Source organism: Gossypium hirsutum, chromosome D01 (genome assembly GCF_007990345.1).
Source record: "Gossypium hirsutum isolate 1008001.06 chromosome D01, Gossypium_hirsutum_v2.1, whole genome shotgun sequence".
Classification (NCBI taxonomy): Eukaryota; Viridiplantae; Streptophyta; class Magnoliopsida; order Malvales; family Malvaceae; genus Gossypium; species Gossypium hirsutum.
This window is the reverse complement of record NC_053437.1, coordinates 45,340,667-45,410,962: the sequence shown is the minus strand read 5'-3', so window position 1 is coordinate 45,410,962 and position 70,296 is coordinate 45,340,667. Positions and strand designations below refer to the sequence as shown.

At 34.3% G+C, this 70,296-nt stretch overlaps 4 protein-coding genes and 1 pseudogene across 6 annotated transcripts; 4 read left to right on the top strand and 1 right to left on the bottom strand.

The window, feature by feature from the left end:
- The first annotated feature begins 11,934 nt into the window (after positions 1-11,934).
- On the top strand, positions 11,935-14,559 carry LOC107922203 (F-box protein SKIP28). Its single transcript, XM_016852097.2, has 4 exons — positions 11,935-12,032; positions 12,110-12,429; positions 12,600-13,715; positions 13,941-14,559. Exons 3-4 carry the CDS (start codon positions 13,365-13,367, stop codon positions 14,538-14,540), a joined length of 951 nt encoding a protein of 316 aa, XP_016707586.1. The 5' UTR covers positions 11,935-12,032; positions 12,110-12,429; positions 12,600-13,364; the 3' UTR covers positions 14,541-14,559.
- Positions 14,560-14,618: 59 nt separating this feature from the next.
- On the bottom strand, positions 14,619-18,455 carry LOC107922202 (glucan endo-1,3-beta-glucosidase 3-like; annotated as a pseudogene).
- A 10,203-nt stretch (positions 18,456-28,658) lies between these two features.
- LOC107922596 (oleosin G) lies at positions 28,659-29,298 on the top strand. The gene has a single exon (XM_016852700.2). It carries the CDS (start codon positions 28,659-28,661, stop codon positions 29,133-29,135), a length of 477 nt encoding a protein of 158 aa, XP_016708189.2. The 3' UTR covers positions 29,136-29,298.
- Positions 29,299-29,662: 364 nt separating this feature from the next.
- LOC107922597 (uncharacterized) lies at positions 29,663-30,903 on the top strand. 3 transcript variants are annotated; one of them, XM_016852701.2, is made up of 3 exons: positions 29,663-29,905; positions 30,244-30,449; positions 30,565-30,903. In XM_016852701.2, exons 1-3 carry the CDS (start codon positions 29,823-29,825, stop codon positions 30,609-30,611), a joined length of 336 nt encoding a protein of 111 aa, XP_016708190.1. In that variant the 5' UTR covers positions 29,663-29,822; the 3' UTR covers positions 30,612-30,903. The 3 variants fall into 3 exon arrangements, with proteins under 3 accessions (XP_016708190.1, XP_040942472.1, XP_040942471.1); XM_041086538.1 differs by having other exon boundaries at positions 29,763-29,905; positions 30,244-30,358; XM_041086537.1 differs by having other exon boundaries at positions 29,763-29,905; positions 30,244-30,358; positions 30,510-30,903.
- Positions 30,904-68,271: 37,368 nt separating this feature from the next.
- Positions 68,272-69,076, top strand: LOC107921591 (uncharacterized). The gene is made up of 2 exons (XM_016851422.1): positions 68,272-68,467; positions 68,634-69,076. Exons 1-2 carry the CDS (start codon positions 68,272-68,274, stop codon positions 69,074-69,076), a joined length of 639 nt encoding a protein of 212 aa, XP_016706911.1.
- Positions 69,077-70,296: the final 1,220 nt, after the last annotated feature.

Below are 70,296 nucleotides of genomic sequence, written 5' to 3'. Positions count from 1 at the left end.
CAGTAGCTTAATCTTGACATGCAGGACAAACACTTTCCCACATATATTAATGGCCACTTGAACACTTGCTAGCATATTCTAAATTGTCTCACATAAGTCCTACTAATAAATTCCACATACACTGACCAAATAAAGTATGGAACTATCACACAAGCATTTACGCACATCATAAACACAGAATATAATCTTAATTATTTATAAGACTCGGTTTTGTGGTCCCGAACCACTTCCCGACTAGGGTCAATTTTGGGCTGTTACACTCTCCCCACTCAAGAATTTTCGTCCCCGAAAATCTTACCGGTAAATAGGTTTGGGTATCGTTCTTTCATCGAGCTCTCGGTTTCCCAAGTAGCTTCCTCGATCCCGTGTTTGAGCCATAACACCTTTACTAACGGAACCCTTTTGTTTCGCAACCCCTTCACTTCACGAGCTAGGATACGCATCGGCTCTTCTTCATAACTCATATCAGCCTGAATTTCAACCTCCGAGGACAATTATGTGCGAGGATCAGATCTATAGCGCCGAAGCATCGAACATGAAAGACGTCGTGAATCTTTTCAAGTTCAGGGGGTAAAATTAATAGTACGCAACTGGACGACTCGTTCGGATATTCGTATGGCCAATGAATCTCGGACTCAACTTGCCCTTTCGGCCAAATCTGGTACTTTTCCAAGGCGAAACTTTAAGAAACACTTTATCTCCACCTGATATTCAATGTCTTTTCGTTTCAAATCCGCATACGATTTCTGACGATCCGTGGCTACCTTTAGACTTCACGGATTACCCTTACTTTATGTTCGGTATCTTTAATCAAATCGACTCCGAAAATTTTACTTTCACCGAGCTCGGTCCAAAACAATGGTGTACGGCATTTACGACCGTACAAGCCTCATAAGGTGCCTTCTTAATACTTGATTGAAAACTATTATTGTAAGCGAATTCAATCAAAGGTAGATACCGTTCCCATGAACTACTGAACTCGGATGACATCTAACATCCAAGTATTGATTATCCTCGGATGACCATCGTTTGGGGTGAAAAGCGTGCTAAATCAGCTGGTACCAAAGCTCTTGCAATTCTTCAAATCGCGAGTGAATCCGATCTCTATCCGAACGATAGAAATAGTACTCCATGTAATCTCACAATTGAGAAAACAATTCGGCTAGTTTATCCAATGAAAAATCCGTACGCAGGAGATAAAGTGAGCCGACTTAGTCAGCCTATCAACAACAACCCAAATCGCATCCTCTTACTTGCGGACAATGCAGTCCGGACACAAAGTCCATTGTGACTCGGTCCCATTTCCACTCGGGTATCATGATCGGCTGAAGTAACCCTGAAGGCACTTGATGTTCCGCTTTCACTTGTTAACATATTAAACATCTCGAAACAAAGTCGGAGATGTCTCGTTTCATACCATGCCACCAAAACCGACGTTTCAAGTCGTTGTACATTTCGTGCTCCCGGGTGAATTGACATTCGGCTACAATGGGCTTCGTTCAGAATCATCGGAATGAGTTCCGAATTCCTTGGAACACACAAACGACTTCTAAACCTCAAACAACCATCATCATCAATCTGAAACTCCGATTCCTTGTTCGGAACACACTCAGCTCGTTTTGCAACCAATTCATCATCGACTTCTTGAGCTTCAAGAATTTGATGAGTCAATAATGGTTTGGCTTTTAATTCAGCTACTAACACATTGTCAGGTAGAACAGACAAGTGTACATCATCGCTCGCAAAGCAAACAGTGATTCCGGCTTAAGGCGTCCGCAACCACATTAGCCTTTCCCGGGTGGTAATCAATGACAAGCTCGTAATCTTTCAACAACTCAAGCCAACGTCTTTGTCGCAGATTCAAGTCTCGTTGAGTCATCAAATATTTGAGACTTTTGTGATCCGAAAACATATGGCACTTCTCACCAACAAATAATGTCGCCATATTTTCAATGCAAACACAATGGCGGCTAGTTCGAGATCATGGGTCGGATAATTCTCTCGTGTGGCTTCAATTGTCTTGACGCATAGGCCACAACTCGACCTTCTTGCATCAATACGCAACCCAACCCAAGTAGGGATGCGTCACTATAAATGACAAACTCTTTACCCGATTCGGGTTGCACCAAAATTGGAGCTTCAGTCAAATGAGTTTTCAGTTGATCGAAGCTTTTCTGACATTTCTCCGTCCATTCGAACTTAACATCCTTTTGAAGTAGCTTCGTCATTGGTGTGGCTATCATCGAGAAACCTTTGACAAATCGTCGGTAATAACCGGCGAGCCCTAGAAAGCTCCGGACTTCGGTAACATTTCTCGGAGGCTTCCAGTTAAGTATGGCTGAAATTTTGCTCGGGTCAACTCGAATACCCGATGCGGATACCACATGACCCAAGAAGCTAACCTCTCTTAACCAGAACTCACACTTTCTGAACTTAGCATATAACTGCATATCCCGCAAAATTTGCAACACTTGCCTCAGATGCTCAGCATGTTCGGTCTCATCTCTTGAATAGACCAAGATGTCATCAATAAACACAACTACGAACCGATCCAAATACGGCCTGAAGATCCGATTCATCAAATCCATAAACACCGCAGGGCATTAGTGAGCCCGAACGGCATCACTAAGAACTCGTAGTGACCGTACCTCGTTCTGAAAGCAGTTTTGGGTACGTCCGAATCTCGAATCCGCAACTGATAATAACCCGATCTCAAATCTATCTTTGAAAACACCGATGCTCCCTTTAATTGATCGAACAGATCATCAATACGCGGTAACGGATACTTATTCTTTATCGTCACTTTATTCAGTTGACGATAGTCAATGCACAACCTCATGGTTCCGTCCTTCTTTTTCACGAACAATACTGGTGCACCCCAAGGTGAGAAACTCGGTCGAGCGAAACCTCTATCCGTCAATTCTTGCAACTGAGCTTTCAACTCTTTTAACTCGGTTAGTGCCATACGATACGGAGCGATCGAAATTGGCGTAGTTCCAGGTACAAGCTCAATACCAAACTCTACCTCCCGAACAGGTGGCAAACCCGGTAACTCTTCAGGAAAAACATCCGGGTATTCACAAACCACCGGCACCGATTCGGGTTTCTTTTCTAACTCCTTGTCATCAAGTACATACGCGAGGTATGCTTCGCACCCTTTCCTTACATATTTCTGGGCCAACATTGCTGATATTACAGCTGGCAACCCCCTTAAGTCCGCAGACTCAACTCGGATTATTTCGTTATTTGCGCACCTCAAATCGATAGTCTTGCTTTTGCAATTCACAACCGCATCATGCGCGGTTAACCAATCCAAACCAAGAATAACATCAAACTCGTCGAACGGCAAAAGCATCAAATCGGCCGGAAAACAGGATTCTCGGATTATTAGAGGGCATCTCTTACACACTTTATCAACAAGTACGCATTGACCCAAAGGGTTTGATACTCAAATTACGAGCTCAGTAGACTCAACAGGTAGAGTCTTACTGGTTGCTAAGGTTTCGCATACATATGAATGAGTAGAACCAGGGTCAATCAATGCAATCACATTAGTATCAAAGAGAGTGAAGGTACCAGTGATGACGTCGGGGGAGGATGCCTCCTCTCGTGCGCGAATGGCATATGCTCTAGCAGGAGTACGGTTCTCGGCTCGATCGGCCGTATCAGAGGCCCCCTCTGACTACCACCCCTGCCTCCTAAAATTCTCGGTGGTCTACCTCTAGATGTCACTCCACTAGGTCTTGCACCTTGAATCTTATTCTTCTCATCCAGCTCCGTGCAATCTCTAATGAAGTGGTCCTTCGAACCACATCCGTAACAGGCCCTGCTAGCAGACTTGCCCCAACATTCACCTAGGTGTCGTCTTCCACATTGGGGACATTCAGGTTTCTCGTGACGATTATTGCCCACACTAGCTACCGAAGTAGCTCGGGAGCCCATCGATGGTCTTGCCCTGATGGAAATTCCCGCAGTCGCCCTCGACTTATTAATGTCCTCCCTGAACTTCTTTACAGCTGAGAACGGAGCTTTACCCGTCGATCTTTACGATAATCTCTAGCTTCAAATTCAGCCTTCCTCTTCTCCTTTCCAAGTTCTTCTGCCTTGCAGGCTCGTTCGACTAGTGTTACGAATTCTTTTATTTCCAAAATACCCATTAGTAGCTTTAAATCTTCATTCAATCCTTCCTCGAATCTTTTGCACATAGCAACCTCATCAGCTACACACTCCCGGGCATACCTACTGAGTCTTACGAATTCATGTTCGTATTCAGATACAGTCATACGGCCTTGCTTGAGTTCCAAGAACTCCTTACGCTTCTGATCAATGAACCGTTGGCTAATAAATTTCTTTCGGAATTCCGTTTGAAAGAAGTCCCAAGTTACTCGCTCGTTCGGGACTATGGAAATCAAGGTCCTCCACCAATAGTAGGCTGAGTCTCGCAACAAAGATACAGCACATTTTAGACATTCGTCAGGTGTGCATGACAATTCATCGAACACCCGAATGGTGTTATCAAGCCAGAACTCGGCCCTTTCGGCATCATCAGTTACTATGGCCTTGAACTCCTCGGCCCCACGCTTCCTAATCAAGTCTACAGGTGGCTTACTCAGCCTCACAGGATCAGCGACTGATGGCATTACAGGCTCTTGGGGTGGATTATTCAAATTTGGGAATTGTTGGACAGCCGGGTTGGTTCGGGCATATTGCGCGACCCACTCATTCATCATGGTAAAGAAGGCTTGTTTAGCCCCCTCACCTTGATTATTCGCAGATGACTGAGGTTCAACAGGCGGCGTCCCTTGCGCAAGAGCAGCCACTACGCTTTCAACGTCATCCGCTAGGGTTCTTTCTACACCGGGATCCATTTACTAATCAAAACAAAAACATTTCAACCGTCAGAAGTCATCACCCTTTTAAACATTAACATTAAGGCATGTATAGCTAGACTCATACGTGCTATGGTAGTCCTAGAACCGACTAAACCATAGCTCTGATACCAATCAAATGTAACACCCCGAACCCGAAACCGACACCGGAGTCGAACACGAGGTGTTAACTGACTTTAACCCCTTATAAAATTTATTTTCCAGACACTGCCCAAACTGTGTACTAGTCGTTTTAAAAATCATATCTTGAGTTTCGTAACTCGAAAATCAGTTTCGTAATTTTTCCCAAAAACTAGACTCATGTGCCCATCTATGTATTTTTTTCTAGAATTTTTGGTCGGGCCAATTAGTACAGTTTATTAGTCAAAGTCTCCCATGTTGCAGGGGTCGACTACACTGACCTTTGCCCATTACGACTTGGATATCTCCCCTGCACGGGGCTTCAATACTGATGTCGTTTGTTTCTATGAATACTAGACTCAGAGAGGAATCTATACATATATGGTACGACCCCTAATTATCTCTGGTTAATTTATAATGAATTTCCAAAGTCGGAGCAGGGAATCCAGAAACCGTTCTGGCCCTGTCCCACAAAAATCTGATTATCTCTTAATATACTGCCCATATGATCTTTTCGTTACTTCCTCATGAAAACAGACTCATCGAGCTTCGATTACATAATTTATTCATCAATTAATTCCACTCCTACTATTTTTAGTGATTTTTCAATCTCATGACACTACTGCTGCCAGCATCTGTTACGAAAGTAACTAGGTCCATTTCATGCCTACCCTTGATCCAACCCAATCGAACATTCGTGCCATTTTCGCATGGCTTAAAGTTTACATGCCAAAGTTCAAACACAATGTAATAGCTTATACATGCCAAAATGTTCTTCTAAGCCAACTAAGAAGAAAGTACCAAAACTTGCTATCCGGTGTGATGACTTCGATGACGGCCTGACCCCGCAAAAAAAATAGATGAGTCCAAGCAACCTATAATGGGTGACAAGGAAACACCGAGTGAGTTTATAACTCAGTAAGTCATAAGCAATGCACTACCATCCATCAATAACATTATCACAAGAGGAAACAAAATGGAACGAGACAATTTACTCCATCCATACCGAACCATACCATAGTTCCTCCAACCTATCGATTCAATTTCATATCAATTCATGCATTCACATTCCATGTACTCATCAATAGGACATTGAAGCATTTTCATAAATCAATTTATTTTCGTTACAATCAAACGACTAAACGGCCTTTCACCCATCCTACGATAAATTTTATGTACGTGACTTCAAGTATATTTGTCACATAGGTTCAAACTTACCGAGCTCAACACCAAGTATAAGCATAGCACCTGTTAGCCATGTACTCAAGACACTTACCCGATCCGCTGTCCGCGATCGACTCAATAGTGTCGCACACATAGTGTCCATAATGATTCACGAATGTATATTGAGTCCGCACACTCAGTGCTATATAATCAACTCGCACACTTAGTGCTACGTAATCAAATCGCACACTTAGTGCTACATAGTCAAACTCGCACACTTAGTGCCGCATGGTCAATTCGCACACTTAGTGCATCATATTCATTTCGCACACTTAGTGCAACATAGTCAAATCGCACACTTAGTGCTGTACAATTTAATCCCGCGCACTTAGCGCCAATCTCATGGTCATAAATGGTTATACCCGCACGTTTAGTGCCGAGATCAACAACTCAGTACATCTTACCTCTTTTCTTTTCATTCAACAATTTCATCATCACATACGTACATGCATATATATATATATGTATATTTATTCATTCCATTCAGCATCAATACATAAACATTATGACCATTTGAAATAATACCGACTACATGCTTAATGACTTACCTTGTGTTGGGTAAGACGGTTCCAACTCGACTACTCAGTGATCTTTTCTTTGCCTTTATCGGATCTAGTTCCCTTTTGCTCTTGAGCTTAAGTTCAACAAAATTTAAAATAGTCATTAATCGACTATTCAAGTATTACTTTCAGAATAATATATATATTGATTTGACCTTCACACACATAGATTATAGTAAGCTTTATAATAGTCAATAAATAACTCATTGGCAAATTTTCATTAATGTTTACAACAAAATCACATATTCACTACGAGCTGTTTTCCTGAGCAGTAGCCGCTAAATTGTTTATAACTGGAGCTAAAAAACTCCAAATCACTAGCCGTTAATTTTTCCTGAATATAGACTCGTATATCTTCCATCCATAAAATTTTCAGAATTTTTGGCTTGGCCAATCAATACCAGATTTTTCTTAAAGTTTCCCCTGTTTCACTGTTTGACTATTCTGACCACTCTTCACTACGAATCAAATTTCTCATTTTACAGAATTCAAAATGTGTTGTATTTGATCTCATTTGAAACTAGACTCATTAAGGAGTCTAAGCATATAAATTTTATCTTATAATCATTTTTGTACAATTTATAATGATTTCCTAAAAACAGAACAGGGAATCTAGTAGTCATTTTGACTCAGCCCCACAATACTTCAAATATCTCAAGATCGGTAACTCTTTTGTTTTTATAGTTTCTTTTGTAAGAAAATAGACTCTTCAAGCTTTAATGGCATAATTCACTCAGCTTCTAATTCAACTCCTACAAATTATGGCGATTTTCCAAAATCACCTTACTGCTGCTGTCCCCAAACAGATTATTACCAAATCAAATACTAACATTAGCATTTCACCTTAATAGCTAGCTTACCAAGCCTTAATTTAACATATTAATCTTTAACATATCTTTCACTTTTCATCAACAACTATCAAAAAGCTCAAGCACTCATCAATGGCAAAACACAAAATCATCATCAATCCACAAAATTGAACCATGGGTTTTTAGAACTCAAGTCAACTACTAAAGCATGCATGCATCTCAAGAACAACATCAAACATACCTTAGTCTAGCAAACCACCATAGCCGATTTTCTCAAGCTCTTCCCCTTCCTTTCTTTCCTCTATTCGGCCAAAGGTGTTCAAGAATGAACACATTTTTTTTGTTTTCTTTCCTCAACTCACGGCAACAAGGGGGTATGGATGAGACCATTTTTTTTCATCACCCTTCCTTTTCATTGTTTAATTACCATGCTCTTTATTTTATTTTTCTTAGCATACATCACTAGCATAACATGTTGGTGACATGTTTCCACCCATAGCATGGCCAGCCACTATGCTTTAATTTGGCTAATTTGACATGCAAGGACAAACACTTTCCCACATATATTAATGGGCCACTTGAACACTTGCCTAGCATATTTCTAAATTGTCTCACATAAGTCCCTACTAATAAATTCCACATACACTGACCAAATTAAAGTATGGAACTATCACACAAGCATTTACGCACATCATAAACACAGAATATAATCTTTAATTATTTATAAGACTCAGTTTTGTGGTCCCGAAACCACTTCCCGACTAGGGTCAATTTTGGGCTGTTACATAAACACTCTTCGTATTAGCCAGAAAGCTCCTATCAAGTAGATCTTGAATGTACTTGCACTGACATAAATGAAGACTACCAGTGGACGATCGACTAACTTCAATCCCTAAAAAATAGTGAAGCTCACCCATATCCTTTAAAGAAAACTTGTTATGAAGTTGCTGAATAAAACAATTTATTTCATCTATTAAACTGCCTGTAATAACAATATCATCCATATAGACCAAAATATAGACAGTGGATGTGGACGAAACATTAACAAACAAGGAGGCATCAGCATTAGGCAAGACAAATCCATTAGAAATAAGAAATTGCTTCAATGTTTCAAACCAGGCACAAGGAGCTTGCCGTAACCCATATAAAGCTTTCGTCAAATGACACACCAATGGCTCACCATTTGGACCATGTTGAACGTATTCTAAAGGCTGTTGTATAAACACTTCATCAGTCAAATCTCCATTTAAAAAAGCATTATTTACATCAACCTGACAAAGTTTCCAACCATTAGTCACAGCAATAGAAAAATGATTCGAATAGTAGCAGGTTTGACCACTGGACTAAAATTTCGTTGAAGTCACAACTAGGAACCTGAGAGCATCCCTTTGTAACCAACTGTGCTTTTCGACGATTAATCGACCCATTAGGATTTTTTATTTTGAAAATTCATTTGCATCCAATTGCTTTCCGGCCAGGAGGTAGAGAAACCAGCTACCAGGTAGAGTTGGCCATTAAAGCATCAAATTCAACTTGAACTGAAATTTCCACTCCTTATGAGCAAGCACTTCCTCAACAGACCGAGGCTCAAAATCTACAACGTCGACTGACAAAGATTTAGGCTTAAAAACTCCTGCCTTAGACCAAGTAACCATAGCATGAGTATTCCCTATAGGTAGAGAAGAAACAATCGGAGACACACTGGATAGACTAGTATCTGTAGATGATCTTGAAAGACAAAACTCCCTTATATTATTTCCACACTCAGCTTGTGAACCAACTGAGACAGACTCACTAGGACGACACACATTAGGAAGCTTTACCGGAGCGGATGTATCAGCATTACAACCTGAACTAGGAGACAGAGATGTAGTCGGTGATGGAGCAATTATGTTACCGGGTTCTGCAGTAGTCATAATTGAAGAGTTCCTCACAACAGGAACATATGTGGGAGAGTGAGAAGAGATTTGAACAATGGGAAGAACGGACGAAAATAAAAATCAACATTCATCAAACACAACATGATAAGAAACAACTAACTTGCCCTCTGGTGTGGGCAACCAATTACTAAGATGTACAGCACTGCAGAATGCATATCCCCAATACTTCATAGGTAGACTAGCCTGAGCCAAAAGTGTAAGACCAGTTTCCACAATGTGACTGTGTTTGTGCTCAGCAACACCATTTTGTTCTGACGTATGTGGACAAAAAAGACGATGAAGAATCCCAAGACTAACTAGAACTAAAGCAAAAGTACGAAACTCACCTCCCCAATCACTTTGAAATTTCTTAATAGTCTTTCCAAAATGAGTATTGACCATCTTCTGAAACTAAAGAAAACAGTTAATTGCTTGAGATTTACGTTTAATCAGATAAATCTAAGTAAACCGACTACACATGTCAATTAACAAAATGTAATACAGATTACTGCTACAATCAACAGAAGCTGGTCCCACAAATCAGAGACAACCAATTCAAACAACTCCATATATTCAGTGGTAGAGTGTGAGAAGGGCAACTTATGTTATTTCCCTTTTTGACAAGCAACAAAAACATTATCAAGGCATTTTTTATTCAAAACAATTTGACGCTTGTTAAGTACAAGTTTAACAACTTCAGCAGAAGGGTGACCAAGCCTTTTATACCTTAGTGAGAAAACATCATCATTATTCAATCGGCCACCTAGAACCCCAGTGTTATTAGTAGAAGGAATTGAATCAGAAGGAATAGATGAACCAGCTAAAAATTGGTATAAACCATCACGAACTCGGCCCCGCAGTACAATTACCTGTGTTTGGATGTCCTTAACAACACAATAAAAAGGGGTGAAATTCAAAAAATACATTGTTGTCGACAGCAAATTGAGAAACAGACATATGATTCTTTTGAATACTCGGCACACACAGAACATTAGAAAGGTGTAATAACTTCTTGTTTATTAGTAGAACAATATCCCCAACAGACGAATTTTTAATGGGAGCCCCATTTCCCATTAAAAGTGAAGAATTACCTATATATGGAGTAGCGGCATTCAAATCAGATGCATTTTGACAGACATGATGAATGACCCCTAAATCTGGATACCATGATGAGGTTCCTATCGGCATAGGAGTAGACGAGTTAGTATTACCAAAATCAGAATCATACTGTGTGGCATACGAAAATCAGACGCACGAAAATCAGGAATTCGTGGTAGGTAAACACACTGTGAGGAACCAAAATCAAAAACACGTACTCGTGGTTTAGTCTGCCACAGAACTTCAGAAGTATTATTGGGTATGGAACCTTCAACAAAATTAGCATTAGGCCCAAGTGAACGGGGCCCAAAATTTTAATTAGCATTGACCAACCCAAAATTTTGATTAGCATGGACTGACCCACTGGGCAGCCCATTATTTTGACCACTAATCGGCTCAAATTTCGATCCATTATTTTGGCCACTAACAAATTCAAAATTTTGGCCTGCACTTGGTCTAAACCACGGCCCACACAGATGCCCAAAATTCTGGCTTGCACTTGCTCTAAACCACGGCCCACATGAATGCCCATAATTCTGGCCTGCACTTAGTTCCACAAGATTCGGCCTATGCAGCACATCAGAAGGCCCAACAGATTGCTGACCCAAGACACGCCCAAACTCACCTTGCATATGACGTCCAGCAGCCACACCATAAAGATCAAATGGGCCATCATTAGACCCAAACCCAATTCCATACTCAGCCATATTAGGATGACGATAGAAAGAAGCAACCCTAGCTTACGGCGGCCAACGTTGATTTTGAAAACCCCCCAAAAGATTCTCTCCAGAACCCGAATCACCATAAACACCACCCTGTAGCTTTCGACCACCATATGCAGAGGAGGAAGCTCGCACCGTATTGGAAGCATTTGGACCACCATAAGTACGGTTAAAGCGATAGAAACAACACTGAGCCAAATGACCGAACCTACTGCAGATCTGACACTGCACTCTCAATCGGAAACCAAGGCCATGTGAACGCCCTTCATGCACATCGCGCGACGAACCTGAGTCAACCACCGCGGCAACCAAAGGTTGTTCAACAAGGTGGGCTTGCATCGGAACCTCACGCGCCACCTGCAACTGTCGACTCTCAAACTCCAAGAGAACGTCGACTAGACGCTGAAAAGGAAGCGTCTCCATCAAGAATGAGGCTAGGGTCAACACGATATCAAAGTCTACCGAAAGACCGGCCAAAACAACTTCTACCTTTTCGGCTTCTGACATTGTCGATCCAGAAGCTGCAAGTAACGCACAAACATTTTCTATCTTTGCAACATATTCTCTGACAGTTAATTCGCCCTTTTTTATAGAATGCAGATCATGCTTAACACGAGAGATTTTCGCACCAGTAGAAACTTCAAATAGCCGATTTACGGTGCTCCAAATTTCACACGCAGACTTAGCAAAGGTAAAATACGACAAAATCAATGAACTTATAGTGGAAAGAAGCCAAGATGCTAACAGTTTATCCTGTTAATTAAACAGAGATGCGTCTGGATTTGGAAGAAGCGTACTTTCTGAAGATGCAACAAATTGAGATGGAGCAGCCAATGTGCCCTCCAAGAACCCCTGCAGCTCATATCCCTCTATTATGAGTCGGATATGTTGCTGCCATTGAACAAAGCTCCTCTCCTCTAACTTTACCGTATCACGACGAGGGAAAGATTGAACCAAACGAGCACTTGAAAACGACGAACTCATAGGATCAGCAGAGTTAGAATCGGTTGACGGTGCCATCACGCGAATAATGGAAGCACTCGCCAGGATTAGGCGACTGATACCATTTAAGATACTACACAAAATAGGTATAAATAGAAAAATGAAGTATAGAAGAATTCTTTAGTCATATTATCTTGATCTTAAATGAATACACTGATGACGTTTTATACACATATGAGAACCAACTGCCTAATGAACTGGTTAATAGATTTTGTAACAACCTATCAAACTAACCATTTTAACAACTGTTTAACAGAGAGAAAGAGTTTATTTACTGAGGACATCCAATGCAAAAGTTATAGCAGGCGGTGTCGATGAATCACCGGTGGCTGAAAAAGGTCATTTTGTCATCTACACAGCAGATCAAAAGCGGCATCATGTGCCCTTGTCATATCTCAGCAACAACATATTTGTTGAACTCTTAAAGCTTTTCGGAGGAAGAGTTTGGTCTATCAAGTCATGGTCCTATAATGTTGCCCTGTGATTCGGCCTTGCTTGAATACATGATCTTCATTGTTGGACAAGGGTTGGATAGACACTAGGAGAAAGCTCTACTTAGGTCCATATCTCCAAGTTGCTACTCCCTTTGCACATCTTTCCATCAAGGACAGACAGGTCAACAGTGACTTGTTTGTGGATGGTGAAAAACTTACAGTTGAAAAATGTAAATGATTGAAACTACCATAGTGTAATTATAGAAGGTGTTTAACACAACAATCTTAAGATCAGATTATAATCCGTAACATTTGTTTTAGTTTAATGTTCCATTTTTTCTTAAAACTAACAAAAAAAAAACTTAGTTGTATGGTTGAATTTAAAGCTAGTCAACTATGGAGCAAATCCTTAGAGGGCAAGAAAAATGGAATACATATTTTGACAAACTCACAATTGAACCCCTTCTTCCCTCCTGTCAACATCTTCATTTTACTTCTCCTTTAGTTTAGGGCATATTTTGGTCGCTTATTTGTTAAGGATTTATATTCTCTATATATAATCTAGACAGTTCTTTCATCAAAACAATATGGAGATTGCAAAGAGCATGGAACTTGCAACCCGTTCACATAAACGATCCAGTTTTGCAGGGCCACCCCATGAGGCTTTGTTTCTTGTCTTGGCCTACCTTCCATTATTTGAACTTCTGTCCATGAGTGAAGTTTGCAGGTCACTGAGAGATGCAGTGGAAAAGGATGTACTCCCATGGCTAAACGTCATCGTTGAAAGGCCTTTGAGCTTGAGGTTGTCAGATGAGATTCTGATGAAAATTGCTTCAAAGGCAAATGGTAGGCTAAGAACCTTGGTTCTCATGTACTGTGCCAAAATTACAGATGATGGGCTTCAAAGGGTACTCGACCAAAACCCTCTTATCAGTAAGGTACGAATTTTTTTATTATTTCTTTTCCAAATATACTTCCTTTTAGGATATGGAATGGATAAGATTTCAATGGCAGGGTTTCGTTTTCCTCTATCTTATATATGTGTGGATCAAAAACAACCACACTCAACTCTAAATTATGATCTTCTTTTCTGTGCAGTAAATACAACTTGTGTAATTAAGACATTAATATAAACTAAGAAGTTGTTTTATATGTTGATTCAGCTTCACATACCAGGTTGCACTGGCTTAACCCCTGATGGAGTAATAAGAGCTCTGCAGAAGCTATCCGAATGCCAAGATGGCCTAAAAAGCCTTTGGATAAACGGCATTGCCAACATGAAGAAAGAACACCTCGAAAGGCTTCAATTTTACCTCCAAACAAACCAAAAACTGCCGCAGATTCAGCAAACGAGACAGCCTCTCTTATATCATAATTACAGAAGGTTGCGAGCATATAGATGGGAAGAACTTGGGAGAGTCATTGATGTGGAACTTTGTCCCAAATGCAATGAAGTAAGGGTTGTATTTGATTGTCCTAGAGAGGAATGCAAAAGGAAGAGAGAAAATTCAATGACTGGATGTAGGATGTGCATTTTCTGCATTCCAAGGTGTGAAGAATGTGGCGAGTGTGTCGAAAATGGAGACTTGGAAGAAACCGTTTGTGCTGATACTCTTTGCCTACATTGTTGGATTCAGCTTCCCAAATGCAATTTCTGTAATAAGCCATGCTGTACTCAACATGCCAACATGCAGATAGCTTCAACGGGTTCAATAGGGTGGATTTGTAGTGTTTGCCATGATAAGTCTGATGATTTTGAATAAATTTGAGAGATTATTCGAACATGAGATATATGCACTTGAACCAATTACAATCAAATGAACCTCACAAGATAACCTTGATGAAATAAATATCAATGGACACTTTCAAATTTAAGTTTAAAGAATAAGATAGCTACACATCAAAAATCTTGAATAATCTCATAGTTGGTTTGTACAGACTCCAATGACAACGAACCAAATCAATCTAAACACTACTTGCTATCCATATGTTCAGTTAAATTTTCCACCCTTCGACTCGACTCCAATAGGAGAAACAAAATTGGGTTTGCTGCAAGTATTCCAACAGAGATGGAATCGAATTTTCAGAAACGATTGAATGTTGTTAAAACCAAAGGGTAAAGTACAAACAAGTTCTACAAGAAAACAGCAGTCATAAGGAAAGCGCCTATTATCACGGAGGTTGTGAACGAACAACTCCCGTAGAAATATTGTGTTGGGCAGCCTAAACTCGTGTCATTCGACGAAGGGGCCAGTGATGTACCGTTAGTGATGGTGCCGTTTTTTCCTAAACTACAGACAAAAACAAAGTCATACGATCATCAGATTTCATTAAAGCCATTGTATGTTCATCATAATATAGCTTGAACTAGAAATAATTAGGAGCATACCTTCCAGGAAATATGCATGAACCGTGACCTGCACCAATCAAAGGTCACCAATCAATAACGTTCGTAAGTCAATATCTCAAAAACACCAAATCATCAGCAGGTAACAATGATTATCAAAATACCAGTGAGTAAACCATAAAATGAAAAACTACAACATCTAATCTCCTATTCTATAAGAACAAATCTTATAGTCACATACTTGGATCAGTTGTACTGATGGTAGCCACCCCCTTGAAATCACAGGTTCCAGTAGACTTGCCCATCTGTTGGAAGTATGCATTGAAAGCATAAGTTGAGTGGGAAACCACATTATCGGGCTCATAACATGGTTGCCCCAGCAACAAAGGTGAGCAATCAACTTTCCCAGGTCCACAAGCCCAATCAAGAGCTGCTTGTAACATCTTCGGATCAGCACCATCCTTTGCAACACAAAAAGTTTGGTTTGTAGTGTCATTTGCAAAAACAGTACCAGCAGCTGTCAGGTGTAAAATATAAACTGGTGTTCCATTGGCATCAAATAGCCCCCAGTTCTTTTCCGAGAGTGGCGAAGGTCTCAAATCCTCATTGTAAAGCTCATAAATGTAAGTACTAACTGTGATCCCAGGGTGTTTAGGAGTCCCAGTGTTGTTAATTACATGCTTGATCAAGTTACTGTTGTATGTATTAGCATTGTCAACCGTAGCATCAGGCTCAGATGAATCACCCTTAGAAGGCCAACCAGACTCGGTGACTACAATCGGAACATTGGTGATGTTTAAGTATGACATTGAAAAATATGCTGCATCAACAATAGCATCAAAGACATTAGTGTAATGCAGGAGTGTGTTAGCATCCACAGCTTCTTTGTTTGGAGGGAGGGGCCGGAAAAGAGCATAGTCCAACGGGATCACGTTATTTGATTGCATATAATCATAATACGGAAATACATTCAGCATAAGGTACGACCCAGTAGACTGCAAAAACTTCAGCAATGGAACCATTACAGGATCCCATGAACGATTAAAGAAGGCTTGAGAAGGTGGAAAAGAGTCCAGAATAATTGAAGATGAATGTGGCGTAGAGACTTTGATTTGACTGTCAAGATTTGAAGCAACAAGGGCAGAGTGGATGAGCTTTAAGGCAGAAACTAGGACAGGAGCAGCATTTGGGAGCGCAGTTAGTACTTCGGACCCAACAGCTATTGCTGTGATGGTGGTGGCAGGGACATGGGCTATAACATTGCGAGCCACCCAGTTCGCTGCAGTGGCATTCGACTGACCAATACCAAGGAGCTGCTCGTTGGCAATGCCAGACATTCTGAGCCTTGAGAAGGGCTACCACTTGAGTAGGGCTGGGCATGTCGGAAAGGTCCGTACCAATATTCACTCCGATAAAGGCTTCTGCATAAAAAGATCCATAGGCCAATGTTAAGACATGATATCCAAGAAAAATGAAAGGTCTTCCATCTTGACAAGAGATTAACAATGTCAATATGTTGATGATATCATTGACTCCATTAACTAGAATATTGCAGTTCATTCCTAAAAGAAATATGTTGATGATATCATTAATATGATTATATTCATCAATGTCTGTTAACTTCCATAGTGCATATTGCTTCAAACAGTCCTTTTAATAATGAATAGCTGCATATCAGCATGAGTTTGACAAATAGCTTTAGGTTAAACATAGCAACGCAATCATAAGGAATTTTATCTTTTATTGCAGAGATCAACCAATGTAGGATTACATTTCAAATATGTGCTTGATCCGGTTATCTCTTTATCACCTTCCACCTTGAGACTTCCAAGACAATACAATAATTATAACCAAGTACAGAAGACGTATATGGCTTAAAGGCGAGTGCTTCTAGAAGGGGAAAGCTTCCTCATATTCAAGCAATATCTTAAAGACTTCTGCATGAAGTTCAACATAAGTTACGATATAATCTTTCGGGTCAACCTCATACTTTCCGTCAGCAGTAAGTTTTGACTCAAAGGTTCCCAAGTCATTTTAGGAAAGAAACAGAAGCAAAAATGTTGAATTTGGAGCAAAATTTTGAATATTAAATAGAATTAGCTCAAAGGTGGGTAACATATCACACCATATAAGTAACACAATCCTCCTATACTTGTCTATGCCTCGAAACCAACATTAATATGATATATATTATAAGAGTTTTCTTTTTCATTACAATTCTCCTAACAATTTAAACAAACATACAATAAGACGTCAGACATGTCATAGCAACATCCATCATAAAAAATACCAAAGCGCATGAACTGAGAACTCATTTTAAAATATTTAAATTATTTCCTATAAGAAACGGTTCAGGGAGGTGATGGAACTCAACATATAACGTACGGGACCAACTAGGCAAACATGTTAACTATACACCATTAAAATGACAATACTACCCTCCAATGTACATAAATATTCCTAAGATACCAACACCTTTAACAACTTGGAAATCTTCCATTGAATGAGGTTATTTTGGTCCTCAAAAGTATTATGTCAAATGTAAGTGTAAACTGGGGTAAAGGACCATATGAGCTGGAATGCGTTATTAGCTGAGATTCCCATTGAAGATAGTGAAAGGAAAGACCAGAAGAAATTCCAACAAAGGGGAAAGACTTTTAAACAGAGGCCCCTGCTTTGACTGCAAAAGGGTAAGACCATTCGCTCTTCCTCACTCTTAACATTAGAATGTCTAGTTTCTACAGAAAATAAAAACAAAGGTTCATGATCAAATAATTAAAGTAAGATTTTGATTTAAAACAACACAATAATTTTTGTTTTTAAAATTCAATATTTCCACCATGAATGAACTCAAGGAAACATCAAATGAAGATGATTAGAGTGCTAAACAGAATAAGTAGCACCCTCCCTAGAAAAATACACACTACCCATCACTGAAACAAGGAATTTAAATGGTCTTTTTCACCAGAGATAAGCAGAAATATCAGCAAAGACAAAAACACAAATATAGAGAGGGAGGTAAAGCCTAAGGATTGGAAGTAGTAAAGTATAGCTTCAAAGAGACTTACTTTCATCACCATAAACAGCTGAGACAAGCAGAGGCAATAGCAGCAGTAAAATAGCCATTTTGAGTGAAAAGCTTCAATCTTTGAAAACTATACAAAGGTATTAAGTTGGAGCTCAAAAAGAACCGGACAGACGCCAAAAACAAAAGAACCCCAGATTGAAAAAACAGTGGGAAAAAGGAGGAGAAATTTTGGAAGTGGAAATAGAAAACAAGTGGCTAGAGAGGGGCCTTTATGTTTTTGTTTTTGTTTAGTTGTAAGGAAGCAGGGATTTTTGTTAGTTTGTACAGTATTATTTAGCACTCTAGGATCCTTGATAGATAGATCAGAGGTTCTGTCAGAAATCAGACGGTCCAGATTCAAATAATGTGCACCGTTAGCAACTAATGCCCACCACAGGGGAATACATATATTTGGCATTTAATTTCTTTTAATTATGCTTTCCTTCTTTAAAGATAATTGAGTAGAGTCACAATCTACGAGGGGAGTACTGTCTCAGTGATGACGTGGTATGTCAGATTGAATTCAACGGTCATATTCCCCACAGGATTTCTTTTTAAGTTTTGTTATTTTCTTAAAAAATATTATTAAGATATCAGAGTAGCGTTACTATTTATGGTACATCGAAAAATAATGATGGAGATAAAATTTGGTATTATATTAATATTATAACGTGAGACAAAAATGAAATTAAATTTATTGTATTGAAGATAAAAATTTATCTAAAGAAATTTTACATAAAGGGTAATATATAAATAATGTAACAAAAAAATTCAAGAGTAACTATTATTAAGTTTATACTTTGATCTCTAAACCTCAAAAAATTTAAAAGATACCTATTAAATTATCCGAAAGTTTTTATATAAGCCATCGAGTTATTAAGTTTTTTTTTCAGAAGTTCAATCGGCTAACTCAAAACAATGAGTCAATAATCAATATAGTGAAACAGTATCCACCAATGAGTAGCAAAGAATAATTTAGCGTCAGAGATAGTAAAAGAACAAATTTACTCGGATTTTGGTTTGTAGAACCATAAAGTTTAAAGACATTTTAAGAAAAAAAAACTAAACCATACAAGAGGAGAAGAAGGGGAGCTTTCAATTGATGTTAGCAGTGCGAACGAAAAAAATCATATGACAATGATTTTAATAATCTAGTGACTTAAATAAAAATTTCGAAAAATTTAGTGACTGTTTTATAATTTTTTTAAGTTAAATAACCAAAATATAAACTTATTAATAATTAAATTAGCTTAATTTTTTAATTGAGGGAAATTAATATGTTAAACTTAACTTTTTATTTAATAAAATTGTAATAAAATATTTACTTGGCGTTTATAAATACCCTTAAAGTGAAACTCATAAATAAATAAATGTATGTAAAAATCAATTTGGGAAATCTTTTTAAAATTATTAATGCACTCTTCCAATCATGATTTTAAAGATATTTTTAATGTGTTTTTTACTCTATACTCTTTATATCATTTATTAATATACTCTTTGTATCCTTTTACCATGTACCTAAATATATTAGATTCGCTTGACTTGACCAATGGCATTTGTAAAGGACACTACCCTTTTTTTTTGTTTATAGTATTAAGGACATTATTTTTAACATTTCAAGAAACTCATTCGCACTTAGAGCTGGGCATGGGCCGGGTCGTGTTGGGCCGGGCTCAATTAAAATTTAGGCATGTTTGCTAGGTATGGGCCTGATTCGACCGAAAATGGGCTTAAAATTTTGCCTAAGCTCGACCCAGATAAAAATGCTAAAATTTGAACCCGACCCGGCCTGTCCATATTAATTTTTATATTATTTTTATATAATTTTAAAATATATATAATACATCAAAAATATTAAAAACATCAAAATAAATATTTCCCAAAAAATTGAAAATAAAAATTTAAAAATATGTATACTTAAATAACACTAATATAGATGCTACTTAACAAGCAAATGCCTCTAAAATAATAACAAAATTAACAAATATCTTTAAAATAATAACAAAATTAACAATAAAATAAGTTTTATACAATATCCAAACAATAACAACAAAATAGTAGCAACATAATTGTAGAATGGTTGCAAAATAGGGAGAAAACAACAAGAAAATAATATTAAAAAACAAAAAAAAAAACATATATTTTTTGCCTTTAGTGAATTTGGTCGGGCCCGGGCCAAAAATGCCTTACCAAAGGCTCGGCCCATTTTTTGAATGGGCCTTATTTTTTTGTCCAAGCCCTTTTTTCGGGCCTATATTTTTGCCAAACCCTCTCACATTTCGGACGGGGATTCGGGCCGGGCTAGGTGGCCCAATCGATGAACAGGTCTACTCGCACTTAATATCTTTACTTTGTTAGAGATTTAATATAGATAACATTTTCTTATTAAATAATTGGAAGAATGTAAATTTGAGTATATTTAAGACTAATTTATTATTAAAGTTGAAATGTACTTTTAAAAAGTACTGCGAAAAAAATTTTAAAAAAATAATTTTGAAAATTTTGATAGTGTATGTCAACTTTAGACATGATATTGTAATATAGAAGATTTAATGGGTGAATAAAAAGTAAACGCATTGAAAAGCACTTTTGTCTTTTTGGCTTGGGTTAAAATTCTAATTTATCATTGATGTTGAAAAATACTTTTCAACCCAAAACTTGATTTCAAATAAAAAATTTAGATAAACAAACATCTTTTCAAACCAAACTTGATTTTAAACTCGAGTTTAAGCCAAGCCTAAAAGTTAAAATTTTTAGCTTTAGCTTTTAGAAAAGTGCTTTTTTAATAAAATTATATTTTTATTCCGTCATTAAATCTTTTGCTTTATAATATCATGTCTAAAATAGACATTTTATCTTTCCAAAAGTACTTATTGACATAATGATAAACCCAAATAAATTTTTGAAAAGTACTTTTTCACAATACTTTTCAACCTCAATGGCAAACTGACTCTTAAAAGCATTTTTCTTTTGATTTAAAAATCAAGAAGAGTTATAAGTAGATGTATGCATTTTATCTATATGTGTGTATATATATATTTATTTGTTTTTCTTTTCCAAAATTTCGATTGAAAAGAAAGTAGGGAAATATCAACTTTTTAAAATTATTTGAGGAAATGGTTCAATTTAGCTAGCAGAGCCATTATTAAAGTGTGCATAAAAGTTAAAAACATAAGCATAAGTTGTCATCTTCTCCATTTTGAAATCTCACTATCGAACTCCATTGTTGTTAAACCTCCGACCTTTGGCCTTGTTTATAAACTTGCATAGAAGTTCATTTTCACTCGTTTTTCATAAATTTTATATTTTTGAAATCGTTGTAACTTAATCTATCTAGTTTAGGGGCTACTTTGTGAAATTTTCAAAATTTTGAAAACTTTCCATTGATGTTCTTGAAGCTTTTTAGATGTTAATGCTTTGGTTTGAAGCTTGATGATGAGTTTGGACTAATTTGTAAAGTGGTTTTGCTTAGTTTTGAGTTTAGGGACTAAATTGTTAAATTGTTGAAAATGGCATGAATTTCTTGTAAAATTCATGACTTGAGAGTTGTTTTAGGATGATAATGAATTTGACATAATAGTTTTGGGCTTAATTATGAAAAATAAACTTGTTTCGATTTTAGGGATTAAATTATATAAAATATAAAAGTTTAGGGAAATTGTAAAAAATATCAATAAAGAAGTCATATGCATTAAATAAGTTATTATAAAGTATTTGGGCTGATAATTGAAATAAATTATTGTTTAGATCAAGAGCCTGTAGATAATTGTGAAAAAGAGAAAATTGTTTATTAGTCTCTGATATTGCAATTTTTGTTGTTTAGCCCTGATAAGTTCATACGATTTAATTTAGTATAATATATAATACTATATCGACTTGTGATTTATGATTTGTTGAATATGTGTATATATAATTAAGTTGTATCAAATTGATTCAATGTGAGAAATGTAATTGAACTGTAAAGTATTACGTGATTTTATGTATCGAGCCCAAATGAACATAAGATAGGATACAATTTGCATGCCAATAGGTTATTTTGCACGCCGTACGGGATTGCCTTATGATGATGATGATTCTTGACTTGTTATTATTCACTAAATATACCAGAGTCCAGCATTTGTTACAGATTGTCGAGTTATATTTATAAAGATTTTGACGTGTTTTTAGGGGCGGATGTAAAGGCTACGGGATTGGCACTTGGTACCCAGGCGTGTTCTTGGTTAGATTGGCTCGGTTGAGCATTCTAACGTGTCTTGAGTGGATAATCGCGTATTCGTATCTGTTTATATCGTTTATTGGGCAGATTTTCAATGGTTAAATGACATGGTGATGATATGTAATTGTTATTTGATTATGATGCCTTGTTGATGACTTGTATAGGTTTTCATGATTTCTGATATTATATCGTGACTTGATAATGTTTGATATCATACAAATGAGAAGATTAAATGACTTGTGTATATGAACCTCACCTATTGAATGTTTGTGGTTGATAAAGTTAATATTAGTTAAAGAGTTTGTTAATTATTAAGCTATGTTTTCAAGGTAAGTTATATAATTTCAACCTATGAACTTACTAAGCTCCTTGAAGCTTACTCGTTTTGTTTTTCTTGTTTTCTTGTAGATATCACTTTGAAGAACCATGCAATCAAATCAATTTAAAGATCACACTATCCAACTATCTTTCGGTAGACTTTGAAAACATTTATTTTGAGGTATGTGGCATGTAATAAGAGTGAAGTTATGAATATAAATGTTTGATGTATTTAAAGTATATTTGAGATTTCCTAGCCATGTGAATTTGTTAATATAATGATGTGGTTGGTTATGGTTGATGTGGTATGTGATGATAAAATAGTTGAAAGGCTTTTGAAAATTTAATTGCATGGTTGATGGAATATTGAATGCATATATGTATAGTTGGTCTTTGGTTACTTGTTTAATGGTTAATAGATAGGACATCGTATTTTGATTGTTGATTTGGGATGTTTTAGTTGATTAAGTGAATTGGTAAAGCTGTTGTTGAATACATGCCTATATATATACTTTGCTATATGGTTTGTTGGATGTTAATGAATTGGTGACATTTAACATTTTGTATAACATTAATAGGCAAGCTTGAATTGGTTAGAAAATAACATTGGATGTTAGTTTGGATTATTGTTTGTGATGTTGCCCTATGGCATATTGGTTAGAACTAGACAAATGGCATGTTTTGGTATGTTTTTGGTGTGATTTGAATAGGTTGAATGATTGGTAAATGGTGCTCTTGTACCTTAAGTAAGCATGAAATGTTTGACTTGTTATTGAAGGTACATGTCAGGTCACATCAGTTGAAACACGGCTATTTACCATACACGAGGTCTTGGAATGGCCGTGTGGTTTGTGTAATTTAGTTTTTTATTTTGCACACACTACCATAATTAGTTGCACGGTCGGAAGACACAATCGTGTGTCTCCTTCCACACGGTTTTAATTCTCACACACAATTAAACAACACGACCATGTTCCATAGCACACACGGCCTAAACTTGTCACACGGCCTGGCCACACAGTTGTGTAACCTCTGTTTTCTATTTTAACCTTACTTTTCTATTTTGTTTCGAATTAGTCCTGCTTATTTCTAAATTGATTTTAGAGTTTCAGAACCTCGATTTAAGCCCCGTTTTTGTATGAAAAGCATGATTATTGACTGATCATATATTGATGATTGATTAAAGATAAATTTTGAATTGAAATAGCATGTGTGTGTCTTGTTAATTGTCATAGCATCTCGTAACCCTAATCCGGTGATGGTGGCGGATGAGGGGTGTTACATTTAATGGCTGTGTTGTTCAACCTTGTGTGAGAACTAAAACTATGTGGAAGGAGACACGCGAACTAAACTTGTCAGACGGCTTGGCCACATGACTGTGTGACCCCCTGTTTTCTATTTTTACCTTACTTTTCTATTTTGTTTTGAATTAGTCCCTGCTTGTTTTCCGAATTGATTTTAGAGTTTCAGAACCTTGATTTAATCTTGACTGATTATATATTGATGATTGATTAAAGATAAATTTCGAATTGAAATAGCATGTGTATGTCCTGTTAATTATTGTATCATCCCATAACCCTAATCCGGTGATAGTGACGGGAAATGGGTGTTACATTTAGTGGTATGACAGAGACCAAAGGGGTATTTACACCAATATGTTATTCGAATTATTCGAGTTATTTGAATTGTAAAATTCAACTCGACTAGAACTTGAAACTTGAATTACTTGTTTGAGTTGACTCGAAAAACTCGAAAAACTTGATTTGATTAACTCGAAATTCTAATTTGTTTTCAATTTTTCAAATCAAATCAAGTTTTGCTCACCCCTGACTCAAGCTAACTATCTCATTAGCCAAATCGACATTTTTCTCTATTTTTTAAGCACTTCAACTATTTAATCCAACTATGAAAAAAAATCTAATTGTTTGATTTCAAGGTAAACTATACAAATGCTCATCTAATTATGTCTACATTCCTGTTTTGATCACTCAACTTTAAAAAATTTCAATTGAAGAACTAATGTTTGAATTCGTTCTGTTTTGATACCAACAGTTTACTTGATAACGAAAAACCTTTTTCTAATTGGTGTAATAACATATTTAGTCCTCAATACTTACCAATTCTATCAATTTGATCTTAATTATAAATAATTCAATAAATTTAACCCTTCACATTTACAAATTCTACCAATTTGGTCATCAAACTTTCTAACCAAAGCTTTTAGCTTTTAAAACAAAGGCATTCCACATCTATTGATTGTTTTATTTATAGTTGAATCTATCTAATTTGGTACTTAACCCTATTTGTTTATATTTTTAAGAAGTTAGTTTTATAAATTAACTAAACACCATTTAAAAATAATAGAAAATATAAATTTTAAAAATATAATATAATATAAAATTATATAAATAATTTAATATTTGCAAAAAAAATTCACTCTAAATAGCATAATTTTAGTTTTTAATTAATTTGGTAAATGATTTGACACTAAATCAGATTATTAGTTAGAGTGAATATATCAATTTATAAAATTAAAAAATCATTATCAATATATCAAAACTCAAAAGGAAATTCAATTAATTCTTTCACATTTTTTTCATATAAAAATTAAATGTTCATAATTTTTCTTTATATAATTATTGATTGAACAATTAGATTTTTCAAAGCCATATTTTTTAACTCTGGATTTAATTTTCAATTTCAAGGATCAACTTCAAGGACTATTTCTATGTACCTTGAAGGAAATATCATACTCTTAACAACAAGAGTAAATCTAAAGTATTTTTTAAGGGTTTTCCATTTTCTTTAGCAAAAATTTTATCAATCAAAGGGTTATAAATATTATATTTAGAAGAAGACTAATAAAAAAGAAGAGGAAATAATGGATTTGTTTGTTTCACTGAAAATAATTTCTGGAAAATAATTTACTTTTCTGAAAAAACTAATATATTATAGTGTTTGGATGAATTTGTGTAAAATATTTTTTGTTGTTTGGTAGATTTCTTAAAAATATTTCATAAAAGTTGTTTTCAATAAATCAAACATACATATGAGATTTTCTTATTTTTTTCATTGTTTAGTTGAATTTATTTTTATCTATAATTTTATATTTTACATTGTTTTTGCATATATTAAAAATATTATGTTAAATTCAGGTTCATTACAACGTCATTTTTAATTACATAAACACCAAGTGATTATTTTTTATTTAAAAATGTGACATCAACAAAATTGACAAAAAAATTTAACGATGTCAACAATTGGACTTGATTTTCAAATTTAAAAAATAAATGGACTAAATTCTTGAAAATAAAAGTACAAAAACTAAATTGCAAATCTGTGAAGTGTAGACTTATGACATATTTTAACCTTTATACTACAAAATATTTATTATTAATATATTTATAATTATAATAAATATTTATTATTAAAATATTAATATTGAATATTTTTAATAATATGTGAATAATATTATTTAAAATTATAATTTTTTAAATTTGTTATTAAAATAAAATTTAAATATTAAATAATTTATTAAAATAATAAATTATATTTATTATATTAATAATTTATTATATGACTAAATATAAATAATTAAATATGTATGTTTAATGATATTGAAAAATAGAATATTTTAATCATTTTAAATATTTTAAAAATAAAATTTATTATCAATATATTAATATTAAATTTTATTTAAGTTAATTTTATATAAAAATAAAATTATCTATAGAGGAGTTTCTTTTTTCCGAAAATGACTTATGTTTTTTAAGAGGGTAAGTCATTTTATAGGAAAAAAGGCTTATTTTACATTGACCTGTAAGTCATTTTCCGTTAACTAAGTTGTTTTCTGTGAAACAAACATAGGAAAATGCAGAAAACATTTTCTGTAAAACCTTTTACATGTAAACAAACGGACCCAAAGTTTCAAGTTAAACCCATTAGTATCATTAATTGGCTCAAAAAACGACTCATTAGTTGAGACATTTTTTTCTTTTGGGTTATATAAATTTATATATGTCGAACGCCTCCTGATGAGTAAAATTTCATTACAGAAGTGCACATGTCAAAACAAGTAATAAAGTGATAAGAATATGTTGGGGATAAACACATGTAAGCAATGAACAAGAATGATAACGAATAAATTGAAAAGACCAAACACGCAAGTTTTATATGGAAAAACTCTTTAAAGAGGATAAAAAACCATAGACAAAAGGAGATTTCACTAATAAGAGAAAAGTACAAGATGGAGAGAGTCAAAACATAGTAAACCCAAAACCCTGAAAGAAAAACCCTTGTAAACCAAAACACAAAATTCTCTCTTGGTTGTGTTATTTTATATTCTATAAACCTAAGGTACGAAAGGTCTATTTATAGGCTAAAATTTGTAGCTTTTATGACTAGAATATCACTAAGTTAATAAGAGTTTAAGTGAGAAACCAAAATAGAGTTTAATTGAGAGAAGAAAATCGAGAAACTTGAGGAATACGTCGTCATGTCATAACGTGGCATTCATTTTATCGTGATGAGCAGGTGTCACGTCGTCGGGACGAAGGCTTTCTTCTTATTGTGACGTTTGCTGCTCGTTGAGACGTCAAGCTTTATCTCGTTGGGACGTCACTTACTATTTTGTTTGAAATATGAGGCATACTCTACAAATCTCTACCTTATCTCGTATTTCACTTAACTCCTTTTCCAAGCCCAATCATGGGACTAATTGAATATTCATTGGATACTTACCAAGTCCAAGCAGTGCTTGAACTTTGAAACTAGAAAATTTTTTGTCAACAAGTCGGCCGGATTGTGTTCTGTGCCAACTTTATGAATCTGAACATCTCCTTGAGTGGCCACCTCTCCAACCAAGTGATAACGAATGTCTATGTGCTCTTTCCTTTCGTGGTGCATCTAATCTTTGGTGAGATATATGACACTTTGTGTAACACCCCTTATCCGGTCTGGTTGTCGGACTTGAGTAACAGGATGCTACAACAACTATCGGAACTTATACACATGCAAACTACTACAATTAAAATTTAAAGACGAGTTCATGACTAATTAAACATTCAAGCACAACGATCTTATGTCTACATAATTTTACTCAAGATATACTCTTATTTGATCATCAAATCAAATAAATGTAACAATCCATCTCTATTGGCTAAAGCCCATAACTACCTATAACCCTTTATAAGCTAAGTTAATGCAAGACAATATCACAATCAACATATACACCAATACTAACTCTCCAACTCACTGAAGAGAGTTTATCAATAAACAACCAAGAAAATGGAACACTCAATACAAGAAAATAAACAAGGGTTGGTTACAAAGATCCGCTGAAAGTATTGTAGATTTCCAGCAAAATATCCTCCTTTAATTTAGTTGACGAGTCCTTGAAAAACTCCCATGCTACTATTTGATCAAACAAGCCATAATCAAATGGATCAATCTTAGCCCAACCAAAACCTGTATAGAGGTTAAAATGATGGACCAAGTTAAGAAACAGATTCGTTATGACCGTATATGGAACGAGCACCAACAACATTTCTTTTAAAATTAAATGGCTATTAGATTGGGACGAGCAGCAGCAACAGTTTTTAACTTTTTTGGGTTGAAGTGCAATTTAAAATTAAATGGCTGGGTAAGTTGGGACCAAAATTACTAGGCAATTATTTTAAACGCATCATACACCACTCAATTCTCGGCCCGGTTCGATTTCAATAACCCTATTTTAACCTCACTTGTCAGCTTTTATATTCCTAAAAAATGGGGTACAGAAATAAATTTTTTATTCACCAGTCTATCCCTTCAAGGACTGTAATGGGAAAAAAAACTCTTCAATGATTTGAAGAGATTTGCAATTTCCTGCCAAAAGTCACCCCTCCCCCACTCTCTCAACTCCTCCTCCATCTTGGAGCTCCCATTTCTCAAGCATGGCGGAAAGTGATCCGAGCCAGCAGCGGCCCGCAAGGCCTACCTGCATCGCCCCTGCCTTCACTTCCCTACAAAAAATCCTATCTCATGCACCCAACACCACCCCTCTTCTCGCTTTCTTATTCATCTTTTTCGTTTCGGCCTTAACTCTCCTAATCCTCACTGCTCTCGCCCTCTCTGTCACCGTTCTCGGGTTCATATTTTTTACGCCATTGGTTCTTTTTACTAGCCCCATTTGGCTCCCCGGATGCACCTTGCTCTTTCTCACCGCTGCCGGCTTCTTGTTGGCGTGCGGCTTCGGAGGCGCCGTCGCGGCTGGCTCCACTTGGATGTTCCGCTACTTTTGGGGCATGCACCCACCTGGGTCCAACCGGGTTGGTTCTGCACGAACCCGGATTTATGACACGGCTAGCCATGTCAAGGACTATGTTGGATACTTGCAAAGCAAGGTCAGGGATGTTGCTCCTGGTGCATGAGCAATGGATTTTCCCCTTCTTTTATTACTTATATTTGTGATGATGGTGGTTTTGTGTGTTTGAGTAAAAAAAATGTTGTTGTTTTCAATTGATTATTTTTTTTGTAATGGATCGGATATATTGATTTGTAATATTTAAGATAGAAAGGTATTGCTTGGTTTCATCGAAAAGCTTATAACACTGACTGAATTTTCAAAGTTCAGACTAACCCTTTTAGTGAATAATGTTGAATTTTGATTAAATATGTATTTGATGTAATGCTGTAAGCAATTTACGTTGGCTCTGTTGCAAGATCATTTTAACTGGGCTTGTATGTAACTTGAAACCAGTGTTACATGCTGAAATCTTCATCCATATGCTGAATTGGTTGGCTTATTGGGATCAAAGACAACAGAGTAATTAAGAATGTGTTGGAAAGTCCTAGAGACCAGACAAGGCTTTAATTGAGTGGTTGCACAGTTGTTTGGACTTGATTTGGATGTTGGTCAAGGAAGATAAATGCAGAGTGCCCTTCTATGATTTACTTCAAAGTGGGTTGCAGTTCATAGAAAGCATCCCAGATAATGAAGCATTGTTTATAGTTATCCGGGAAATACATAGGAGGAGATTTGATGGCTATGCATATATGCCAAGACCTTCATTACCCACTATTGGAACTCATCAGATTTTGTCGCAGACAAACTCCTAATGTTTCACTTGAAGCTGCGGCGAACTTGCAATATTCACCAATTACACATCCATGTTTGCTTGGAGAACTACTACATGGAGAGGTGATGACTATTTAAACTTACAAGTGCTCGTTATAATATTTAAAATATAGTATACTGTTATTAAACTGAAACTGTCTCAAGTTCCCTTTTGTTCTTTTCGGTAGCATCATGAAAGAGAAATAGTACATAAAATTGTTTGGCATGTAATAGCGTGATCCAATGTTGTGTTTTGGGGGCTTTTACTTTGTTTCCTAATCAGAATGAAGGTCAATGATGGCAATGGTGTCTCTTATTTGAAAGAAATGTGCTCTTTAATATCTGGTTAAAGGTCTTATTGGTTTCTTTATATGAGGTTGGCATGCATTAATAGTTTCCTTCCTTCGTGTGGGATGTTGCAGCTTTTATCCAGCTCCAGCGGAGTATTTTAGAATGAGAGAGAGCTTTACGTTGTATAAGGAATGCTATTCACTCTACGACTACTCATTGCTGGAAAGGTCTCCTTGTTTCCCCCAAGTACGTACTCCTGGTGTTGTTTTTATATCTGATATGATTTGTGAGGCAACATTTGACAGAATTGTTGAGCTGCTGGAGTTGAAAATTTCAGGCAATAAATTCTTCCATATATTTATTCAGTTATTTATTTTCTTAATTTTGACTTTTCTAGGTAGGAGCGCTTGTCCTAATTATCCCCAAATTATCATTCTTGATTTTATTAGCAGTTGCCAAAAACTTGTGCATTGGGAGTTGCAGAAAGGGAAGCAAATAGGTGAATGGTGGAAACAAGTGATTGCAAAGGTACACATCGTGCGTATGGTATTATAGAGTTGAATAACTTTCATATATATTTGGTGAAACTAAAGTCAAGTGCGTCCTGCAAACACTGTTTATGCTTTTGTATTTCTTGGTCACTGTTGCAACCAACTTACCATTAACATAGTAACATTGACATGTTGGATCTTCTAAGTGTCCTATAAATATTAACAACCACCTCATCCTTACTGTAAATATAGCACATCATTTTTGTGGTTTTAACACATTCTGGTTTTATTTGAGGGGAATATGCTTGCTTGACGGATTATATGAGATTAGTTAGTAAGAGGGGTTGTTGGATATACCTCTAGAGTGCCATTTTTTTTAATTAGAGAAAGGGAATAGGGATTGTTTAGAGGTCTGGCGCCAATTAAAGACTTGATAACAAGTCATTTTCCACTCAACCCGTAGTAGTTCAATCCACTTCTGGTAGATTTTCTCTTCAGTAGAAAGACGAACTAATGCATGGATGATTTTTATCCTAGTTGTGACAGTTTGTTCCAAAGCTAAACCCTAATTTGGACGAGGTATTTCACTAATCATACCTAAAAAAAATTTCATTCAAATTCCAAGAATTTTGACAATTCCGAGTTATTAGGTGCAGGGACATAAAATACCATTTAAGTTTTGTATGTATAAGAAATTTAACATCATTAATTGGGATTGTTTGAATGGAATATGCTGTTGATTTTTTTATACAAATTTTGGGTAGGGTTCAATGTGTTATTTACTAGAGAATATGCTTGTGCTTCGTAAAATCGGATTGATTTTTTTTCAAGGGAATGATCCACTTACACGAGTAAAACACTAAAGTGATTTTACACTCTGCATATCTCTTTCTATGATTAATATTTTAACGATTCAATTATTAATTTTATAGATATTTGTATTTGTCATGCATGTGAGTATTTAAATTGATCTGATATTTTTTATCATATTGATCTAAAATAGTAATACTATTTATTAAACGGTTGAAAGTTGATTATATAAATCAAGTAATTGGGAATTTTAAACGGGTAAACTACAAAATTAGTCACTCAATTATGTTTTTAGTTCTATTTTGGTCATCTAATTATTAATTTTTTTATTTAGTCACCCAACTTTTTAAAATTATATATTTTAATATTTTTTCATTAGTTGCCATTAATTTAGTGATGTGGGCTTTTCTATTGACCTAATAATAACTTAGTTTTTCAATGTTTATATCTTCTATCAATTAGATTATAAGTTTAAATTTTCAATAAATTTAACCCTTGATATTTACAAAATGTCATTTTAGTTCTAATTTTAAAAAAATTCAATAACTTTAGCATTTAACTTTTATAAAATTTGTCAAATTCAAAAAAAAGGGGAAAATATTTAAAAAAGTTCATTTTTGAATAAAAATTATAAAAGTGATTTAAAAATCTAAAAAGCACATATAAATTATAAACAAAAAATCAAAATATATGTATTAAAAATTAAAAAAATACAAAAAGAAATCAAATGATTAAAAAAATGAACAGGAAAAAGATTAATGAGCATTAGAGAGAGATGAGTTGGACATCTCATTAGACATAGAATTGACAAAATTACCTCTCTTGGTTTAATTTAGCTTATATTTTCAATTCTGGATTTTTTGGGATTTTGGTAATTTGACCAACCTACTTTGATTATCTAAGTTTGCAAGTTATTGATGGTATGTCTAAGTTGGAAAAAAAAACATAAAAAAAACTTATCAAGAATTTTTATTTCATGAAATATTTCATATTACATTGTCTTCTCTATTCGAAGATTAAGGTTTTGTATAATTTTAAAATAAGAATTTTTTTTTCAAAATAATAGTTTTTTAATAGTTTAAAAAAGTACTAATTTTTGGCTTATTGGTAAAACAAACCCTCAACTTTTTTTAAAAATCAGTTAAACTCTTTCGACCTTTTTCACTCGATTGAGCCTTAAACTAACAAAACTCGCTAAATAGACCCTTTCATTGACATTGATCGTCAGTATTCAACATTGATGTGGCATTTGTTAATGGCCACACCATGGCCAGTAAATACTAACAATCAACGTTAGTTAAAGGGCTTATTTGGTCAGTTTTATTAGTTCAAAGGCTTAATTGTGTGTAAAAAGTTTGAAGAAGCTTAATTGATTTTTTTAAAAAGCTAAAGGGCTTATAATACCATTAAGCATTAATGTTTTGGGAGGAATTTAATTAAATAATATGCTATTAATTTAAAATATAAGACTAAGTTGGATTTAAGCCAACTTGTATTTTTACAATATTCATGATGGCGGCATCAATTTATAATGAGCATAATGTGAATGATATTAAATACTCTTCTTATTTAGCAGGTTTGGAGGTACGTTGAGAAATATTTTGAAAAAAAAATATTTTTCCTTTTTTGAATTATTTAGATTACAACTAAATTGAATTTTTTTTTGTATATGTTAAGGGTTAAATTTATTGGATTTTTAGATTTATGATCAAATTGATAGAATGCGTAAACATTATAGGGTTAAAATTATTATTAGGCCAATAAAAAAAGACCTACCTCAACTTTCTGTCACTTATCTAACGACAACTAACGGCAGTGTGATTAAAAATATTTGATTTCGAAAAGTTGAGTGATGAAATCGATTAAATTAATAGTTGGGTACCTGACTATTTTTGTAGTTTGCTTATTTTTAATTTACATCAAATTTAACATACATTATTTATATAAGTACAATATAAAATATGAGGTTAAATTGTTAAAATGTTAATTATAAAAAAGAAAAGAATGTAAAACTAAGTGGATTTTTTTTAATATTACACTTATTAAATTATGTCATATATAATGATTTAATTCTTAAATAAATTTAGAGTTAAAATTGTGAAAAATATGGATGAAATTTAAACATGAATAAACATTAAAAATATATAAAAAACACAACATAAATGTAAAAAATATATATTTGTAAAGTAAAGGTTAATATGCTAAAAAAGTCTTTTAAACTACTACACTTTATTTAAATAAGTCCTTATACTATTTTTATAGTTAAATAGGTCCTATGATTTTTACCCATGAAAGTTTTATATTTTAATATTAAAGTAAAATTATTTTTGAAATTTTAAATTAATTTACATTTAATGCTGACAAGAAAGAAAATAAAATAGTATTTTTAAAATTTCTTGAAAATGCTTATATATAATTAATTACTCTTTTGAAAATTATGATTACTCTTTTAAATTTTATGTTGATATTAAAGTGTATATAATTTTTATTGACTTGAAATCAAAGACTTTTATGGGTAAAATTCTTAAATTAGGGGATTATTTACTACAAAAATAATTTATGGGCCTGTTTAAATAAAGGGTAATAGTCTAAGGGTTATTTTAGTATATTAGCCTAAAATATTTTTTTATACAATGCCTAAATTTACTTATAATCTCTCTTAAACCTTTAAATAAGATGATAAAATAAATTATTAATATATAAACAAATTATTTAAATTTATAAATGAGAAATATAATAAAAAGTCAAACACTAACACCTAATTTTTTCTAAATTGAGTTATTATGATAAATTAAAGACAATATTAATAAATAAATAAATTATTTTTTAAATTGAATCATAATGATAATAAATTATGTAAAATACCAACGTGACATGAAAAGTAGCAGAAACATATCAAAACGAATAAAATTATATGCTCCTCATGATTGAAAAAAAATTAAAAAATACTTTCTGTATTAAAATTCTAAATTAAGATAGCTTTTAAGATTAGTCGCAGATATTTAAGATTTTCTTTTCTTGGTTACTTTCATTAATCATTAAGATTGAGGGTCCAAAATTGATAAATTTATGGAGATAATGGTGGGCACTCATAATTTAGAAATATAATAATATTAGGGAAATTATTTGATAAAATGTTTTAAAATTTTTAAAATTTAAAAGGTTAAGAGTTCACAATTATCTTTTAAGAGTATAGTAAAAGGGTTAGTATTTTGTCCACCGTAAGTGGAGTTTTTTAACTTCATAAGTAGGGTTGAACACATTATACGAGTCTGTTTTAATTTATTTTTTACTTTTTTAATATTTCTCAAGACACATGATAATATTTCACCCCTGCTTGAAATAGTAATAAAATAAATATTTTTTTAAAAAAGAGACACTTTTCAATTTTTCAAGACTATTGTGGAGTAGAAAAAGGTACACTGTTAGTAAATTTGCTTATGAGTCGTGCTACCAGCACGAAAAATAAGAGGGTTTAGACAAAAATACAAAGCTCAAAAAATGGGTTTAGGTAAAATTGAAGGTTCGGTTTTCTATATGGATTAGACATTGGACAAGATTTTTTTAGCCCAAGTTTGACCCAAATATATTATATTATAAAAATAAATATATTAATTATATAGGTTGAATAATTATATATTTATATTTATATTAAATTATTAACCCAATGATAATTAAACTTATTACTCAAAATCTAAAAAAAACATACCCAACTAAATAGCCCAACCCAAAATATAAAACTTTAAAATTATATTTAATACAATAAAACATTTATTATATTTATTTGTGTTTTTAATATAATAAAACATATATTATATTTATAGTAGTGTTTTTAAATATAAATACTTTTTAATGTGTTAGAAAATTTTTATTTTAACTTTTTTTAGTGTATTTAGTGTATTATATATATTTTAAATTTTTTTAAATAAAATCTAATCTAAAGAAATAAAATATAAAAGGACTGGGTCGAATCCAAACATAAAAATTTTAATCTAAATACTTTGCATGAACCCAACCCAACTTATAAACACATCTAACTATTATTCTACCGAAAACTAACCCATAACATTAATGGTTACAAATCTATCATACAGCAACGGCGAACAGCTGGAACATACAACATCATGGGAAGCACGTAACTAATGACTGGGATTGCATTTATTTATTTTTTCTTTTAATTTCTTTTTTTTTCTGATTAATATCTCAGTATCAACCTATAGTGGGCACTGTTGAGTGCCACTTGATCTGTCGTGATTCGGTGTAGAAGATTCAACTAGTTTTCGCACTTTAGGAGCTTAAACAAGAGTATTTTAGTTAATTTTTAATTAGTTAAGTTAATAAAATGTGTAATTTGAGTCTTTTATTTACCTTAGGGGCCGAATGAGGCCTAAAAATGAGCTAATATACTTTGTGAGTGTGTAGGAGACCATTAGAAGACGTATTAACTCGATACTGATCGCTAGGTTGCAACACGGAGCATTGGATATTGCAACATAGGGAGCAGAATAGAAGAATTCTAAGACTGTCTTCATTGTCGCGACACAAAATGAGGATGTTGCGACATACCCCTGAAGGTAAATTGAAGAAGAGTATACTGCCCTTGATGTCACAACACAAAACTTGATGTGTTGTGACATCGTCTTTGTATGGGAAATTAATACGAGCTAGGGGCATTTTGGTCTGCACAATCCAACTTTAAGCTCGGGAACGTCAGCTGACTTAGGGTTAAGGACGACAACCATTCTAAGCTTATAAATAGGCTTAGTCAACACATGTTATGGACACCTTTTTCTATTGTATAATTTTCTTTTTAATTTTAGTCTTTAGTTTTTCCTTTTTTTTAGGTTTTAGATTTTATTGTCGTTATTGTTATTTACTTTTATGAAGAGATCAGGTTCTTAAATTACTATCAAGCTCTGTAAAGATTTTGCGCTTAATCTCAATACAAGTCAGACTTATTCTAAACTCTATTCTTGAAATTGTTCTTTATGTTCATTCTTCCATTCAAGTTTATATTGTTTACTAGATCCAAGAGGAACTAATTCTCCTGTGGGAGATTAGCAAGTGGAGGTATGAATAATTAACTATTTTGTAGGGATTTCTTAACGGATCAGCTGTTTGGAAAGGAAAAATCTAAACCTTAGGCTTGACAACCCTAGGAAGTCATCAATGTGGGAATTAACCCAAATTTGGTATTGCCTATTTGTAAACACCTTAGCCCTGAATCGGTCTGGACTGTGAGGTCGGAAGATAAGTAATTCTTGCTGACTCAATATTTCAGTGGATGTATCGAAAGATCCTGTTGGGGTATTGACTAGTTGATTGAACAAGAAACCCCTAGACGACAGTTGATTATGATTACCAAAGCAAGCTAATCACCCATGCCCATATTTGATTTATATTCGATTATTTGATTTCTTGTTTTTCATTTATTTACTTTTATTTCCTTTCTTATTATTTTTATTATAATTTATCCACCAAACCCATCTTTTAATTCTTCGTACTATAATTCGATTAGAGTATTAATTAAATCTATTTATGTTTAGATTAGAATTAATTTAGTGCTCGCTTCCCTTGGGTATGATCCTCGAAGCACTTACCTACTCTGTTGTAACTATATTACAACCTGATTTGTATACTTGCGGATACCGCTTTTTCACATCTTTTATGTAGGATTTCTACTCTAGACATTGGTACGTTCGAGGGCGGTCAAGTTGTTGGCGCTGTTGCCGAGGAGGCAACGTAACTATATTAATTTTAATTTTTTATATTAATAGAATAATTAGGAAATTTTTAGGTTAGGTTGCTAACATTCCATCATTTCTTTTTAGCTTCAAAATTCGGGAAGTATGATGCAACTGCTAGGGACATTTTTGGATACAGACTGGCTGCAATCTAGTATTACTCGTCCCATTATTTATAGTTTGCACTTTGAGCTAAATCCTTATTTAGTAACGTGGATTGCTAACAACATCACATTTAATGATCCTAAAATAAAGGATCCTATAGTCTTTTAACGACAATTTGAATATATATGCAGTACTGTCGCTTACACTTGAGTACCGCCAGACACTATCAAACTATTACTAATTCTATTCACATTGGACAGAAAAGCAAAGCCTGGTTAGATGCACTCCCACCTGATACTATTGCTACTTGGACTAATTTTGTGCAACTATTTCTTCGTTGGGTTCTTCCCATGACTCAAGTACTTAGTGTTTATGAGAAGTTATTTCAATTCAAACAATACATGAGTGAAACATTAGGACAAGCTTGGGAAAGATTTAAAACCATCATTAGATTAGTGCTGGGTGGATGCTTACATTTTTCAATTCAAATCCATCATTTTTATAATGGATTGAATAGTAAGAACATACAAAAATTTTATATCATGATTGGAGGAATCATCTGGAAGAAAATCGGGAAGGAAGTAATGGAAATATTAGGGAGAGTCAATGAAAATAAATTTTCTTGAGGAATACATCGAGAATTAGAAGTAGGACAAAACAAAATAGAGGAGCAAAAGTGCAATAAACTGGAAACTAGTAAAACATGGTTGGCCGATCACAAATATGAATCAGAGGAAGAAAAATGGGATGATAGTGAACAAGTGAATGCTCAGACACCGATTCAGCTAGATTGGTGGCGACAAAGTAACAGGCAAACAAAACAAATTACTTTAAGCACAAAAAAATGATACCGTCCATTATTAAACCTCCGAAATTAGATTTAAAACCATTTTCGGAGCACTTAAAATACATATATCTGGGAGAGCAAAATACATTAACAGTAATTATGGGTACAGGGTTCAGTTCAGAACAAGAGGCTCTATTAAGTGTTTTAAAGACACAAAAAAAAGCCATAGGATGGACAATCACTGATATTAAGGGAATTAATCTTGTATTATGTTAACATAAGATTAGATTAGAAGAAGGAAAAAAAACCAATAGTGGACGCACAATGCCGACTTAATCCCACTATGAAGGAAGTAGTAAAAAAGAATTACTTAAGTGGTTAGATGCATGAATTGTTTACTCTATTTTTGATAGTGAATGGGTTAGTCCTACACAGTGTGTGCCAAAGAAAGGTCGGCTATAAGTGGTTGAAAATGATAAGAATGAATTAATTCCAACAAGAACAGTTACTAGTTGGAGAGTATGCATTCATTATCGAAAGCTAAATGATGTAACAAAAAAAGATCATTTCTTCTTCCCTTTATTGATCAAATGCTTGATAGGCTAGCAGGAAAAGATTATTATTGTTTCCTTTATGGATATTCAGGAAATCATCAAATCTCAATACATCCGGATGACCAAGAGAAAACTACTTTCATATGTCCTTTTGGTACTTACACTTTCAGACGAATGCTTATTGGGCTTTGTAATGCCCCAGCAACCTCTATGAGATGTATGACAGCTATTTTTGTTGACATGTTAGAAGAAGGCTTGGATGTATTTATGGATGATTTCTCAGTATATGGAGATTTATTTCAAGAATTTTGGACTATCTTAAAAAAGTCTTGCAGAGATGCAAAAAAACCAACCTTTATGAGATGTATGATGGCTATTTTTGCTGACATGTTAGAAGAAGGCTTGGATGTATTTATGGATGATTTCTCAGTATATGAGATTCATTTCAAGAATGTTTTGACAATCTTAAAAAAGTTTTATAGAGATAAGAAGAAACCAACATTGTATTAAACTGGGAAAAATGTCATTTCATGGTCAAAGAAGGATTGGTTTTAGGGCATCAAATATCAATAAAGGACTTAGAAATCGACAAGGCTAAGATTGAGGTTATTAAGAATCTTCCAAATCCTGCAAGAATTTGGGGAGTAAGAAATTTTTTGGGTCATGCCGGGTTTTATAGGCGATGTATCAAAGTTTTGCTCATAGTTTTAAGTCGTTGAATCAATTACTGCAGAAAGAGACACCGTTCATATTTGACTAGGAATGCATCAAAGCTTTTGAGGTGATAAAAGAAAAAATTATTTCTGCCCCTATAATTATTACTCCTAACCGGTCAAAACCTTTTATTATAATGTGTGATGCTAGTGACTATGTTGTAGGGGAGTACTGGGACAAAAAAGAAATAACCTATTCGGAGCTATCCATTATGCAAGTAAAACACTCAATTCAGCACAGTGCAATTACACTACAACTAAAAAGGAAATGCTTGCCGTTGTGTTTTCTTGTGAAAAATTTTAGCTGTACTTGATGGCAAACAGAGTTTATTTGTACACTTATCATTCAAAACTGAAATATGTTATGAATAAAAAAGAAATGAAAGCTAGGTTAATAAGGTGGGTATTATTGCGTCAAGAGTTTGATTTATGATTAATGGACAGGAAAGGAACAGAAAATCAAATTGCAGACCATATATCCAAAATAGAGAATGACATAGAATAACTGAAATCTGAAGGAATAAAAGAGACCTTTGTTTTGTTGACGAACAGTTGTTCAGAATAAATATCCACAAAGAAAGGTTCAAAAGTAATGGTACTCCATGGTATGCTGATTATGTAAACTATATTGGTAGGGGTGTCTTTCCACCAAAATTGTCATGGCAACAAAAGAAAAAAATCATGCATGAAGCATAAAATTATATATGGGAGGATCCGTATGTTTTTCGATAGTGTGCTAACTAGTTAGTAAGAAGATGTGTAGCTGAAGAAGTAGTAGCTGATATCTTACAGGGATGTCATACATCCCCATGTGGAGGACATTTTGACGGGAAATGAATAGCCCATAAAGTACTCTAATCGGGATTTTTATTGGCCAAGCATGAACAAAGATGCATATGAATTTGTACAAAAATGTGACAGATGTCAAAAATTGGGAGTATATCAAGAAACGATGAAATACCGCAAACAGGGATACTTGAGGTAGAAGTATTCAATGTTTGGGGTATTGATTTTATGGGACCATTCCCAAGTTCTTTTGGGAACCAGTACATTCTATTAGTTGTCGACTATGTTTCAAAGTGGGTTGAGGCTATGACTTTACCCACTAATGACACAAAATCAATAGTTAAGTTCTTGAGAAAAAATATTTTTACTAGATTTGGGACCCCACGTGCATTGGTAAGTGACGAAGGATCCCATTTTTGCAGTAAAAATTTGAGGCTACTTTGGCCAAATATAATGTACGACATCAAATGACAATAGATACCACCCCTAGGCTAATGGTTAAGCAGTGGTGTCTAACCGAGAAATTAAACAAATTTTAGAAACAAACAGTGAAACCAAATAGGAAAAATTGGGTGGCAATATTGGATGATGCATTATGGCTTTCAAGATAGCATATAAGATGCCATTAGGTATGTGTAACACCCCAAAATAGGGCCTAAGAGTTTTAAGGGTATTTTGGGAATTTTAGCCTTAAAGTGCTTGAAATTTTGCAACATGGTTTATCAGTAATATTTTCAATTATGATTTTTAGAAAATTAAATTAATTTCTAAAAATGAGTTTTAAATACCTTTAATTTTGAAAATAGGACTGATTTGCAAAAGACTCAAGATTTTGAGTCTTTATGAAGCAATTAAACCAAATTTTAATTACCAACCTATTTTTTCCTTCCCACCTACAATTTTGACGTTAACTCCTTCCCAAAATTTGTGTTTGCCATCCCTTGATTCTCTCTTTCTATTCTAATCAATTTTGAACTCCAATTCCTAATCCTATTTGATTTGTATCACCTTGGAACCTCAAACCTCTATAAAAGACCAAGAAAAACACCCAAAAATACCATAGTTCCCCTATTGTCAAGCTTTCGGGTTTTTCAGGTTTTCGATCAAACGCTCGATTTTCATCAACTAAGATAACGATTCATCTTCCTATTAGTTTTAAATGTTATTTAGTCTTTAAAACCAAGTTTTTAGCCATTAAATTGCATCTTTTAAATAAAACTTAAAACTAGGTCTTTAATGGTGAATTTTGGGTTCATGAATAAAAACGTAGTTGCAAAGTGTTTTTCAACTTGTTTTAACATAACTAGAAGGTTTCTAAACTTACTTTTATGTTTCGTTAAATATTTCTTGAGTTTCAATGAATTTTCGAAAAATAGTCATAAAACATGTCGAAAAAGTCGGTATATTAAATCAAGTAAGTTTGTGTAGTTTAAAGGTTGAGAATTAGTCGTAGGTGAATTATAAGATGAACGGAATTGGTTTTAGGTGAAAAGATTAAGTCTAGATTGAGATATTCGAATTTAAAGTTTGCTATGTTATAAGTTTTATTTACATGAGAACTTAGTTTATGCTTATGTTTTGTATGCTTGTAATGAGTCCTTGGATAGTTTTTGGATGTATTGTTGTGTGAATTTGTTGTGTTGAAGTCTGGATTCGATAGAACCTTCTACGAGTAGAGATAAAGGCAAGGAAAAGCTAGTTTGAACTTTCGGCTTTTCGATGAAAGCGTAATTGGTGAGTGTTTGGAAAAATTACTTGTGGACATGATTCAATGCATTATTTGGGAATTTAGTAGTAGCCTAAACCCCTACTCTAAATTTCGAGTGTAAGCTTTCTCATACCTATGTTATCTTGTGAATAAAGTGCTAATGTGTTTGTGAATATGTGAATTGAGATGAGTTGCTATAACATGTGATATGTGGTTATGATAATTGTTGTGAAAGTGCGAATTTGTATACGTTATGTATATGTCAAATGTTAGTGACAATGTTTTGCTAAAGATGCAAATATGCAGTGATTGTGCATGGATAATCGGTAAGTGATATGTGTTTGACTTCGGATATTTTGGCCTTGTGATCTTGAAACCATTGGATATAGTTGACATGCCATAGGATTGTGAGTACTCACCTATATGTATAGTGATTTTGGGCATTGAGGCCCTGGGGCACATTGGAGGGATAAGGGAATATGAGCTAAGCTTCATTCAACATGACATAAGAGGGGAAATAAGGAGAATGTTAGCTTTATGCTTCACTTTTGGGACATGTTTGACTCCATGAGTCTATGTTTGGTGTGTTGGAGATTCATGTATCTGATGAGTGATGGTAGAGCTCACTTTTATGTTTCATAGCTCAAGTGCCAAATTATCTTAAATTATGAATATGTGTGTATTGTGATATGTGTTTATATGACATGTAACCATAATGTAATTTATCTATAAACATGTTTTTGAGTATTGTGATATATGATTAAATGTTATATGTGTAATGTGATACATGCTTAATAGAGAATATGACTACCATGTAAAAGAACTAGAAAATAATGCACGAATAAGTATATCATAACACTAAATTTGGAACTGTTGAGGTTGTGCTATACGGTTCTTTCGTTGATGTTTGATGAATTGTTGCATGGTAGTTATTCTAGGCCTTCACTGAGCTTGTTAAGCTCACCCACTTTGCAGATTAGTTGTGTGCCAGTGTGAGCGGTGTGGTTTCAAGAGGTGATCCAATCAAGACTTTTACATTATTTCGTAGGTGTTCTATTTTTTATTTATGTTTTGGGGAAAAGGAAATGTGGTAGACTTGTTTAGTGCCATGATATGTTTGGGATATTTACTGACTTTGTTATTTCATTTTTGGAAATTTCCGAGTTTATATGGTTGCTTATGCTCATGAATTTTAATGATGGCTTGATGTATCCTGTTTGGACTCGTTTAGACAGTTTGAACTAATAAATTTAGTTGGAGGATGATTATTTATCGAAGTAAGCAATGCATGATACTTAGAATCTAATTTGGAATGAGTTTATTGCATATGTATACTGTATTTTGATGTCTAGGGACAAAGTTATCGATATTCGGGATTTAAAATCGATACCTCTGTGTTTTAAATTGTATAGGGTGTTAGAATAGAGGTTTGGTATCGATACTTATGCTCGAGATCGGTACTCGAGCGCGAAATTATCGATACTTGTTCAGTGGTACCGATATTTTTTGATAGTTGAGTTTTTAATCGAGAAATATAATGTAAGTTTGGTATCGTTTTTCCAAGTGGTATATACCACTTAGAGAAAATATAAATACCCTAGTGTCAGTATCGATACCTACGGACATGTTTTGGGAATTTTACTAACTGGACATTGTGCATGATTTTAATTGTTTATAAGCCTAATTATTGTAAAATTAGCATGTAGAAATGGTAACCATCTTGAATGATTGATTTAAAACCTATATGTACAATAAGATTGTAAACACCCGTTTTTTAGTAGTGTCAGAAACAGTGGTTTTGGGGCCATCAAATTTGACGAGTAAGTTTGTAAGTATTATTATTTAATATTTACGAGTCAAATGTGATTTTAAAAGGGTTTTTGATTTGATAATTTATGTTATTTAAGTGATTTATTAAGTTCGAGTTCTAAGACCTTAAGGTTAAGTGGTTTTAGAAAATGAGGTATCAAGACCTCGTTTCTATAAATCGAGCTATAAATATTTTTATAAATAATTATAGAATTTCATTAAGGTGGTATTAAAGTTTCGTTGAAAAATTTTAACGTTTCGATAGTTAATTAAGCGAAAAGGACTAAATCGTAAAACTTGAAAAAGTCAACCGCTATTAGTTTAATTGTATTAAAGGGCTAAAGAACCATAAATTTTAGGGTTTAAAAGGTAATTACACCTTTTTTTTATTAATGAACAGTTTCAAGGTGTAATTTTTAAACAAATTTTGTTTATAAGCAAGTGTAATATGGTAAATAAATAAATATTTTAACATAAACAAATGAAATTAGTGGCCATCTTTTTCATTCTTTGCTTTTCATGACCGAATGGGGGAGGAAGAAACACCATTTTTGTTTAAAAGGTTCGGCTTGCATATATTCTTATGCATGCTAAGTAATTCTTACTCGTTTTTTAATAATTTTGATGTTTTTGAAATCGTTGCATCTTGGTCCAGCTAGCCTGTACCTTCGATTTTGAAACTGTTAAAGATTTTAATTTTTTTTCATTGATGAACCTTGTGTTTTGAGTTTTTAAATGATGAATTTGAATTTTTAGTTGGTATTTAAAAGTATTTTATTAAGTGATTTTTGATGAATTTACCGATTAGGAACTAAATTGTTGAAATGGTAAAAATACAAGGATTTGATGCAAAACAGTTGCAATAATAGGTTGTTTTGGTTGCCATGAATATTTGGTTGGAATGAGTTTGTTTTAAAAATGGTTAATTTGCATGTTTTAGGATTAGAGACTAAATTGAATAAAAGTAAAACTTTAGGGAAAATTTTGTAAAAAATTCAAAAATGACTAAATTGTATAAACTAAATTGTTTTATTGTCTGAATTAGTAGATTAAATAAAATTATTAATTTAGATCAAGATCGAGTGAAAAATCGAAGCGAATATAAAATTACTAAATAGCCCTTGTACTTTGACATTTTTGCAATTTAGCTAGGTAAGTTCGTTATACGATTATTATTAATTATATTGAATATTTCATACTATTTCACTATTGGTTAAATCGTGAATGTCATTTAGCTATGTTTTAAGAAATAGAAACGTAATGTTATTCGGGCTCCGTGCCTAGCAGGCTTTGTGTTGGTGATATTTGAGCTCCGTGTCTAGCAGGCTTTGTGCCGGTGATATTCGGGCTCTGTGCCTAACAAGCTTTGTGTCAGTGATATTTGGGCTCTGTGCCTAGCAAGCTTCGTGCCAGTGTATTATATCAGGCTCTGTGTCTAGCAGGCTTCGTGTCGGTGTAGTATATCAGGATTTGTGCTTAGCAGGCTTCGTGCCGATGTATTATATCAGGCTTTATGCCTAGTAAGCTTTGTGCCGGTGTATTATATCAGGCTTCGAGTATGCCAGTATTCGTGCTAATGTATTGTATCAGGTAAGTTGTATTAAACATATTATTTCTATTATTCGATGTTATTTCATTTGATTCAACGGGTATGAAAAGGAAAGGATCGGTGAATATTCAAAAGACTTATGTCATTAATCTATGAAAAGGAATAAAAAGGTAATGTTCAATGAAAATATGTTTATGTTCATGAAATTGATGATTTTAAGTGATGTTATTCATGTATATGACTTACCTTATGATATTTCGAGTGAATTATGAGCATATGCACTAACTTGAGTATTGATGATGACATATAGGCTTGTGTCAAGCTTGTGTAATTGGTCAATGTTTATGCTTTTGTCTTGTGTTATGCAAATGATACGAGTAAGGAAATGTAATAAAATGGTAAGTTCATAACTGAGATGTAATGTGATAATGTAAATGAATTGATGAGTTAAAGGGTTTACTTATATGTGATAAATTTACTTAAGTTATGGATGAATTTATCTAGGTTATGGATAAATACCCTAATTTGTGAGTTGATAATGTCATTTAAGCTAAAGTAAGTAAATGGAATGGAAAGTAAGTAAATGGAAGGTTTCAAAGTCTAATGAAAAAGGGTTAATGATTATGTAAAATGTTTTATAAAATCTTACTAAGTTAGGAATGATAAATATATGTGGTGTTGATGGACTTACTCATCTATGAGTCGATGATTATGGTTTGATAAATCTTGTGGCATTGGTAAAGGTTTATGATTACCTTATAAAATCATTATTGAAATGAAATGTTATGTTTGAAATTTATATGAGCTTATTACTCATTTATTGCTTACGTAATTATTTTTTCTTTACTTTTTAGATTACCGGAAGCTCATCAGAGATCTATCACACTATCCGGCGATTATATCGATAGTTTTTAATGTTTTAGCAAAGGTTATAATGGCATGTATAAGTGGACTTGTGTTTGATATTTGTTTAAATTCTTAGTCATTAATTTGGTATATCTATATGTTGGTTGTTGGAACCATTTGAAAATGGCTAGACTTGTTGATGCATGTGAGAAGTGGTTCAAATGATAAGGTGATTTTTATATGTTTTGATATGGACACAAGTACATAGATAAATGGCTAAATATGCACATATTTAGGTATGTTTAATGTATGTGTTTGAGGTGTATGTTTAATGTATGTGTTTGAGGTGCCTTTAAGGCATATTGATTGAATGGAATTTAGTCATTTTAAAGTGGTCATTTTATGCATGGTTGAACATGTCTTGATACCTTGGTCATAAGTGCAAATGTCGACTTGTTTAGGTGTGCTTGAATTAGGTGAAAGAAATGGCTTGAATTTGACCTATTTCTTGTCCACACGGCCACGCGACACGACCATGTGTCCCCTGTAGGTTTTTAAATGTTACATTTCAAGAATTACACGGCTTAGCACACGGGCGTGTGTGACCCATGTCAAAGAGTTACACGGGTAGGGATATGGACACGGGCTGAGAGACGGCCATGTGTCCCTACTTCGAATGTCCACACAGCCAGAGACACTGGCGTGTTTCTCAACCGTGTGAGTCACACGACGATGTGACCCTTGCAGTGTAAATTTTTCCATATTTTTCCATGAAGTTTTAAGTGTTTCCAATTTAGTCCTAAATTGTTTCTAAAGTGTTTCTAAGGCCTCGAGGGCTTGAATTAGGGACGTTATGCATGTGTTAGATTGGATTTTACAATGATTGTTAAGTGTTGGAAATGAATGATTTGATATTCGTTTTTACGGTAATGTTTTGTAACTTTATTCCGACGACAGATACAGGTTAGGGGCGTTACAGTTAGTGGTATCAAATTTATGGTTGAGTTGGTTCTCAGACTGAACGTAGCATGTGTGAAGTCTAGAAATACATGCCATTATATAACCTATGATAGTGTGATATCTCCTAACTCTGATGAGAATTTTTTCATTTTTAGACAGAGATGTTTTCCAATTGAGTTAATTCCAATAATGCTGAATGCAATACTCAAGTATCTGATTAAAAATGTTGTTAAGGATAAGTAGAAACTCATAAAGGTATGAATAAATGTTTATAATGTTACGTTAATGATGAATGCTATGTTGTGTATATATATATGAGAGTCAAATTTAGAGGCTTTACGATCTCCACCCCTCACCCTCAAAATCTTATACAACTAAATTTACAAGATTTATGTTGATTAAGCCCACAAGTATGAAATTGAAATGTTCAGTAGCTGAATGAATAATAATGCAATTAGAGCTGAGAATGGGTTAGTAGGTAAAGATGATTCTAGAAGAGATATTATATTTTTTCTAAAGATCATTCAGGGTACGCAACGTCGTTGTTAAAGAAGAAGTTATTCACGGGTAATCGACTTATTCAGGTAGGGTATCTAAAGAAAGGATTAACCAAAATTTCTTCTGAATTGATTTCTTTAATGAACGGGATAATGTGGAATTATTAATGACTTTAGAAGTCAGTGGGATAGTGTTTAAACTACAAAGGTATTTGAACGCAGCGGTTATGGCTGAGTAACTTATAAGGATCTCTTCTGGGTATTCTATACGTTCTTTTATCCTCAGAGGCATATGCAATTGTTCATCTTCAGATGTGATTTTGATTGTAAGAGAATGATAGATAACCATAACGTTAGACGAAAGTATTGTTAGTCTGGTTGATTATGATCGACATTGCTTTATTTTTCTTTTGCATTCTATTCTATTATGTTCGGTAGAAGATTCAACGATAAGACTTATATGATATTATTTTACTTCTTCTACTGGTTAATGCTCTAAATTATATATATGCAATTTATGTTGTCTCTGTCACAACTGATTCTAGTGCATATGAACGATATTCTTCTTCTGGATTTTCTTTGGGGTATCATCGGTCTCTTTATCATTCAATATGTGTTGTATTCTCGGAGATTTAGTAGAGATTTACATCTTGGATTTCATTATCTCAACTTTCTTATCATTCTTATGGTTTATTCTATCAAAGGTGGTTTATCTATAAATGATATATATTGACTAGAGATAAGTACATTTATTATCGGTATAATTCCTAATCGGATCATGTGGGCACGATGATATAGACCTCAGATTATAGAGGTTGTATTACTGCACTGGTTGTTATTAGGACTACATTCGATTTTCCTCTTTTATTTCAAAGTGCACTATTGATGGTTGGGGTATTGTTCTATCTATATGGTTGTAACGTCGGTCTTATTAAAATACTATGATTTTAATTCATTTGATAGTTGCGGCTTCGATATGGTTCAAAGTTTCGATGTTATTAATTGAAATAGTTTCATTATATCCCATTTCTAACTTTCATGAAGGGGATAAGTGACGAAAAAGTATAGATGTGGAAGATCGAGCTCAATCTCACATGAGAGTTCTAATTACTCAGGCAATCTCAGATTGTGTCAACAAACCAATAACGAGATGTCCTATTTCGTTTGAGTTAAGCAGTTGTGGTGATCTTCGATTGGTATTTCGAGAAAATTATGATAGATGATATATCTGGATTATCTCGACAACAAGAAGAAAAAAAATTGAAATATTATTATTCCATTGATAGATCGACTCAATTGTGTTATTCAAAAATGGGTTATTCATTTGAAAAGTTAGGTAAGTTGTTTATATTCGAGCTTATTTCTCGATTCGAAAATAAATTTTACGGATTCACGGGTAAATAGACGGACAGTCTGAATGAAGAATTCATATTCTTGAAGACATGGTACAGAAATATATCTATCATATCAGTTATAATCGAGAATGTCATTATGGGTTAAAGTCGTCTCGATAGTTGAAGCTATCGCGCTTGTGTTAAATGATATTGCTTGACGCTTTCCATGTAAAGGGGAACAAATATTAGTTGAAAGTTACAGATGCAAACATGTTAGAAGCATTAGTTAGAGTGTGATAATCTGGGTTTCTTGGTTATTTTTCAACAGACGAATTACTGGGAATTTCTCGGTAGTTATACTACTAATGATAAAGTTCTGACAGGAGAACATTACAGCTGTTCAGTTAAATTTCGATATAGTATCAAGTTTTGATATGACTTCTGATACGAGTTTTGAATCGAGATGAGTTATGATTGATTTGCCTATACATAACCATGTCAAGGTGGAAGAAAACCTCGACTTGATGGCTTGTATCAGGTGAAAAATTTTGAGGACGAAATTTTCGTAAGGGGAAAAGTTGTAACAGCCCGTTTTTTAGTGGTGTTAGAAATAGTGGTTTCGGGGCCACCAAACCCGACGAGTAAGTTTGTAATATTACTATTTAATATTTGTGAGTCAAATGTGATTTTAAAAAAGGTTTTTGAGTTGATAATTTATGTTATTTAAGTAATTTATTAAGTTTGAGTGGTAAGACCTTAATGTCAAGTGGTTTTAGAAAATGAGATATCCGGACCTCATTTCTATAAACTGAGCTGTAAATATTTAAGGAATGTCGTTAAGGTGGTATTAAAGTTTCGTTGAAAAATTTTAATGTTTTGGTAGTTAATTGAGCGAAAATGACTAAATCGTAAAAGTTGAAAAAGACAATCACTATTAATTTAATTGTATTAAAGGGTTAAAGAACCATAAAGTTTTGGGTTTTAAAAGGCAGTTATACCCTGTTTTTATTAATGTACGGTTTCAAGGTGTAATTTTTAAACAAATTTAGTTTATAAGCAAGGGTAATATGGTAATTAAATAAATATTTGAACATAAACAAATGAAATTAGTGGCCATCTTCTTCATTCTTTTCTTTTCATGACCGAATGGGGGAGGAAGAAACACCATTGTTGTGTATAAGGTTCGACTTGCATATATTCTAATGCATAGTAAGTAGTTCTTACCTATTTTTAATCATTTTGATGCTTTTGAGATTGTTGTATCTAGGTCCAACTAGCCCGTACCTTTGATTTTAAAACTGTTAAAGATTTTAATTTTTTTCCATTGATGAAAATTGTGATTTTAGTTGTTAAATGATGAATTTGAAGTGTTAGTTGGTGTTTAAAAGTATTTTGTTAAGTGATTTTTGATGAATTTACTAATTAGGGACTAAATTGTTGAAATGGTAAAAATATAAGGATTTGATGCGAAACAGTTTCAATAATGGGCTTTTTTGGATGCCATGGATATTCGGTTGACATGGGTTTGTTTTAAAAATGGTTAATTTGAATGTTTTAGGCTCAGAGACTAAATTGAATAAAAGTAAAACTTTAGGGGAAATTTTCTAAAAATGTAAAAAAGGCTAAATTGCATAAAATACATTGTTTTACTGTCTAAATTAATAAATTGAATAAAATTATTAATTTAGATCAAGATCGAGTGGAAAATCGAATAGAAGAGAAAATTACCAAATAGCCCTTTTACTTTGACATTTTTGCAATTTAGCCAGGTAAGTTCGTTATACGATTATTATTAATTTTATTGAATATTTCATACTATTTTATTATTGGTTAAACCGTGAATGTCATTTAACTATGTTTTATGAAATAGAAATGTAACGTTATTCGGGCTCCAGTGATATTTGGGCTCTGTGCCTAGCAAGCTTTGTGCCGGTGATATTCAGGCTCTGTGCCTAACAGGCTTTGTGCTAGTGTATTATATCAGGCTCTGTGTACAGCCGGCTTCGTGCCGGTGTATTATATCAGGCTTCGTGCTGGTGTATTATAACAGGCTTTGTGCCTAGTAGGCTTTGTGTCGGTGTATTATATCAGGCTTCGAGCATGGTAGTATTTGTACCGATGTATTATATCAAGTAAGTTGTTCTGAAAATATTATTTCTATGATTCGATGTTATTTCATTTGATTCTACGTGTATAAGAAGGAAGGGATCGATAAATATTCAAAAGACTTATGTCATGAATCTATGAAAATGAATAAAAAGGTAATGTTCAATGAAAATATGTTTATGTTCATGAAATTGATGATTTTAAGTGATGTTATTCATGTATATGACTTACCTTATGATATTTCGAGTGAATTATGAGTATATGCACTAACTTGTGTATTGATGATGATATATAGGCTTGTGTCAAGCTTGTGTAATTGGTCGATGTTTATGCTTGTGTCTTATGCTATGTAAATGATACGAGTAAGGAAATGTAATAAAACGTTAAGTTCATAATTGGGATGTAATGTGATAATGTAAATGGATTGATGAGTTAAAGTGTTTACTTATATGTGATAAATTTACTTAAGTTATGGATGAATTTATCTAGGTTATGGATAAATACCCTAATTTGTGAGTTGATAATGTCATTTAAGCTAGAGTAAGTAAATGGAATGGAAAGTAAGTAAATGGAAGGTTTCAAAGTCTTATGAAAAGGGTTAATGATTGTGTAAAATGTCTTATAAAATCTTACTATGTTAGGAATGATAAATATATGTGGTGTTGATGGACTTACTCATTTGTGAGTCGATGATTATGGTTTGATAAATCTTGTGGCATTGGTATAGGTTTATGATTACCTTGTGAAGTTTATTATTGAAATAAAATGTTATGTTTAAAATTTATACGAGCTTACTAAGCATTTATTGCTTATGTAGTTATTTTTCTTTTACTTTTCAGATTATCGGAAGCTTGATCGATTTGGAAGCTCGTCGAAGACCTATCACACTATCTAGTGATTATATCAGTAGTTTTTAATGTTTTTGCAAAGGTTATAATGGCTTGTATAAGTGGACTTGTGTTTTATGTTTGTTTAAATGCTTAGTCATTAATTTGGTATGTATATATGTTGGTTGTTGGAACCATTTGAAAATGGCTAGACTAGTAACATTTCAATGGTTGATGCATGTGAGAAGTGGTTCAAATGATAAGGTGATTTTGATATGTTTTGGTATGGACACAAGTAAATAGATAAATGGTTAAAAATGCACATATTTACTTGGGTTGAGGTGCCTTTATGGCATATTGGTTGAATGGAATTTGGTCATTTGAAAGTGGTCATTTTATGCATGGTTGAACATGTTTTGATACCTTGGTCATAAGTGCAAATGACTTGTTTAGGTGTGCTTGAATTGGGTGAAAGAAATGGCTTGAATTTGACCTATTTCTTGTCCACACGGCATAGGACACGGACGTGTGTCTTAGCCGTGTGTGAAACACGACCATGCAAAATGGCCGTGTGTCCCTTGTAGGTTTTTAAAGGTTTCATTTCGAGAGTTACACGACCTAGTACACGAGCGTGTGGCTTGATCGTGTGACCCAAATCAGAGAGTTACACAGGCATAGGCACGGGTTGGGAAACGACCGTGTGTCTCTACTTCAAATGTCCACACGGCCTGAGACAGAGGCATGTTTCTCAGCTATGTAAGTCACACAGCCTGGCCACACGGCCGTGTAACCCCTGCAGTGTGATTTTTTCCATATTTTTCCATGAAGTTCTAAATGTTTTTGATTTAGTCCTGAATCGTTTCTAAGGCCTCAAGGGCTCGAATTAGGGACGTTATGCATGTGTTAGATTGGATTTTGTAATGATATTTAAATGTTGGAAATGAATGATTTGAGACACGTTTTTACGGTAATGCTCCGTAACCCTATTCTGGTGACAGATACGTGTTAGGGGTGTTATAAAGATGATGAACGTTTTGCTTGCAATGAGCTTTCTACTTGTATGTGACATAAGACGGTGGTGTGACATCCCGTATTCGGGCCTAGCAACAAGGCCGGGTATAAGGTGTTACAATATGTCTCCCTACAAGTTAATTTACAGAAAAAATTACCATGTAAAGTGGTTTTAGTTGACTTTAATATTTAAGGACTAAATTGTTAAAATACTGAAATTGCATGAAATTCTTGTGAAAATGTGATAAATATGGCTTGTATAGTGATTTTAGGAATTCAGCTAACATGAATTGGAATTAAATGTGGTTAATTTGAAAGTTTTGGGTTTAGGGACTACATTGAATAAAAATTAAAAGTTTAGGGTAAATGTGTAAAATAAAGATTAATGGTCAAATATATGAATTTTAGTATTTTATGATATTTGAATTGGTTAATTTAATAAGATTATTACATTTAGATTAAGAAACGAATCAATCGTTGGACAAATGTGAAAAAAAGGAAAAATTACTGATTAGTCTTTTGAGTCATGTTTGTTGTAGAATCAATTTAGCTAAGTTCATAGTAATGAAAAAATATATATTTATAACTTGTGATTTTATAATTTGGTTATATTGTTTTTGGATTGAATTATGATATCAAATTGAAATTATAAAATGTCTACTATTAGGTACAGGTGGGAAATGATTATTCGATAGTTGGTGAATTATATGGTTAGTTCATATTGAAGTGAACATAATTGATTTAATGCATGTGTATGGATATTGTGGAAGTGCCTCTGATTTACAATGTTAAGAATTATGTTAAGTGGTTGTTTGAACGTAGTAAACGATTAGGATACAATTGTCATGCCAAAAGGGTTAGAATACGCGCTTGTATGGGATTGCACTTCGGTGCCTCTATTTACAGTTTGGTGCTTCTGTTACGCATCTTTGATTCCTTTGGTGTGTTGTAGTTACCTGAGTATCCGAGTCATGTTGCTATTGTTCATCGGGCTATGAAAATATGTGTTTAATGTTGAAATATTGATATATACCATTTTAATATTGTATTAAGAATAATTTTGTAATATGTTTCATATATGAATTAGTTTGGATTGAATTATTATAGAACTGGAAGCATATGATGAACCATTTTCAAACTAATCCCATACGTGTTTTGTAAATGATTAAGAATTATGATTAATCTAATTTATTTAGTTTTCACATTGTTTAATTGAAGTAAGTGATTCGGGAATGATATGTTTACATGAACTATTGAACGAAATGTGATATACAGAATGATTATGAGTTAAATGTGTAAATGAAATGGTTATATGAATATATATATATATGAAACAATTTTATGAAGTGTTATACAAAATATTTATGAGAATATAGATATGGGAAAATGGACATTTGAAATGAGTATTAAAAATAAAGATGTTAAATGTTAAATGAATATGTGATGGTTGGTTTCTGTACCAAATGTGTTTTTCATGTATATGTTTCATAATATGATAAACTTATAAGTTTCATATATGAACTTAATAACTTTATGAGACTTGTGTTGTGTATTGGTAATTAAGGAACTCATGACCATGATATTGAAATATCTTGTAAAATGTTTAATCTATATAATTTATAGTAAGTTAAAGTTAAATTTTATTTCGAACTTAGTAAGCTTTACGCAAGCTTACCTCGTATTGGTTTTTCTTCCTCGTAAATCGTCGGATGCAAGCTGTCGATTGGATTGGCATTGGAGATCACATTATCTGTCAACTTGATCGGTAACTATCTGTTAACTTTGGTCTGGTTATAAGTGGCATTATATATATGTCATAAACATTATGGTTATGTTTTATGTCAATTGAAGTATGAGATGAGTTTATTGATATAAAGCTTAATTAGTATGTTGGTTGAATGTGGTGTGGGATGACAATGGTATGTCTCTATAAGTGCTTTTGACCATTTGCTATATGCATTATGAAAGTGGTTTGATGCTTGGTTTATTGGATATAAAAGAAATATATGATCAAATATGTTTATTGGTTTATAAAATAAGAACATGTGTATATTGAATGTGAATTTGGAATAGTATTTAAATTGTGGTGCCAATGTAGGCATATTGGTTCGGCACATAGGTTGCATGTTTTTGGTATATTTTTGGCGTGTTTAGATGTGTTTTGAATAGGTGAAAAGAGTTGGAAATGGTTTGATTTGGTTCTTAAGAAAGGGCGCATGAAATTGTTTGTTTTGGAAGTTATTTTGGGTGCACACAACTTGAGACACGGACTGTCACATGATCATGTACCATACATGGTCAATTCAAATGGCTGTGTCTCTTGTTAATTTTAGGTGGAAGATTGACACGGGCAGACACACGGATTGAGACACGACTGTGTGACCCATATTTTGAATTGTACACGATTTAGCCACACGACCATGTCCCTGAGCCGCATGACCTGGGCTCTGTCACACGGCCTGGCCACACAGCCATGTGACCCCTATTTTCAAAATTATTCATGTTTTCTGTTTTAATTCAAAATGGTCCCTAGATGTTTTCAAAGTCATTTTCAAATCATATATGCTCGTTTTAGAGCTCGTAATTGTGATTATATTGTAAATGAAATGTAGATTCAAATGTTGTTATTTAATTTAATAAATGAATTGTTTAATGATGTAAATTATTTTGTTATGTGTTGTAATACTTTATAACCCAAATCCGGTGATGGAAACGGGTTAGGGGTCTTACATATACAAAGTATAATTTATGAAATTCATGGATTTTTTATTAACCAATCTGTTCGAAAAATTTATAAGTGTACATAGATGAAAATACTACACATAGGGCATTAGATCCAACAGTGGAAGCAACGGGTAGCATCAACACCTTGGTGCCTTAGATGTATTGGAGTTTCGAACACCATCGACAAAGTAGGCCATTGGTGGTGCGGGAGCATCGAAACCTTGGTGCCTTGGCTATGCGAGAGCCTTGGATACCATCGATAATGTAGGCCCATGGTGGTGCGGGAGCATCGGGCAACACATACACGATGGTGCAAACTGGCTCGATTTCCAAATTTTTAATTTTTTGTTGTGATAGAAAATCATTTTTAAATCGGATCTTTTCCAACAAGGGGTTCATTAGAATTTCTCTAAGTGGTTTCATTGATATTAACCCCTCAATATTCTTAGAGTACATTTTTCAAGGCTTGCATTTTCTCCTCAAAGGAGATGTCATTATCACGGTGGCCTTGGCCTAGGGAACCAGCCGGACGTGCATTGTCAATGGGTGGTTCATTCTGTTGCGTTTGGTCTCGTTATTTATGGAAGGTGGACTGGGCGGTGTCCTCATTTGAGATTTTCGGTTCTCTCGGTTTGGATTCCTACCTGCTCTGAGTTCTTGAATTAATAGTTCATTATCGGCGTTCTTTTGGTCCTACAGGCATTAGCGCTCTTGTTGTTCTTGCAAAAGGCATTGTTGCTAAAAAAACTGCACCTCTAGGTGGGGTATCTTTTCTTGCATTTGAGTAAATTGCTACTGAGGGCTTGTTTAGTAGTGCTTAAAAAAAATACTTTTTGCTCCAAAAGCACTTTTGGAAGAAAAACTGTGCTAAATAAGTTGCTTTTGGATGAAATTTTTGGCTTTTCAAAAGCATTTTTGAAAAACACTTTTGAAAAATACTTTTGAAAAACACTTCTGAAAAGGAGAAGCTAAAACTTTTACCTTTTTCTCTCCCAAAAGCACTTTTGGTGCTTAATTACTTTTTCACCTCTCCAATAACATAGTACTCTTCATTCTTTTTTTTTGGTGTTTATTTACTCTGTTAAAATCATTAATTAAAAATAAATTTTTAAATAATACAAATGTGTTAATATCTAATTAAAAATATTTAATGGTTATATTTAAATATTTAAAATATAGTTTATATATTCTAATTAAATTTTATAAATAATTAATATTTGTTGCTTAAAAATATTTAAAATTTATGTTTCATATATTAAAATATTAACAACAAGATATAATAAATTTTTTTTATATTTTTACTAAAGTATAATAATATTAAGTAATTTAAACATTATTTAAATGCATATTTGTTACTTAATACAAACATGTCTAAAATAGATATTTTATTTCTCAAAAATACTTTTTAACAATAATACTAAACAGTAAAATCTTAAACTAAACTTTTTAAAAATAATTTTGAGAAGTATTTTTTCACACCATTTTTAAAAAACATTCTAAAAAAAACTTAGTCTGTAGCGATAGTGGCTGGTCACTCGAGCGATATGAGTCAGAGGGTCGTCAGTGAGTATTTCCTGATAACTTTTCGCGATCCCATGTGCTCCCATTTCTGGCAGAGATATAACAAATTAAAATTACAATTAAATACATGTGTATCACAACAAACAGGATAAAAATGTATACTATATAATCAACCATCAAAACCAATTATTATAATGCAAAAAAACAAACTAGTACTCATTTAAATCAAAATAAATATCAACTTAAAAATCCAATACATTGTGATAATGTCAATCAATCTTAACGTGTAGCGAAAACTGTTTCGGTGGAAAGCAAAATGTTGAAGATTAGAAAATGGGAAGAACATACATAAACATCAAACAATGCCAACATTTGCACGTGTCGGAAAAGCTCAAGAGAAAAGCATAAAAATATACAAATAATTAATAACAGACCAGGCCAAAATCCCAGCAAAATAAATAAAACCTTCTCTTCTCCCTTTGATTCAGATGTTTGCTTTTGTTCACACAACCTCATGTGGGAAAAATTACATTTAAAACGTGACTGATGATAACAATCCACTTGCAACCCGACTGGATATTTATGTCTTCATATTTATCTCAAACCACTCATATATATTATTTTCTTTTCTATTCTCTTTTTATCATAAAATAGTATGTTAATAGTTTGCGATTTAGTCTATATACATTAATTTTTGACATAATTTAATTCCTTTACTTTTATAATGTAATTAGTTAGTCTACATAATTGCATTATTGTTAGCTATTTCTTTCAAAATGTTGATGTTAACTTTTCTTTAAAATGCTCTTTTAACAAAAGAAAAAAATTATTTTATCATGAGTGTTTTTAAGAAAAAAATTCTTATTTAAAATTTTTAACATTATTTTTTTATTATTACATGACTATTAAGTGTATTTTTTTAATTTTAAAATGTGATACGAAAAAATTTAATAAAAAATTTTAATCTGTAATAATTGAATTTAAATTTTTAAATTTAAAAACTAGAAGAACAGGGTTAAATTTTAAAAATATATAATATATAAAAACCTTTAAATTTTTATTTTATAATTTAACATAAATAAATGGAAAGAGTATACACCACCAATTTAAAAGAGATTACAAATAAGGTTTCTTTTTTTTCTTTTTTGTAGTTTTAAGACACAACATTTAATTTTTAATAGTAAAAAAAAAATCATATCATGGATGGACCATGAATAATACGATATGAAGGTGATAGTTGTGGTCCCTATTAAAGATAAGCTTTTCTTTTAATTAAAATTTAACCACACCTTTCTAAATCGTATAACTAACACGTGTTACCAATTTTATGCAATTCCTTTTTTTAGATTATTTTATTATTAAAGGCCCATTTCTAATTTTATTTATAGAAATTGACCAATTTTTTCATTATTTATCGGAAAGGGTCAATTTTAGCAAAACGCGTCCATTTAAGAGCGTTTTTGGGGGTAATTTTAGCAAAACGCATCTCTGGGGGAGCGATTTTGCCATGTCATCACAAAATGCGCCCACGTGGACGCGCTTTGCTGACGTGGCAAAATCGCTCCCCCATGGACCCGTTTTAGCCCGTGTTTTTCTAGGGTTAGGGCTTTTTGCATGTTTAGTCCCTAAGATTTTTTGGTTTAGGGTTTTTAGGGTTTTGTTAAAATAATTTAGGATTTTTGGTAGGTTTAGAGTTTTTTTAAAAAATTAATTAAACTAGGTTTTTGGGTTTTAAATAAATAAATTAAATTAGGGTTTAGGGTTTTAAGAAAATTAATTAAATTATGGTTTAGTTTTTTTAAAAATAATTTTGTGTTTAGGGTTTAAGAAAAATTTGACGATATAAAAAATTTTGTTTTTTTTTCTACAGTAGTTTCTGAAAAAATAATTTTGAGAAGACGGTTCTGAAAAGATAATGTAAAAAACGCTTCAAGCAAGATACACTGTCAGCAAAATTACTGAAAAAAGCTCCTACGTGGACGCTCTTTTTCTATAGTAGTTCCTGAAAAAATAATTTTAAGAAGACGGTTCTAAACAAATAGTGTAAAAAAACGCTTCAAGCAAGATGTACTGTCAGCAAAATTACAAAAAAAGCTCCCATGTGGACGCTCTTTTTCTACAGTAATTCCTGAAAAAATAATTTTAAGAAGACGGTTCTGAACAAATAGTGTCAAAAATGCTTCAAGCAGGATGCACTGTCAGCAAAATTACTGAAAAAGGCTCTCACGTGGATGTTCTTTTTCTACAGTAGTTCCTGTTTGGCCTTAGACTATAAATGAGTCAAATTTCATTCTCAGGTTGCATAAGTTACAGCAAGAAAAATTGAGGCTAAGTAGAATAGAAATTGAAGATGAGTGAACGTATTAGTGCTATTATTTACTATGATGGCGAGGTTTGTGACACTGAGAACGGCGTTGTTATTTTATCGAAGAACTCAACGTGACTGATTTTTAACCAAAACATATATTTGACAGAACTTCCTAAAAGAATTAGGCGTAAAATCTTCGGAACGACGCCAATGAGTGTTTCGTCTATTAAGTATCGGTTTTGTGCTTCGGTGGGTCCCGTGACATATGACTCATTTGATATCAAATGTGGTCGTAGTTTGGAGGCGATGGTGCAGACTCATCTCGCTAGTGGATCACCCTATCTTGAGTTATATACACAATTTTCATCGCCAAATGAAGCATTTGCAACTTCAACATCTACTACTATTTGAGATGAAAACACGACCCTTTCCCGACACTCCGTTAGTGGGAGGCAGAACACTGAAGCGCCTGTGTTTGGTAGCAGTATGGAATACCAACCCCTACACGACACTCGGTTAGTGGATGGGACATGCACCTCGGTGGGTCGATGTTCAATGCTGGAAATACGTACTGGAGAATAACATCAGCTTCTAGTGGTTGGCAATCTACATCTGATTAGGGACGTTATGAAACGTTCACAAGAAGGGATGATGTACTCCCTACAACGTCCACCAGTGAGGGGACCTCATACGTTGCAGATGATGGTGGGTTGGATGATGAGTCTGATGTGGATCCACCTCGAGAGCCTAGCCACGATGGTGCAAAAGTTGCATTACTTTCTGAACCAGAGCCTGTTCTAACTGAACCTGAAGATGTTGAAGGGGGTTCAGATGAAGAAGAAGAAGATCTACGATTCAGGGCGTACTCGCCTCTAGCACACATGCATCATATCGATCTATCGACAGATGATGCGTTGGAGTTTCTAAATCTACCACATAGAAGGCATGACTGTACAAGTTCGTCATTGGATTCAGGTGAATTGAAAGTTGGTAAGGAGTTTTCCAGTAAGGATAATTTTCTTGGTGCATTGAAACAACATATCATCATGAACGGGGTTAACTACAACGTTGTTAAATCTAAATTCAAGAAGTTTGAGACCAAGTGTGCAGCACAAGACGGTACATGTTCATGGGAAATCATGACTTCGGTTAGAAAAAAGACAGCTTGTGGGAGATAAAAAAGTACAAAGGTCCACATACATGTGTTGCCGATACAGTATCACTGAGTGTTTAGGGTTTTTGAATGATACTGTTATTACGTAATGTTACATTATTTAACGTACTTTGTTAACATGTGTTTCACAAAATCATTCCGAGATGGATTCAGATATGCTAGCTAGTTTAATACTACCGTCAATGAAGGCGGATCCCAGGACTTTAGTGTCGGTCTTAATTTCCAATATTCGTAGCCAATTGAGGTGCACGCCATCTTACTGCAAGGCTTGGATAGCTAAGCAGAAGGCATTGGAAATGATGCATAGTGGGTGAAACGCTTCATATAATAAGGTGTGGTAGTGGTGTCAGGTGCTGGAGAGGTACGTCCCACGTTGCATAACAGACCTTGAAATGGCACCTGCGTACTACAATGACTGATTGCTCCGTGGATGCTAAGTGTTCAAGCATCTGTTCTCGAGCTTTAAGAAATATCGGGACGCATTTGTGTACTACAAGCCATTGGTAGAAATTGACGGTACCTATATGTATGGTAGATATACCCATCGACTATTGCTAGCTGTGGCACAGGATGGTGGTGGGAGAATCCTTTTAATTGCGTTTGCAATAACACCGGGGGAGTTAGGTAATGATTGAGATTTCTTTCTTTCTAGGTTAAGGAGACATGCCTGCCCTCAACCTGATATCTACATTATATCAGATCGGGGAACTTGAATACTAGCCGCAAGTGAGAGACAGGGAAGCCTATGGGATCACACACATTATTCGTATTTTCTAAGACATGTTGCGTCCAACTACTACGGGTAATATTGGTCTACCACTGAAGGACAACAAGTGACCAACATGGGTATTTAATCTCTATTAATATAATTTCATTTGTAATATTCAATATATTCTGAATGAAAGAGTGATATGTAATTTTCGCTATCAACTTATATTGGCAGGGTACGAGATTAATAAGGACCGTTTTCATGAGATGTTGGCGATTTTGCATTCAGTTAACGAATAAGACGCAGACTACCTCTGTAACATATCTTTCGAACAGTGGACACAAGCATACGACGGCGGCCTATGATATGATCATATGACCTCAAACCTTGCTGAATGCATAAATTCTGTTCTAAAAGGAACGCATCATTTACCGATAACCTCGGTTGTGTGAGAGATATTTTTAATTAGCGGCACTATTTCCAAAGCGAGCAGTAAATTATAAAGGCGAAATGCAGGGAGGCCATGTATGGTGCCAGAGGGTATTGAAAGACATGGGCCAACACCATGCACACAGTGTGCCACAATCGCCACAACCTATGGTTTCATGTGACGGGGTTTGACAGACCGAACCAAGGTATTACAGGCGAGCAATATCGTATACACCTGAGAAATAGGACTTGTCATTGTGGGACGTTTGACGCACTTCGTTATCCATGTGCTCATGCAATTGCAGCTTGTCAGAATCTTCGTTTGGATCCCATGAGATATGTCGACGAAGTGTACTAAATATAATACATGTACAATGTGTGGAGACACATATTCCCACCAGTCCTAGATGAATGTAAGTGGCCACCTGTATCGTTCACTTCGTTTAAGTTGTTATCGGATAGAGAATTGCATCGCAAACCAAAAGGTCGACCTTACTCGAGTAAAATACGTAACAATATGGATATCCGGGAAAGAACGAACCATCAGAAGTAGTGCAGATGGTGTAAGAACCTAAGTCATACAATTCGATCATGTCCAAATCGAAATAGTTGATAGTTGTTGTAATAAAACTATGTTGCATTATTTCTATTTTATTAAAACTATAAAAATATTAAAAATATTGCCTTATTCAAAAAACTTCTACTTTATTAAAAATATAAAAATAAATTACTATTAAAATATTAAAAACAACTTTTATTTTATTAAATGAAACAATATAAAAATAGTTTGTACAAATATATTAAGAATATAAAAAATAAATTACTATTAAAATATTAAAAACAACTTTTATTTTATTAAATGAAACAATATAAAAATAAATTGTACAAATATATTAAAAAAATCAATGTTGGTGCCGTCGTCGATGGTTACGCGCTGGATTCCTCTTTAGTTCAGCTTTTGGCGGGGGTTGTGATTGCTCCGATGGGGGTTGTGGTTGTGGGTGTTGGGAGGATGACCCACCTTGACAGAATAAAGAATTTGGAGGTGTTTGCATCACCCACGGCGGAGGTGTTTGAATCCCATAAGACAATGGAGATTGGTAATGAGAAGAGCTCCCTAAAAGCGCATCGTGCGATCCCTCCTGCGACGGCGGCCTATATATCGTCGGTTGAGTCGTAGTCAGTGGGAAAGGATATGCACTAGGCCATGCATTCCAACCTGACATGGGACTGGGAAAAGGAAACATATAAGGGTTAGGATACATATATGGGCTAGGATACGGACCTGGCATAATTTGAAGAGGCTGTGATGTGGGTGTCATCGGTTGATGCGTTGGGCCTAGTGATTGTGTGGGTGCTATTGATGGGCCTATGCCATCATCCCTTCTCATTGGATTTAAAGGGCCTCATTGTTCCCTTTCGACACAAATTTGTTGACGCTTTTGCTCTTCCGACAGTAGATATGACTTGCCATAGATCTTAAACCATGGCATGTAATCTAGTGCACATGCTAACTCTAGAATGATGATCGGTTCCCGAGTAGGTATATGATCATATTGATTTTCCTACATTTTGATATATTCCTACCAGAAAACTGACCAATTCGTATTCAATTTTCGTAAGTCAATTTTGTGTTTAACATCGAGCACCTCAGGTGCCACGGGAATCGGTTGTCGAAATCTAAATTACCGCAACACTCTATCTGTCTGGTGCATCTCCACGGTAGCATAGTTGACTAATGGGACTTCACATGCCAAATGTTCAGATTTTGAAAGGATTCATCCGGAATTACTACCCGAATTTCTGGATCTTCATATGGTGTCTATTGAAACTATATAAACATGATAAAAATATTAGTTATATACATAATACTAAATACTAAATATGAAACGACTATTTTATGTATATATTTTATATAATACTTGCGTTTCCGAACGTTGGTCTAATAGAAGCCGTATATCTTCAAGAGCGGTAGGTATTCCAACATAGCTCGCCAATTGGTTCCACCTAATTAAATAAAATTTTAGTATACAATTATATTTTAAATCTATGTAATAATTGTAAAACCTGATATAGATTTTACCTCGTTATGAGTGAGAATGTATATGGGTGGTCCACTCGAGGACGTAAAAATGGAAAGTGTAACCGTGCCCATGATTGTAGTAGTAATAGGCAATCTCTGATTTTGGCTTTAGTTGGTAGCGTCGCCCTGCACATCTCCTGGTACAATGTTGCCAACACGGCAGACCCCCAACTAAATTCGCTAGCTACTCTAAAATCAACGAGTTTCAACAGCCACATCAGATGTATGAGGTTTCGTGACACGTCTGACATCAAATAACCTCCAATCATCTTAAAAATGTATGCCCGAACATATCGTATTCTTTCTACTTTAGTCGAATCATTTCTTAGCTCCGGGAATGTGTCTCGTAACCAACCTATCTTGATCCGATCTCCGTAAATATTATCCAGAATCGCACCCAAAAGATCGTAACATACGGCTCTCCAATAAGCAAATTGAACGGACCCAGTGAGTGCAGACTCATCCACCGGCAATCCTAATTGTAACTTCATGTCCTCCAAAGTGATGGTACACTCTCTGTATGGAAGATGAAATGTGTGCGTCTTAGGTCTCCACCTCTCTATCAACGCGCTAATAAGTTTCGGGTCCACCTTGCACCCTCAGCCTAAAGTGGCCACATGCCAAAAACCCGCTTTTCGCAAGTAATTCTCTATCAACGGTGATAGAGGGCCAAACATATACGAATATAGAATTATAACACCCGATTTGCAGACTGTTTTAAAAATTATAAAATAAAATTAAATTAAAATTAAATAAATGAAAAAAAATTAAATAATATTGAAAAATTAACCCTTACCATTTTCATTTGTTCGGCGGAGATATGTTTATGATCGAGATGAATTAATTCCCCGGCCATTGCTAACACGATCAAATATTTTTGAAATTATAAAAAAATACTAATTTAGAAAAAAATTAAAAAGAGCTTTTTTGCCAAAAATTAAAGAGTTTTGAGAAATTTAGAGAGAAATTTGAGAGAAATTAGAGAGAAAATTGAAGAAATAATGTACGAAAAAATAGGGGGTTTTATAGGTTTTTTTTACCGTTAGAACCCCCAACGGTCAAAAAATCAAATAGTCGTTGGGGAAAAAACACTGGCTAAAATGCGTCCCTGGGGGAGCGATTTTGCCACTTCAGTAAAACATGTCCACGTGGGTGCGTTTTGTGTTGACATGGCAAAATTACTCCCCCAGGGACGCGTTTTGCTAAAATTTCCCCCAAAAGCGCTCCTACGTGGTCACGTTTTGCTAAAATTGACCCTTTCTGGTAAATAATGAAAAAATTAGCCCATTTCCGTAAATTAAGTTAAAAATGGCCCTTTAATGGTAAAATGGTCCTTTTTTTAAGTTATATATTTCTTACAAATATTCAAAAATAAAATCCAGACTAACCTAAGACGTTTCTATGAAGTTTTTTTTGAGGGCAACGTTTCTTTAGCTTTTAAAAAAATAATGTGTACAAGTTTGAGAGCTCAAAATTCGGGAATGGTTGTATGTCACCGAAAAATTGCTCACTTCTTTATTGTCTTATTTATTAAAATATTAATGTTTAATGGATATTTAAAAAAAACCCTTGAAGCCAAGAGTGCTATCCCTAGTATCCTAGCAAAAACAGTGGCTGCTACGGCTTGGGATAACGGAAAGTGGTGGCAACGACGGGTTTGGGGGAGATGAAGTCTCCTTGTTGGCGGAAGAGCTTATACAACTATCAGTCAAAAGCTCGATGGTGGAACCAAACGAGAAATCGACTCTAATCTGTACTATTTGGACAGAGAAATCCTACAATCCGGATAGTTTCAAAGCGTAGATGAAAAGTATTTGGAAAACTAAGAGGAAATTTGAGATCCAATCGGTAGGGCAAAACCTTTTTATGATTGTGTTTGAATTATAGGAAGATTTAGAAACTGTTATGGAGGGTCAGCCATGGTTGTTTAGGAAGAGTCTAATTATCTTTGATCGATTTACTAATCCAGTGGAAAGAGATCAGATCAGGCTTGTTTCATCCCCGTTTTGGATCAAGATTGGACCGTGCTTACCAGGATTTGACAAAAAAGATCTCTTGCATGCCATAGGGGTTACTTTTGGAGGCGTTCTCAGGTTTGAAATCAATGGTGAGTTCTGTCGCCTTAGAATTAAATTAAACGTACAAAAACCCCTTCGTAGGGGTATATTTGTTTTAAGAGACAATGGGAATAGATATTGGATTCCTTTTAAGTACGAAAAGCTATTGAAATTTTGTTTTGGCTGTGGAAAGTTGGGGCATGATCTCCAGGAATGCACAGTAATACAACCTGTAGAAAAAGACAGAATTAGAGAAAACCCACCTTTCTCTTTAGCACTGAAAGCAGAACTAAATTTGGTTGTCAGGGAGAGCCTAAAAATTAACGCTTTAGCAAAAAAAATACAACCACAGCGTTCGTATAGAGGAGGTGGTAAGGAGGACCAAGAGATGTACTTACAGAGTGGTAAAAGTAGTGGTATGATCCAAGAAGTGCAAGAGGATTCGTGGGTAAAAATAACAGCAAAGGAGACAAGAACGTAAAATATGGGTGAAGTTGACGAGAATAAGTTAGAGAAATGCATCACAGTCGAAGACTCAATAAAGCCAGCCAGGAAATCCAGGTGGAAAAGAGCTGAACCAGCTGAAGTGTTGAATTATCATGGCACAGAAAGTAAATTATAGAAAAGGAAATTGACAGAGATTGAATATGAGGATTACAACAGAAAAGAGACATGGGAATGAGCAGCAAAGAGGAGGCGATGTGATGGACATAATTCAATAAACGAGGCTGAAACAAATTTAATGAGAGAGAACCCCACCCAAAATAGATCGGCGACTGCCAATAGGCAAGCCGACCGGACACAATAAAAATCATATGCTGGAATGTTCGTGGATTGGGGAATCCACGGGTAGTACGAAGGCTTCGATTTTTACTGAAGCAAAATAAGCCCCAAATAGTCTTCCTCATGTAGACTAAAGTTAATGAAAGACATATGGAGATAATTAGGAGACGATGTGGTTTTATGAATGGTTTTAATGTAGGAGCAGAAGGTATGAGAAGAGGGATCTGCCTAGCATGGAAAGAGGAAACTCAGGTTAGTCTTAAAACTTTCTCAACTAATCATATTGATGTGTTGATTAAAGAAGACGATGTTAGTAAAGAATGGAGATTCACAGGATTTTATGGGTCACCTTATATTCAGAATAAAACTGCCTCATGGAATTTACTAAGATTTTTGGGACAGGAACAAAACTATCTGTGGCTTGTTAGTGGCGATTTCAATGAAATAATGTATTCTTTTGAAAAGAAGGGAGGTCAGCCGAGGGAGGAGAAACGAATGGAAGCATTTCGGGAGGTATTGGAAGAATGTTAACTTATTGATGTGGGATATACGGGAGCATGGTACACGTAGGAGAGAGGGAATCTACCGAGTACAAATATTAGAGAAAGACTGGATAGGGGTGTTGCAAATGAAGAATGGATGAAACTGTTCCCAATAGGCAATATACACCATTTAACATCTTCACTTTCCGATCATTGCCCTCTCTTCATTAGTACAAATAATGTTGATAACTTCAAAAGAACCCCAAGATTTCAGTTTGAGGCGTGGTGGACTGTAGAGGAGTCGATTGAAGAGGAGATTAAGAATTCATGGAAGTCGTCAAGTGGATCTATTGTTGAAAAGCTTGAAAGATTACAGACCAGTCTGTCAAGATGGGCAAAATCAATACAGAAGGCTTGAAAGGAGCTGACGAATAAGTTCACAAAGGAGTTAGAAATTTTAATGGAGAAAGAGAGAGATGATGATACAATGACACAGATAATTAATACGAGAATCCATTTAAATTTGGAGATTGATAAAGATGAAATGTACTGGGAACAAAGAGCAAGAGCAAATTGGCTCCAGCTAGGGATAAAAATACGACATTTTTCCATAAGCATGCCTCAATGCGAAAACGAATCAACACAATAAACAGGCTGGTCACAGATGATGGAAAGAAGATTTTTGAAGAATCCGAAATTATGAAATTGCCAAAAAATACTTCCAAAATCTTTTTTTATCTAATGGGGTAGGAAATCTTTCTCATCTTCTGTCAGGTATCAAGAATAGCATTTCTCCAGACATCAACAGAATCCTACTGGCAAAATATACAGCAGAAAAGATTTTCAGGGCAGTAACAGAAATAGGGCCCACTAAAGCACCAGGTTATGATGGCTTTCCGGCACTTTTCTTTCAAAAATACTGGCATATTGTGGGGAAAGACGTTGAAACCTTTTGTTTGGGAGTTCTGAATGACGGTCAAAATTTTGAAGACTCCAATCTTACCGAGATTGTACTTATTCTGAAGACTCCAGATCCCATAAATCTTGTCAACTTCAGACCTATAGTCTATGCACAGTTATTTATAAAATTACTGCAAAAACTATTGCTAATCGTCTATAGGAATTTATTGACAGATGTATTGACAATGCTCAAAGTGCATTCATTCCGGGAAGATTAATTTCTGATAATGTGTTGATTGCTTATGAAATTCTTCATACACTTCGTAAAAAATGAACGGGGAAAAAAGGATACATGGCAGTCAAGTTAGACATGAGTAAAGCCTATGATAGAGTTGAGTGGACATTCTTGAAGGAAGTACTATTACGTATGGGTTTTGCAGAAGAATGGGTGTCATTAATTCTAAGATGTGTCTCTATAGTCTCTTACACAGTTAACATCAATGGAAGGAGAGGTGATGTTTTCAAACCCACCAGAGGACTTCGACAAGGTGATCCACTTAGCCCTTTTCTTTTTTCTGATTTGTAGCGAGGGACTTTCGTCCTTACTTAAGACAACAACAACAGAGGGTTTGATAAAAGGAGTTAAGGCTAGTAGAAGGGGCCCAACGATCTCACATTTACTATTTACGGATGATTGTATTTTGTTTAGTGAAGCTACAAAGAATAAAGCAAAGATCTTAAAAGATATTTTGAAGGAATATGAGAAGTGTTCAGGTAAATGCGTAAATTTCAGTAAGTCCACGATTTTCTTCAGCTCTAATACAGTGGAAGGGGACAAAGCAACGATCTCAATTGAAATGGGAATAAGGCGATCAACAAATATGGAAAAATATCTAGGACTTCCCAATGTGGTAGGAAAGCAAAAGAAGGAATCTTTCCAAAATCTCAAGGATAGGATTAAGCAGGGGGTTGAGAATTGGAGTACACGATTTCTTTCACAAGGGGGTAAGGAGGTTTTCATAAAATCAGTACTTCAAGCAATACCAGCCTACGCTATGGCATGCTTCCTTCTACCAAAATCTTTGTTTGGGGAGTTTGAAAATTTGTTTGCTAGATTCTGGTGGCAAAAATGCCAAAGGAAGAAAGGGATTCATTAGTGTCAATGGAAAACTTGGTGTAGCTTTAAAGAGGAGGGAGGCATGGGTTTTAGAGATATGGCTCAATTCAATTTATCCTTACTAGCTAAACAAGGATGGCGAATTATCAATAATCAGAATGCTCTTGTTACGCAAGTTTTTATAGCGAAATACTTTCCAAATGATCATTTTTTAAACTCCCGTCTGGGAAATTCTTATTCTTATGTGTGGAAAAGTATTTGGGCAGCAAAGGCTTTACTGGCAAAAGGTTTATGCTGGAGGGTTGGTACGAGTACTACTATTTCAGTTAATGATGATGCTTGGATCCCGGATGCAGTAAATTTCAGACTATCAACAACGATTACTTCAATGTGTGATCTTAAAGTTAATGAGCTAATTGATAGTAATAAAAGGCTTTGGAAGAGGGAGCTGATTAACAATACCTTCACAGAAGAAGACGCTGCAAGAATTCTTCAAATCCCTCTGGCACGTACTCCTCATGAGGATTTCCTTATTTGGGGAGGAGAATCATCAGGTGAATTCACGGTCCGAAGTGCCTATAAACTATTACAGAATTCGGATGAAAATCCTAGAGCTTATGCTTTACAAACCAACTACAGGAAATTCTATAAAAAACTTTGGAGCCTGAATTTACCAACAAAGATAAAGATTACAATATGGAGACTATCATGGAACTTTTTGCCTACAAAAGTGAATTTACAACACAGGAAATTATCAGCAAACACAAACTGCCCCAGATGTGGTGAAAGAGCTGAAACAATGGACCACCTATTTCGAGAATGCCCTGTTATAACATAAGTATGGAGAGCATTATCATTTCAGAATATTATTATGGACCAGAGCATGAACTTTGTACAGTGGCTAACCTGGGTGTTAGAACAGCTCAACCTTTGGCAAAGTTGTTTATTCTGCTGCGCACTTTGGGCCATATGGGGAGACCGAAATAGAAGAATACACGAAGGAAAAGTCAGCAATGGAAAAGAAATTGCAAATTTCAACAACAACTACATTACTGAATTAACTAGTCTTGGAAAGAGTAAATCAATAACAGTTATAGAAAACAAGAGATGGAGGCACCCACATCGCGATTTCATAAAGATAAACTTCGATGGAGCATACAAAGAAAGCCAGAAATACTCAGCCTCAAGTATTGTGGCCAGAGATGATGAAGGCAGAGTTCTGTTATCTTATTCAAAGATCCACAACGACATCACCTCTGC

Bases quoted from the DNA above. Each gene is read 5' to 3' on its own strand.
- LOC107922203 (XM_016852097.2), top strand. From the start codon at position 13,365: ATGGAGATTGCAAAGAGCATGGAACTTGCAACCCGTTCACATAAACGA. The intron at 13,716-13,940 runs GTACGAATTTTT...ATGTTGATTCAG, and splicing joins AAAACCCTCTTATCAGTAAG to CTTCACATACCAGGTTGCAC.
- LOC107922596 (XM_016852700.2), top strand. From the start codon at position 28,659: ATGGCGGAAAGTGATCCGAGCCAGCAGCGGCCCGCAAGGCCTACCTGC.
- LOC107922597 (XM_016852701.2), top strand. From the start codon at position 29,823: ATGTTTCACTTGAAGCTGCGGCGAACTTGCAATATTCACCAATTACAC. The intron at 29,906-30,243 runs GTGATGACTATT...GGGATGTTGCAG, and splicing joins GAGAACTACTACATGGAGAG to CTTTTATCCAGCTCCAGCGG. The intron at 30,450-30,564 runs GCAATAAATTCT...TTTTATTAGCAG, and splicing joins GCTGGAGTTGAAAATTTCAG to TTGCCAAAAACTTGTGCATT.
- LOC107921591 (XM_016851422.1), top strand. From the start codon at position 68,272: ATGGCAGTCAAGTTAGACATGAGTAAAGCCTATGATAGAGTTGAGTGG. The intron at 68,468-68,633 runs GTGATCCACTTA...TGTTTAGTGAAG, and splicing joins CACCAGAGGACTTCGACAAG to CTACAAAGAATAAAGCAAAG.